At 37.0% G+C, this 72,089-nt stretch overlaps 2 protein-coding genes across 2 annotated transcripts in view; both read left to right on the top strand.

Moving 5' to 3' along the window:
- The first annotated feature begins 22,601 nt into the window (after positions 1 to 22,601).
- Positions 22,602 to 25,772, top strand: LOC143549901 (uncharacterized). Its single transcript, XM_077040676.1, has 4 exons — positions 22,602 to 23,130; positions 23,627 to 24,398; positions 24,518 to 25,677; positions 25,762 to 25,772. The coding sequence occupies exons 1-4, from the start codon at positions 22,602 to 22,604 to the stop codon at positions 25,770 to 25,772; spliced, it is 2,472 nt and encodes an 823-aa protein (XP_076896791.1).
- A 42,546-nt stretch (positions 25,773 to 68,318) lies between these two features.
- LOC143549909 (putative protein phosphatase 2C 40) overlaps positions 68,319 to 72,089 on the top strand; it is a 5,202-nt gene continuing 1,431 nt past the window's right edge. The window contains exons 1-2 of the mRNA XM_077040681.1: positions 68,319 to 68,461; positions 71,260 to 72,089. The exon at positions 71,260 to 72,089 is cut by the window's right edge and continues 193 nt beyond it. Of these exons, the coding sequence (XP_076896796.1) occupies positions 71,266 to 72,089 (824 nt within the window). The 5' untranslated portion in view covers positions 68,319 to 68,461; positions 71,260 to 71,265. The remainder of the gene's footprint in view (positions 68,462 to 71,259) is intronic.

Below are 72,089 nucleotides of genomic sequence, written 5' to 3'. Positions count from 1 at the left end.
CTGACTCTGAGTAGACAACGATGTCTTTGAATGTAACATCCCGAAATTTCCAAAATGATATTAATTATATTACTTAATAATAGAGGGAAAGTTTACTCGGGTTATCGGGAAATAAATAAATAGAGTAGGAGTTGGTATGGGTCGGGCTAGTGTTGGGTAATGGATATGGGTTATGGACTTGGGTTATGAAAGAAGGAAGGAGAGTCCATGGGCTTAAGCCCATGATCCCTAAATATAAATACCATTAACCACCATTTAATCCTCATTTCCATACACACACACCCAAAACACACACGACCCGAACCAAGATCCGAAGGCGAAAACCCGAGCTTGTTGGTGCTGGAACGTTGTGACGGACCAAAACAACATCAAGGCTTAACCGGGTTCGTAGCTCGACTCGTTCAAGGTACGTTTATAGTTAGAAATCGTTCGTATAGGTTCGGTTTGATTTGAGAAATGATAGATCTGAGTTTGTATGGTAAAAATGAATCCAACCAAGCTAATCTTACTGAAAATGGTTATGATTTGATGGGTTAATTGATTGATAAAAGAACCCGTAACCTATATGCCTAAATCGCACCCTTTAAACAGCGATGTTAGGTCGATTTGATGGTTGGGGTTTGTAGGCGCTGGTCAGACGATCCCGTGGGTACCTAAATCGAGTTATTTGGTTAAGAAACGAAGGTGATTAAGGGATTTAAGAACGAACAGTAGCTGCAGACGACAACTTCGCCTGCAAGCTAAGTTCGCCTGATGAACTTCGCCTGCAAGCTAAGTTCGCCTGATGACAACTTCGCCTAAAGCCAAGTTCTCCTGATGACAACTTCGCCTAAAGCCAAGTTCGCCTGATGACAACTTCGCCTAAAGCCAAGTTCGCCAGATGACAACTTCGCCTAAAGCTAAGTTCGCCTAAGGTTTAACTTCGCCTAAAGCTAAGTTCGCCTAAGGTTTAACTTCGCCTAAAGTCAAGTTCGATTAGAGAATAGATTAAAACGATAAGTAAAAGTAAGCTAATACTAGGCCACCAGATTAGATCAGGCGAGTATTGATACGTGTAACTTATACAGTCAGCCGAGCTCAGTTAAAGAAGGGATTTACAACTATCAGAGGAAGAAGCAGAGTTCAGGTGAGTTTCTAGCCCCATTCCTTGTTATGTTTTCGGGGCTGTGTGCATACTCGATGTGTTGTTAATACATTTATCCTAAGTGATAAGTGTATGCCATATGTGATATATGTGATGGATATGAATGATTGCTTGTCGGTACGCGAACGATCTTCGGATATTGCGCGTACTGTCAGGTTAAAAATAAAGGTACGAATATTATATATAGAAGATGTATGAATATTACAAATGAATACTTGTCGGGGCGTGAACGATCTTCGGATATTGCACGTAACGACAAGGGGTATGGTTGTTAAATGAAGGATGTAAAGAACGCCTAGAATGTTTTTATGCTATAATGTAATTATTGTATATGTGAAGTATGTGTATACAGGTACACGAATGGTATGTGAGTTCTACGTTCGACATAGTAAGTTAGGATGGCAAATCCCTCTAGCTTCTGTCGGACATAGACTCGGCCGGTGATGGCGTAGTTAAGGACTGCGAGCCTTATACGTGATGTAGATGATAGATATAAACGTAGATAGAGACGGTAGGCCTTATACGTGTTATAGGAGATAGACGCCAACGTAGATAAGGACGGCGGACCTTATACGTAACGTAGATAAGGACCGCGGACCTTATACGTAATGTAGATAGGCGTCAGCACAGGAAAGGACTGTGGACCTTATACGTGCTTTAGCATGGGGGAGGACTGCGGACCTCGTACGTGCTATGAATTAGGTTGCAACATAGGGAAGGATCGTGGACCTTGTACGTGTTGTGGATGTATGATGGTATAGGGAAGGATCGCGGACCTTGTACGTACCATGAATGGTGAACATAGGTAAGGACTGCGGACCTTTTACGTGTTCACGATCGTGAGTACAGGTATAGACGGCGGACTATGAACGTACTCTCGGTAGACTGAGGTTAGTGATTGTAGATATGTATGTATGTATGTATGTATGGTAGCAAGTATGTATGATGAACAGAAGGGTAACTAGTTAAGTATGGATATGTATCTTCAGATATGTATGTATGTGTATGTATTGTGTGGCGTCCGATTAACTAGAACTCACTCAGCGTAGCTGACTTTTAGTATGCACGCAGGTGAGTAGAATGAGACAGCTAGCTTGAGCGGGCACATGGTGGGCGAATACGAGACTGGCATCTGAAGACTCAAGATGTTTTAATGTAATTGACGTTTATTTTGAAAGACAAGAATGTTTAATTAAGGCAAGTTTTGGATTGCTGTAACGTTTCATGAAAGTTTTTATATTCCGCGAAAGTTTTAATGAACTCTGATTTGTAAGAACTGTGTTTATGAGTAAATCCGACGCTAAAGTAAGGCTACCGGGTTCGGGGCCTTACAAATTGGTATCAGAGCATAAGTTCGAGAGATTTAAGCATCCTACATGCTTAGACTCGAACAGAGAATGAGATTTAAAATGAGAAAGAAAGAAGATGCCAGTTCAAGATAGCCATGTGTCACTCAAGCAAGCTCAGTAAAGGTAAAGTGTATGGTAAATGGTGTATGTTAATGTTGGCTTATTTGCTAAATGAAGAATGAGTGCAGGTTAGGGATAGGAATAATTGATTGTTTGAATTGACTAACTGCTTAAGTAGAACCAGCACAAAGAGACTCATAAAGGGAAGTGTATAGGACACGGAAAGCAACGTGATCAGCTAGTCACAGCTGGCCACTGTTATTACCTGTTAGCCTTGCTATCCTTGTACTAAATAGTTCCTTGAGTGATGATGTTTGTGTTTTCCCTTTTAGAATACTAATGGCTGGAGCAAGAAGGTTTGTTGGTAAGGGGGGTCACACTGGACGTCCTCTTGGAATACGCGTTGTCCGAGAACCTTCTAAAGAACTAGTTACTACCACGAAAAAGGAGAAAAGTGAAACTTTGCAAGGACCAAGCAGCAATGAAGGGTATCATCTGGATCCTGTTGCTCAATTTGCCATTTCTTACGCTGTAGCTGCTGCAGAGAAGAAATTTCGTACTGACAAGTCTGCCGAAAACCATGCAAGGGCCACTGAGAAGGCAGGGGAAGACGGTAAGAAGGGTGATGATGATAAGGGAGGAGCGAAAGGAACCAAAAGATCTGTAGATGTCGTGGAGTATGCGGGGAAAAAGATACCAAAGGTTGCGGGGAGTGAAACATGCAAAGTGTGCGGGAAGATGCACCTAGGAGAATGCAAGGCTGGTCCAAATCAGTGCTACCGATGTGGGAAGAAGGGACACATAACTCGTGATTGCACCGAGGACCAGAAATGTTATAGGTGTGGTAAGTCGGGTCACTTAGCTAGAGATTGTGGGGAAGCAATAACGGTGGAGGAAAAGAAGGAAAAGAAATGGGCTACCTCTGCTAAGCGGTCTGGCGAGATTGTGACAACAACTGATGAGAGGAAGGCCAAGGTTGGAAACAAGGATGCATGTAAGACATGTGGGCGAGTGCACCAGGGAGAATGCAGGACTGGGACAGACAGGTGCTATCGGTGTGGAAAGAGTGGGCATTACTCCCGAGAATGCCCTGATCGTCCAAAGTGCTTCAAATGCGGAAAAGCTGACCACATGGCTAGGGATTGCAAGGAATCAGGGGCGGGAGGTGCGAAAGGATAAAGACTTGGGGAAACTGCAGAGAGGAACACCTGATGAAGGAATAATTGCTCATGCAATGGTTTTATTAAGTTACTTTTGCTTAAGGACTTGTTTTGTGTTAAGGTTTAAAACTTATGTTTATCAGTGACGTGTAATATATTGAGTTTGGTTATGAATGATTATTATGCTATGATGAAAGGTTGTTTTAGACAATAGTGTTAAAAGTACTAATCGAAGCCTTGGAAGGATGAGATGAGTCTTGATACATCGAGGGTCTCATGGACGAGCTACCTTAAATAGCTAAAACACATGACCACCATTCGATGACTACAAGTCAGGAGTAAGAAGGATAACTCAGAAAGCAAAGACGATTCAATAAAGTGTGTAAATATAAGAAGTTTTCCTTTTATAGGGAATAAGTTAGGTTTCGGGGACGAAACCTCTTTAAGGAGGGAAGACTTGTAACATCCCGAAATTTCCAAAATGATATTAATTATATTAATTAATAATAGATGGAAAGTTTACTCGGGTTATCGGGAAATAAATAAATAGAGTAGGAGTTGGTATGGTTCGAGCTAGTGTTGGGTAATGGATATGGGTTATGGACTTGGGTTATGAAAGAAGGAAGGAGAGTCCATGGGCTTAAGCCCATGATCCCTAAATATAAATACCATTAACCACCATTTAATCCTCATTTCCATACACACACACCCAAAACACACACGACCCGAACCAAGATCCGAAGGCGAAAACCCGAGCTTGTTGGTGCTGGAACGTTGTGACGGACCAAAACAACATCAAGGCTTAACCGGGTTCGTAGTTCGACTCATTCAATGTACATTTATAGTTAGAAATCGTTCGTATAGGTTCGGTTTGATTTGAGAAATGATAGATCTGAGTTTGTATGGTAAAAATGAATCCAACCAAGCTAATCTTACTGAAAATGGTTATGATTTGATGGGTTAATTGATTGATAAAAGAACCCGTAACCTATATGCCTAAATCGCACCCTTTAAACAGCGATGTTAGGTCGATTTGATGGTTGGGGTTTGTAGGCGCTGGTCAGACGATCCCGTGGGTACCTAAATCGAGTTATTTGGTTAAGAAACGAAGGTGATTAAGGGATTTAAGAACGAACAGTAGCTGCAGACGACAACTTCGCCTGCAAGCTAAGTTCGCCTGATGAACTTCGCCTGCAAGCTAAGTTCGCCTGATGACAACTTCGCCTAAAGCCAAGTTCGCCTGATGACAACTTCGCCTAAAGCCAAGTTCGCCTGATGACAACTTCGCCTAAAGCCAAGTTCGCCAGATGACAACTTCGCCTAAAGCTAAGTTCGCCTAAGGTTTAACTTCGCCTAAAGCTAAGTTCGCCTAAGGTTTAACTTCGCCTAAAGTCAAGTTCGATTAGAGAATAGATTAAAACGATAAGTAAAAGTAAGCTAATACTAGGCCACCAGATTAGATCAGGCGAGTATTGATACGTGTAACTTATACAGTCAGCCGAGCTCAGTTAAAGAAGGGATTTACAACTATCAGAGGAAGAAGCAGAGTTCAGGTGAGTTTCTAGCCCCATTCCTTGTTATGTTTTCGGGGCTGTGTGCATACTCGATGTGTTGTTAATACATTTATCCTAAGTGATAAGTGTATGCCATATGTGATATATGTGATGGATATGAATGATTGCTTGTCGGTACGCGAACGATCTTCGGATATTGCGCGTACTGTCAGGTTAAAAATAAAGGTACGAATATTATATATAGAAGATGTATGAATATTACAAATGAATACTTGTCGGGGCGTGAACGATCTTCGGATATTGCACGTAACGACAAGGGGTATGGTTGTTAAATGAAGGATGTAAAGAACGCCTAGAATGTTTTTATGCTATAATGTAATTATTGTATATGTGAAGTATGTGTATACAGGTACACGAATGGTATGTGAGTTCTACGTTCGACATAGTAAGTTAGGATGGCAAATCCCTCTAGCTTCTGTCGGACATAGACTCGGCTGGTGATGGCGTAGTTAAGGACTGCGAGCCTTATACGTGATGTAGATGATAGATTTAAACGTAGATAGAGACGGTAGGCCTTATACGTGTTATAGGAGATAGACGCCAACGTAGATAAGGACGGCGGACCTTATACGTAACGTAGATAAGGACCGCGGACCTTATACGTAATGTAGATAGGCGTCAGCACAGGAAAGGACTGTGGACCTTATACGTGCTTTAGCATGGGGGAGGACTGCGGACCTCGTACGTGCTATGAATTAGGTTGTAACATAGGGAAGGATCGTGGACCTTGTACGTGTTGTGGATGTATGATGGTATAGGGAAGGATCGCGGACCTTGTACGTACCATGAATGGTGAACATAGGTAAGGACTGCGGACCTTTTACGTGTTCACGATCGTGAGTACAGGTATAGACGGCGGACTATGAACGTACTCTCGGTAGACTGAGGTTAGTGATTGTAGATATGTATGTATGTATGTATGGTAGCAAGTATGTATGATGAACAGAAGGGTAACTAGTTAAGTATGGATATGTATCTTCGGATATGTATGTATGTGTATGTATTGTGTGGCGTCCGATTAACTAGAACTCACTCAGCGTAGCTGACTTTTAGTATGCACACAGGTGAGTAGAATGAGACAGCTAGCTTGAGCGGGCACATGGTGGGAGAATAGGAGACTGGCATCTGAAGACTCAAGATGTTTTAATGTAATTGACGTTTATTTTGAAAGACAAGAATGTTTAATTAAGGCAAGTTTTGGATTGCTGTAACGTTTCATGAAAGTTTTTATATTCCGCGAAAGTTTTAATGAACTCTGATTTGTAAGAACTGTGTTTATGAGTAAATCCGACGCTAAAGTAAGGCTACCGGGTTCGGGGCCTTACATTGAACTCGTCTGTCGTTTGTGTAGACGAAAATACACTTCACACAAGACTCTCCCTGTCAAAGTCAAGTCCTCATAGTTATGTTCGTTATGGTAATGAACATGAGCCTGGTTCTGCGAGAGCCATTAAGTATTGTGCCCCAACAATACCCTTCGAAGCGACCCCACTTCTCTCTCATATAGGTGATTTCACCATGTATGGTTACCTTAGTCGAATCATTAAAAGCCATAGGCTTAGCCTCACACTTGTCACTTTTATGAATGGACTAGGAAGTTTACCAATCATGTAGTAAACTACCTTTTAAATACGTAGGGTTATTCCCCCCACAGTGACCTCATTAATTCATACAATTAGGTTTTCCTATTGAACTCAATTCTTGGGATTTTCAATCTGTTGAGTTATGTTTCCTTCGTATGAACCTTTAATTTTTCAAGGGCTTTAGTCCCATTCCCATGGACGACTTTTGAACTAACTCTCTACTTAGGTCTTTTGTTAACAGATCTGCAATATTATCCTTTGACTTCGACAAATTGACGTAACCATTCTGCCTCCTCACCCGCTTTATCTAGGGCGATGAATTCTGATTCCATCGTGGATCTAGCTATAACCGTTTGTTTAGACGATTTCCACGATATAGAAGCACCTCCAAGTGTGAATACATACCCACTTGTTGCTCTGGAATCATTCGTGTCAGATATCCAATTTGCATCACAGTGTCCTCCGGTAATTGTTGGATATCTGTTATAATGCAACCCGTGTTCCCGAGTGTATCTTAGGTACCGAAGCAACCGAATCACACAGTTCCAATGAATTGAACTTGGGTTGCTCGTGTATCTACTTAGCTTGCTCACAACATATGCTAAGTCTGGTCTAGTACAACTCATAAGATACATTAAGCTACCGATAATTCTTGAGTATTCCAACTGATTAGCGGGTTCGCCTATATTCTTAGCTAGATGTTGACTCATGTCAATGAGAGTTCTAGCTACATTAGAGTCATTAGCATTAAACTTCTCAAGAATTTTGTTCACGTAATGGGTTTGACTTAAAACAAGTCCACTTTGGGTTTGTGTGATTTTAACTCCCAAAATCACACCCACAAAACTCATGTCTTTCATGTTAAATCTTGCATTTACATTGTTCTTTGTGGACGTTCTGATTTTGTCATCACTTCCAGCAATGAGCATATCATCTACGTATAGACACAGAATGACATATCCATCTGATGTGTCCTTCACATATACACATTTGTCACATTCATTGATTTTGAACCCGGCATCAAGCATGACATGATCAAACTTTTGATGCCATTGTTTTGGAGCTTGTTTCAATCCATACAAGGATTTTACAAGTTTGCAAACTTTCTTTTCTTGCCTAATGACTATGAAACCTTCAGGTTATTCCATGTAAATCTCTTCCTCCTGATTTCCATTTAAGAAAGCTGTTTTCACATCCATTTGGTGAACTTCTAGATTTCTAATGGCGGCAATGGCAAGCACTAACCTGATGGAGCTTATTCGCGTAACTGGCGAATATGTATCAAAGTAATCTAAACCTTCTCGTTGTTTATATCCTTGATCACCAATCTTGCCTTGTACTTATCGATGGTGCCATCTGGTTTCATCTTCTTCTTGAAGATCCATCGATATCCTGGTGGTTTACATCCTTGAGGAAGATCTACTAGTTCCCAAGTATGATTTTGTAAGATAGAATCTATCTCACCTTTGATGGCTATGATACTTAGTAATTATCATAAAATCATAACAAACGTCATAATGATACTTAGTAATTATCATAATAATCATAACAAACGTCATAATGATCATTAAAGTGTAATAAAACAGAATAATAATCATTAGTGCCACATTTGAAACATAACAAACGTAATAATGATACTTAGTAATTATCATAATAATCATAACAAACGTCATAATGTTCATTAAAATGTAATAAAACAGAATAATGATCATTAGTGCAACATTTGAAACTGAAATTAATAATAATTATCATTAAGTTTGTTGGTACGCTTGAGGTTCCTCTTATACCATGTAGGTAAGGAAGTCAGAGCCAAAGGTTTTTCAATCCTTTCCCATTTACTCTTTCTAATTTCAACTTCCTCTATTTCGGATTGTTCTCGAGGTTCATCTCTTGCACCCTCGTTTTCTATAACAATTTCCTTAACCGGTCTAAAAAAAACAACTCGGTTTTCCTTTACCCAAACATGGGAACATATGTTCAAACCATGATGCATGCTTTGATTCTAGTATGGTGTCTTTGTTTATTCCAGGGTTCTTGGAATCATGCACAAGAAAACAAAATGCACCACCAGGACGAGTGTATCTTATAAATATACAATCCACTGTTTTTGGTACTATTAGTAGCCATTTTGGTGGCACTCCCATACTCGCAAGTATTTATATGATGGTTTATTTCCCGTCCATAATTCGTATGGAGTTACATCTTTCTTCTTATTGGGTATCATGTTTAAGACATAATTCGCTGATAAGATTGCTTCCCCCCACATTCTTGGCTTATACCAGAACTTATCATCATGGCATTCATCATTTCTTTCAAAGTGTGGTTCTTGCGTTCTGCTATGCCATTTGATTGAGGGGAGTAAGGAGGCGTGAGTTCATGTATGATTCCATCTCTTTCACACAAATCAACAAAAGGTGAAACATATTCACCTCCTCGGTCACTCCTTACCTTTTTTTTTCGATTTAGTTGATTCTCAACTTCGGCTTTGAATAAGATAAACTTATCAATAGCCTCATCCTTACTCTTAAGTAAGTACACATAGCAATACCTTGTACTATCATCAATAAACGTGATGAAGTAGTTACTCCCACCACGAGTAGGAATTGCTTTAGATCACACTCATCAGTGTAGATCATCTCGAGTGGTTCGGTGAATCATTCATTCCTTTAGAATGACGATCTCGTTTGTTTTGCTTCGACACAAGTTAACTATGGTGTGACTATAATCGAGAGGTCCATGACCACAACCAGGTTATCAACCTCAAGAACCATGTTCATTTGTCGAGCATTTCCTTTCTTTGGAAATCAACCCAGCTTGGTGGTAGCTTTCAATCATAGTCGCAACTTGGAATGTCTCGCTAAGCGACATTCCTTCCGCATGAACATCATGAAAAATAACTTGCAACTCTTGGACTTGGCCCATGGCACGTTTGAGTCTATCATTTTAAAGTCTAAGAACTTAGCCATCATGAACTTTTAGAACCAACATCTAATATTTTGTATTTGCGATCCAAAGACTCCCAAATTCTTTGGCAGTCTTGGCCTTGCAATAAACATTGTATAGTACATACACCATACCATTCAAAATATATCCCGGCACAAGAAATCCGAATGATTCCAATCCTGAACTGCGCTCACCGAATGAGCATCCATTCCCCCTTCATCAACATGGGGAACGGTTTCAGTCAAGAACCTCGCTAGGTTCAAGGTGGTCAGATAAAAGAACATCTTTTACTACCACTGTTTAAAAATTCACACCAGTGAATTTTTTTTGATTTCTCAGCATGAGACGTAACTGCACTAGGCAGTGGTGCAACCAAACCGGTTATGACAGCAACAACAGAAGCAACGATCATGGTTGTCTGAAACGAAAGTGATCATAGCTAGGATTCCATTCCGTCTGTCTGTCTGAAACGAAAGACACATAAACAATCAGTAATCTGTTTAAGTTTGTTGGTATTCCTGTATTAGAACCGGAAATAATAAAATAGAAACAATAAATGATAAATGTGAACCGGGCTTGTGTTCGACACAATTCCCTTAAACAGATTCGCGGTCTGTTCCCAGGGTACTCCGGTTCGAAGCAGTAGCGGGCTGCCAGACTTAGTCACTTGTCTGAAACAAAATTATAAGATGTTGCAGCAGAGAGGAAAAGAGAGTTGTGTGTTTTTCCATGTCTTTGGCTGAAGCATTTGAATTGGTTTTATAACCAGAAAGTCATAACATAAATCAAACCTCATAATGATCATTAACGTGTAATAAAACAGAATAATGATCATTAGTGAGGCTTTTCAAACCGAAATTAATAATAATAATAATCATTTAGAGAATAATTATCATTAAATTGTTTGACCAACTTCAACTACGAAATTCTCAAAAACAAATGCAAAAAATTGCCTCACGCGGGCCCGAGTTTTCGGAACTGTATTCCTGTCCGTGGGACGTGCGGGCACGCACGAGCTCGATAGATTTTAGTCCAGAAACCCAATTTTGCACCCCCTGCCCGCGGGTAGGAGTTGTAGTAAAACACATCACAAAATTTTCAAATGAGTAGTGAAGATTGCATCTTATAAACCACTTCTCATTTTGTTCCACATCCGATGTGGGACAAGGTTTTACAACTTTAACTTTTGAGACATTCATTCACTGATTCATACACACTTCTATTTAATTTTCCAACACGGTATTATGACAGGCGGAGCGTTCTCGCCTTCATGGGTACCCCTTGGCAGGTAGGATTTGCCGAGCAACGGGTTTGCCACCATCAGTCATGCGGGGTACCCACTGAAACTTAGATTCTCAAGTTATAGTAGCCATGGGATAATGGCAATGGCTATAAGCCGTTGTAACTAAAATAAATAAATTGTTTATGCTACACACATAAAACCTAAAAATCTCTATGGATTCACAAAAATTAAACGTTGAAGGAAGCAAGAGATCTCAAGGAGCTAACTTGAATAGAGGTGGTTCTAGCACGAGACGAAGTGGTTAAAGGTCAACTCCAAATCAAAGTCAGCCACAGCAAATGTTTATACAACAATTTGGCTATATGGTAGTGCCAAGACCCACAAATGTATCTGTTCCAACAATTTGGCTATATGATAGTGCCAAGGCCTCCTATTCTCGTTGCACCGGGACGCTTTAGAATATCAAATGGCATTTAAATTGTTTGACCCGCGTGTAATGAGAAGCCCAACTTATCATGAATCATGGCTCTCAAAACAAAATCTAGATTTTATGCCTGAAATTCATAAACAAACTCTAGATCAAGATGAACATCTTGAGGAATATCAGCTCCCGTATGAAGATGACCAAGGTGGTGAAAGTACAAGAAAATTCAAACAAGGAATGAATCATGTAACATGGATTCATATTTCCAAAAACAAGGTGGTCGGAAATCAACAAACACGAGATAGTTTTCGGGGGCAAAGTGCTTAAAAATTACAATAATCTCATGGTGGAAGCAATCAGACAATTCATCAACTAAATTCAAACTGGACCGTTATGCAAAAAACAGACCTACTTTAATGGGTTGTAGTAAAAAGCGGTACACTTTATATTTATAGGTGCTGCTAAACGTACGCCCATTTCATCCATTTTTACTAAACATACCCCTCCCTCAAGTTTTACATTAATACAATTATGACCTTTTTGTTGTTTCTTTTGTCATTTTGTTATCTTTTATTATCATTGCTATTTTTATAAAATCATATTTTTTTCTCTTTTTGTTTAACAACTTTTTATTTTCTATTTATCTTTTTATGTATATTTAAAAACATTTAAAAAACAAAAGCATTTATTTTCTTACTTAGAAAAGCGCTTTTGTTAATTAAGAGATACTTTACATTCTTTTATAAAGAATCATATTATTATTTTTTTTAAATAAAATGGTTAAATAACATACAACTTGATAAACAAATTTGGCTCTTTTCTCAAATAACATTAATCTCATATATCCGAACCTAACAAAAAAATCAAAATTTTTTAATTACATTTTATAAAAAAGATAAAAAAAAAAGAAAAACTAGCTAGAGAAAGTGTATAAAACTTTTTAATTCACGTAAAAAAAATAAACAAACTTTTAATAAGATCTTGAAGAAATAAATAATAAAATCAATAATAAAAATGTATGAAAAAACTGTAAAACAAAAATAAAAACTTAATAGTTTTTTATTTGATATTTTGAGATAATTATAAAATAAAATAGAAGGGACTAAAATGTCAATTACAAATGTTATTGGAAAATGATAGTTCGAGGGGGTGAATGGTTAGCAAGGGAGGGGGTACGTTTAGCCTGACCCTATATTTATTTGGTCGTATTATTGAATTAATTTTTATTTTCTAGTTTAGTATGTATTAATTTTTTATTTTCTAGCTTATTATTGCATTAATTTTTTTATACCTTTATAAGAGCATTTACAAAATAGTGGATATAACGATCACTACGTGATGAAACGAGCACACTAGGTGATTACCAAAAAAAGATACCGATCAATTTAGCCATGCTGAGGCGTGAGAGATTATAAGAAAACATTACAAATGGGACACGATCCTTTTGATGGGTTAAGTGTCTAATAGTCACTTCGACAAGAGGATAAAGTCATCAGAAGCCGACCACTACAAAACAAACACGCCTGCCGACACACAATTACACTACTCATATGCCGGACCTCAATAAAGACGCCACACTAACAAGACTTGATAAGTACATGTCATGCAAGGGAACTTTGCTTAATTATTCGTGAGACCCAAACCGTCTAACTTTATAAGAATAGAGAGCTAAAAGACATACTTCTCAGAGCCATTGAGCCTTACCTAAAACAAAACCGACATGCTTGATTCTTATGAGCTTAAACAAACATGTACTTCACCATGCTGGAAAACTCTCTTGATCATCCGGCTAACACTTTTAGGAAACACATTCAAGATTGGATAAACCAGATTGTAAACTTAACTGGCATTCACCGTCTCTGTAGTTTCCACCCCATGATGATGTTAAAAATGGGGAAAATGTAGAATATATATATATTTATGTTGGCCATCATTATCATTTATATAATAATAGATCAAAATTAATTAAATCATACCTTATTAATAATTAGCTAGGTAATTGTTGATGGACCATATTACCATTACTTGATAATTATGGGTTTCCCCTTGGGTGTATATAAATATATGGAAGAGATTAATTAACATCAATAAGAAAAAAAACCTAACTCTCACATTAAGAAATTCATGACCCCTATATCTCTTCATATTCGGTTTCTCAAGAACTTTAATCCCCATCAATAACATAAATCCTAAAGGGGAACTCGACCAAGCTGACTATCATGTCGACAAGAGGATTCTCATCAGCCATGGCTACTCTCTCTGCTGTAACAGGTATGTTTTAGTTATAGGTTTATCATAACATTCATGTTTTCCATTACATACGTAAAGAACTGATCAACATGTGGTGTCAGAGCGATGTTGATTAATCAGTTCTTTATGTTTTCCCTAAATCTGGATCTAAACCGGAAGACATTAACTAAAATCTGATAAACCCGAATTCTGCGTTTTATTGTCATTAAATTCTTTTGAACTTATTGAAATATGGTTATAAATAAACTGTTTAAAACAATCTTATAACCAATTTCACAGCAAAAACATTTTAAAAACTTTATGGTTTTTCGATGGTGTTCTTCGTGTTCATCATAAGTTTTTCGAAAATATTACATATTTTGGTTAAATTTCGGATTATGATTGTGTTTTTCCTAAAATAATTGAATAAACAAATCTTCAAAGATTTTAAGTTTTGAATAATTATGGAAAATATCAATTTCGAAAATTAAAACAAATCTTGGAGATAAAACTAATCTCCAATGAATTTGAACCAAAATATGTTTACCTTAAATAATTTGGATTTGGTTAAAAACCGAGAACTCATAATTTCCGAGATCTCATTAAAACCGAAAACCCAATAAAAACCGAAAACTCAAGTGTTAACCGAGAACTCATAATTTCCGAGATCTCATAAAACTGAAAACCCAATAAAAACCGAAAACTCAAGTGTTAACAGAGAACTCATAATTTCCGAGAACTCATAATTTCTGCGATAACAGTTGGTTTGCTATTAATGTTTTGTAACACACTTAAAATATAGATATATATTAATTAATTTTTTACAAAACATAGAAAGGCTTAAACTTGAATAAATTGTTGATGTGAACTTCTGCCCAAAGGTGATGCATTACATCTAACATACCATTCAAGTCTTAATACAAGCCATGTTAGTTTAGTCTAACATGATTTAAATGTATCGCTTCTGCCCAAAGGTGATGAGTTACATTTAAATCAAGCAAAACTAACTCGTGTATAATTAAAATGATTGTTTCACTTCTGCCCAAAGGTGATGTGTCACAATTGTTTTGCACATATACTTAAATAAACTTTAATTCTGCCCAAAGGTGATTTATTTTTTATTTAAGTAGAACTTTTAATTTAAGTTGTCTATTAGTTTGATGTTAATAATAGACATTTATTATCACAGCTTCAAAATTTTAAACGGTCCTTATCTATGCCTGCCTTAGTTTAATTTTCCCCTAGATCACTCTAAGTTTCTTCTAGTTCAGTATATTAATATTCTCATCTAATTTCCATTAATTTACCCCTATTTCTCTGGACTGAAGCCTTAAAAGCAGTCGTTCATATACTCAATAGAGTTCCTTCTAAGTATGTCCCTAAAACTCCATATGAACTTTGGACAGGAAGGAAACCGAGTCTTAATTATATGAAAGTATGGGGCTGTATTCGGGGGAGGACCCACATGGTAGTCATCGGTGTCCTGGGACACCAATGTTTTTTAAAAATTTCTTAGAAGTGATATAATAAATTTTTGAAGGACCCCATAATAATTAGTAATTGGACCCTATAATCATATTACCATCCTGGTCTGATGGAAAGTCCCTTCCTCCACCATTCAGATGTCCCGTGTTCGACCCCCAGCTATATCCGGTTTTATGTTTTTTTCTTTTTTCTTTTTTTTAAATGCACTCAGTATTGGGTTTGGGTTTTAACTTAATTATATTTCAAACAGGCTGCAAGCATACGAACATTAGCATCTTCCAGACTTCCACAAAAACCTACTGGCTCAGTCCTCAAGTCCTCAACCTAACTCACCCCCTTCTCCAATATCCGGCCAATTTCCGGCCTCTCTCCGCCAGCCTTCGCCTCTCTCCAGCCACCGTCTTATAAGTCTTTGTTTCCTCTGATTTTATCTCATGCTAAAGGTAATTTTATGGCTAATTAGTTGATTGATTTTATATATAATTATACTCATATTGGTTATTGTATGTTGTATATTGTTGTTAAATTATGACTTAGTTTTCTTTAAAAACTTGAATTTTAGGGCTAATTATGCAAGAATCATTGAAAAGAAAGTTTGAGCCCTCGTCTTCTTCAAGTAATACATCTAAGAAAATTGATTTGAAAGACCTTTCATGGGATCCCTCCGAACGGAAACAGATTTCATCTTATCATGTTAACTAAAGAGATGAGATTAGACGTGCATATTTGAGTAAAGGTGCTTGTCAACCGCAAGGTCATGATTACGTAATCGGATGGGTGATGATTATATGAACGATGCTTGCATTTGTTATATCGAAAGGGAGATTCTTGCCAACGTTACGGTCGAATAGGTAATGGTTCGCTTTCAAAACATAAAAAGTCATAGGGAACAACTTTAAGAATTTGTAATGTTTTTTTATCGTTTTGAATGATATCGCTTTTTGTTTGTTTTATTATGATATTCTTTTTTATTATGTTTTCTCGTCTCGACCTGGCCCGACCCGAAAAGTTTGAACACCGAAAAAAATAGGACCCCGTTGTCAAAAAATCTTGGGTTCGCCACTGGCTGTATTGCTGAGGCAAAACTATATAACCCTTTCCTAAAGAAACTCGACCCTAAAACTGTTACCTGTTTATTTATCAGGTACCCTGAAAATTCAAAGGGTTATCATTTCTATTGTCCTTCCCATGTCACTCGTATTGTAGAAACCAAGCGTGTCGTGTTCCTGGAGGATTACAAGATCAGTGGGAGCAGTACTAACCCTTATGAAGAATTGCAAGAAATACAAGATGCGGGGGGGAGACTTGTCGATTATTGTATCTCCGGTTATTCCTCTTGTACCCAATGCAATTAAACCTACTGCACCAACTTCTCCACACTCAGAACCCGTTATAACAGAAAATGAAGGCACATCAAACACTCAAAACCAAGATAATGCTGAACCCGCTAATCAACTCAGGAGGTCATCTAGATCCAGAAGACCTACTAACTTTGATGATTATGTCACCTACCTGACTGAAGTTGACGCCAAAAAGCTTAATGATCCTTTCTCTTATACTGAAGCCATAAGCAATGAACAGTCTTCTGAATGGAATAAAGCGATGAATGATGAGCTTGACTCCATGAAGAAAAACGACGTTTGGGATTTGGTAGAATTGCCCAACGATGTCAAACCCGTAGGATGTAAATGGGTGTTCAAAACAAAACTTGATCCAAATGGGAACGTTGAACGCTATAAAGCGAGATTGGTTGCAAAGGGCTACACTCAGAAAGAGGGAATTGACTATCAAGAGACCTTCTCACCTGTCTCTCGAAAAGATTCATTAAGGATCGTTATGGCCCTAGTAGCTCATTTTGATATAGAGCTGCATCAAATGGACGTAAAAACCGCTTTCCTAAACGGAAATTTAGACGAAGATGTGTACATGAAACAGCCTGAAGGTTTTACACCTAAAGGTCAAGAACATTTAGTCTATAAGCTGAAGAAGTCAATATATGGGTTGAAACAAGCATCACGTCAATGGTACCTAAAGTTTGATGAAGTCATGAAGAAACAAGGTTTTGCAAAGAATCAAGTGGATCAATGCACCTACCTCAAAATGAGTGGGAGTAAATTTACTATACTTATCCTTTACGTATATGATATTTTATTGGCAAGTAATAGTTTAGACATGTTGCATGAGTCTAAGCGATTACTCTCGCATAACTTCGACATGAAGGATCTCGGAGATGCTTCTTATGTTATTGGCATCGAAATTCACCAAAACATACACAGAGGGATCTTAGGATTATCTCAAAGGGCCTACATTGATCGTGTTCTTACTCGTTACAAAATGCAACATTGCAACCCAATTGCAGCTCCAGTAGTTAAAGGAGACGTTTTCGGTGCATTCCAATGTCCGAAAACAGAGGTTGAAAAAGGAGCAAATGAGAATGATACCTTATGCATCAGTAGTCGGGAGCCTTATGTATGCTCAAGTTTGCACTCGCCCCGATATTGCTTATATTTCTGGAATGTTAGGCCGTTATCAGACTAATCCTGGCCTTGAGCACTGGAAAGCAGCTAAGAAGGCGCTTCGTTAACTACAAAAGACGAAAGACTACAAACTAACTTATAGAAGAAGTGATAATTTAGAAGTGGTAGGTTATTCTGATTCTGACTTTGCTAAATGCAAAGATGACAAGAAGTCCACTTCAGGGTATATCTTTATATTAGCAGGCGGGCACATCTCATGGAGGAGTCATAAACAACAACTAACGACAACTTCCAATATGATGGCAGAATATATAGCTATTTATAATGCAACCTGCTGTGGAATGTTGCTTAAAAATCTGATTTTTGGACTCAAAATAGTCAATTCCATTTCTAGACCATTGAAGCTTTATTGTGATAATTCAGCTGCCGTTAGTTTCTCGAACAGTAACAGTTCGACTGGAGCTGGTTTATATCTTGATACAAAGTATTTGTTCGTGCGTGAACGAATTAAGGAAAATAAACTTTGTATTGAGCATATTAGTACAAATAATATGCTAGCGGATCCGATGACTAAAGGTCTCCCACCTAAAGTTTTTGAACAACATGTTGCTAATATGGGATTTACTTAAGACATTATTTAATTGCATATTTTGCTTACTTACATTTTTATTTAATAAAATTTCCTCAGTTTTAATTTTGTATGTCTCTTAATATGTTCTGCATGCGTAATGACATATAGACAAATTAGTATACAAATAAAATATTTGAAGGGCTTATAAAATTTTGATCATAACTAATTAGGTTTTAAACAAGGACTGCAGTATGATTAATGGGGGTCTTGAACTGATGTTCAATTCAATGACTGTATTTCTCTGCTTCAGTTTGAGTTTAAAGCTAAATGAGTGTTAAAATCTGCAGACTAATCTAACGCTCATAATAAATGATTATTCGGCCAAGTGGGAGAATTTAAGAATAAATATATGGATATATATATATTTATGTTGTCACAGCCCCGACCCCTATACCCCAGGAGGGGAGCCGTGAATGTTGAGTGGTGGTATCGATGTTTATTAAAATAATTTGCAGCGGAATATTTCATCAGAATCGTAGTTAGGAAAATTAATCAGAGTTATAAAAACACCATAATTCTTATTTCATAAACTGGGATAAAAACCCATTTTTATACAAACATAAGTTTTGTAGGGATAAACCCTAATTTACAAAACACGTTTCTATATTCTGGTGACAAGCCACTTATTTAAGCTGTAAGCCCGCAGGCATCATTCCTTTGTCTCTAACAGGTCACCTGAAACATGTTTAAAAATATTTGATCAACAGGAAATACTGGTGAGTACATTCATTTATAAATGACACATTTTACAATTACAGCATTAAGATGTTTTTACATCTGCCTGCTTACAAATTACCGAAAGGTACTTGTCACTCGACCGTATCTGTGACTATGGTCATATTACTTATTGGCTAACACTTGTCCAATAAGTAACGTGTAATAGCCCAGTAGGCAAGCCTTGTATACAAAATCCCACAATACCAGTAGTAACCATCCCGTAAGTCTACAAAGACTTAATCACTGTAATGTATTTAAAATCTTTTGGACTATCTGTCATGAGTTTAATGGATTTAGAAAAGTATCATGACAGCATTGGAAAATCAGTTGTCTCACGCAAATGTGAGTTGTACAAAAACTCGAATGTCTCACCTTGCAAGTTTATATTTAACAAGCCTTCTGATGTTAAGCACCTAGATTAAGCACAATGTAGTGTATCTATATTATATTAGTATAAACCCATAATTATAACGATAATCACGAGACATGAAACTTTACACGATGGCACAATGTCATACCTTGTTAAGGTAGAGCTTTTGGATTCGTGATATAAGTTCCTTTCGATCGAAGAGGTACCGTTACAATTACTCGGGTATAATACCAGTTTTTAAGAAGAGAGAAAATTTTTGAACGAGTTGTGAAGTCCAGATTTCTGCCCTATTTATACTTGAATTTGAGCATCTTCGCGTATCGCGAAGTTGCAGTAGGGTTGTCGAGTCAGCCCTAGCTATGCCACTACGTCACATCTTCGCGTATCGTGAAGAAGCTTAAGCATACTCCTTCGCGTATCGCGAAGATGCAAAAACACTAAGGCAGCCCTTAAGCACCACATTGCGCCCATTGCACTACGCCCGAGCCCGTGCACGTCGGGTGCCTCGCACCCTCCGCTAGGACTACTGGGTGTGATTTGGCACATAAGAATATTATCATGTGAACTCTCTTCCTTATAAAGAGCTTACAAGTTTTGTAATCTAGCGATGCGGGACAAGAGTTAGAAATCCTATTCATACCATGGTGAAAGCCTTCAATTTTCTTTCCTCCACCAATGTGGGATGGAATTTTCCTTTATATTTTCCATTCTTCCTTTTACTTCTTCTCATTTCTTTCTCATTTCTTTATTTGATTATTTTATTCTTTATTATGGTTTGTTATATATGTGTGGCCATCATTATCATTTATATAATAATAAGATCAAAATTAATTAAATCATACCTTATTAATAATTAGCTAGGTAATTGTTGATGGACCATATTACCATTACTTTAGGGTTTCCTCTTGGGTGTATATAAATATATGGAAGAGATTAATTAACATCAATAAGAAAAAAAAAACCTAACTCTCACATTAAGAAATTCGTGACCTCTATATCTCTCCATATTTGGTTCCTCAAGAACTTTAATCCTCATCAATAACATACATCCTAAAGGGGAACTCGACCAAGCTGACTATCATGTCGACAAGAGGATTCTCATCAGTCATGGCGACTCTCTCTGCTGTAACAGGTATGTTTTAGTTATAGGTTTATCATAACATTCATGTTTTCTATTACATACGTAAAGAACTAATCAACAGAAGAATGCCATGGGTGATGCTTAAAGAATTGCTGAAAAACAACCAAATGAATCAATTGATATGGAAGCTGTAAGAGTTGTATAATAAAGGACAAAATCAAAGGATATTTTGAATAAAAATCTTAAGACCAAAGATAATGCCGTGATAGGAGACAAAAAGCAAAAAATTGAACATAGTAGACCATCTAACCATCCACAACAAAATAGGTACAAAGTAAAAATCTAAAAAGGTTGTCGACTAACCTGTCGATACCACCACAACTGCCACCCAAGAAGGACATATATCGACAGTTCCAAGCTATATAGTCATTCTTGAGCAAGCAATTGCTCCTCCATTAGTTGTTAATCAAACAAGATTAACAAACACTCATAAAACACTGGTTGTTACTCCCACTTAAATAATTGCTCAACCATAAGTTGTTGACCAATAAAGCGTTTGTGACACCAGTCCACTAATTTATCTACAGTATTAATAATATAATTAAAGCTATGGATAAACATTGAACTTTGGTGCCGCAAACATCTTATCGGTCCACTTGGCGGCACCTGGTTAATTGGCCAATATGTTTTTTTTTTGTCTTTTTTATACTGTAACGAACGTAACCAATGTTGATCGAATTCGCATCAACTCACCGTCAAAACACTCGGGTTTTACTGGGTTCCGCCGTTCGTTTTTATCAATGCCCATATTTTATCTTATCGATCGAACTAACGCCATTTTTAATATATTAATCTCTTTTAGATGAATTTGTTTTCTAAGTTTAATTATGTTCTCTTACCAAACAAACGTATTCAACACCAACCAAATTTGTATAAACTCATCGTCGTAACTCGTAAAAGAAAGGAAAACGAGACGCAACGTGCGAGGAAAAATCATTAGTTAGTTTGGTTTAGAAAAAGGACGGGGATATAAATAGTGGTTCTTTGAAAAAAAATATAAAAAATAGCAAACCCTAAACCCCTTTCTTACTTTTACTGTTACTGATCGATCATGGAGTTGAAGAAGAATGGGTACTAGTTTCGTTTCTATTCTGTTCCTCATGTTTACATTATAAATTGATTTTACAGATAGGAGTTATGCAAAACTCGCACTTTCAGCTTCCAATAACTTTTGACTGTGATTCTTATGGTTCATTAAATATGTGCATATGGATTTCTATTTCTGTTTATTGGATTCATACATGCATAATATATGATGCTTTTTCTTCAACAATTATGTGCATATTAGTAAGTGATGTGCTGCTCTCATCTATCATTGGAAAAATTACAAGACTCTTATGATCATCTTCCACAACTTCATATAGAAAAGGTAAATGACTTATCTTGGAATCCTTTTTTTTTTTTTGGATTTTATAAATTATTAAAATTTTAGATTTCATTACAAGAACAAACTAAACTATACTATCTACTCATCAAAGAAAGTAGTTACTGATTTACTATTTATTATATACCATTAAATGACTAGCACTGACTTGTATTATTTGGCTGGTCTTAAAAATTGAACTCAGACTTATATTACTTGGTTGGTCCTAAAAGTTTATTTGATTTGGCTAACCGGGAATGTCCGCATCAAGGGTTCGCTCCGGCTACCAAGTCTGCGTCGGTGTTTTTTTTAACATTCACATGCTAATTTTACATATGATAACTGATAAGGTTAGAAAATTCATTAAAAATATTAATTTTTTAATGAACAAACATAAACAAACAGACATTAATCAACATAAACAGACGTAAACGAACACAATGGAACGAGCATAGCCTTTGTTCGTGTTCGTGTATTTAGTTCATCGAACGAGATTACTTGTTCATGTCCATTCATTTATAGACAGAGGAACATAAACGAACTCCTCACCGGATGGTTCGCTGAGCATTCCGTTCGTTTAAGGGATGCAGTTACATAGTTTTTATTGTACTTCGCCATCAGGTTTCACAATGGAACCTATGTTGTATAACAGTATTAAGTATTAACATATTTGCAGCTAATCCTGTGAACAATCTTTGAAGCAAAATGATGGACACATCAGATGAATGGAAATCCTTATGGCCAATCTCGTCCGTCCACTCGCCGCCACTCCTCCTCCACCCAACCGCCTCCAACAGAATCGGACCGTTAATCTTCAAGCCATCACCACAACCACAAACTCACCACCACATCTTCACATTACCTTCCACCCCTCCTCAAATCCCCCCATACCCTGCACTTTCTTTCTCGAGATTTCTTCACAAATCATCTTCTAGTCTTCCTACCACATCCACTTCTATTTCGAAACTTCCGCCATTTGATTTAAATCCGCAACAGTTTCAGTTGCATAATTGCCTTCAGTTGCTGAGGTGTCCCGGTACTGATTCCACCCTGGCATTCTTTCCCAGCGGGTCCAACTCGGATCAAGTTGGGTTTGTTACATTGTCGGTTGTGAATTCACGATTGGCGGTTAAAGGAGGTTATGGTGAAACTGAAGTTTTGACTTTGAAAAATGGGTTGGCTCATCGGATTGTCAAGATTTCTGTCAGCCCGCTTGCTGATTGTAAATATACTTCAGGTAGTTATTATAGTTCTTTTTTAAAATAATGTTTATTTGTTCTTTTAAAGTCACAATTTTGGTTAGGTATTTCAATAAGTTAAAAATCAGCGAGGCAAATGAAACATATATGAATCTTGGTTACTATTTAGTGATTATTTCTATTTCAAGTTTGATATAATGTTAACAATATTGATACTTGCTTATCATTTATTCAGTTTTTTCCTCACTATTTTCTCCTACTTCAAGTTAATTGGAAATAAATGATCACTTACTAGTAATCAAGATTCATGTATGTCTCATGTGTCTCAATTTTAAAAAGTTTAAGCTTTTATAAAAAAAGTTACATAAAATGGAACACCTAATGAAAGTTAAGTGACTTTAGAGGGTCAAAGATTTGGAAAACTTGGTTGCTATTGTGTACTGTAAGGTTACCTCTATTATTAACTGCACTAACTTATTGGGTTAGCTTTTGACTTTTTACAACTTGGTCAAACTAGTTGCTGATTTGTTTCAGGTGATTTTTCCGATTCTTTCGTTGGGTACTTGTTAGCTTCGACGACCAATTCTGTTCATTATTACAAGATTATAATCAGAATGGAACATTTCGGGACAATCACGCCTCGTTTAGAATTAATCGATCACAAATCCTTCAAAAGTTCTGTAGTTCATGCTTGTTGGAGCCCGCATATACCCGAAGAAAGTTTAGTCTTGCTAGAAACTGGTGATTTATTTCTATTCGATCTTGATTCCATCTCGGGACCCACAACACCAACTCAAAGGTTGACCGGGAAGAAATTAAAAGTTCAATGGAAAGAGCATGTTGACTTTGACAAAGGCGGTTGGTTGAGTTGTGATTTCAGTTGGGATCCAAGAATTCTAATCATTGTTCATTCAACCAGCGTTTTTCTCGTCGATGTAAGATATGAAAATTACCATATTACCCCTCTGTTAAAAGTCGATACCCGACAAATTGCAACAAACGATAGATTTCTTGCGTTTTCAGTGGTCAGGCCCGATCGATTCTTCTTCACTTTAGCTACAAATCACATGCTTTTTCTTTGTGATATTAGAAAACACACGGGTCCTGTTATACGGTGGGCCCATAAAATTGCTAACCCGAGTTACGTTTCGGTCTCGCGTTTGTCTGACTTAAGGTCACTATCTGAGGATGTTAGTTACAGTTGGGCTTCTGAAGCCGGTTATGGGATTGTATTGGGCTCGCTTTGGAACTGTGAGTTTAGTGTTTTTTGCTATGGTCTACAGCATAATTCCTCATCTTCATCTTTGTATGCATGGGGACTCCCTTCTAATATTCCATTGGGCATAATTCCTCATCTTCATCTTTGTATGCATGGGGACTCCCTTCTAATATTCCATTGGGTGCCCGCGAATGCGGTTGTGGTAGTTGTCTTGTAAAACAAGATTTTGCTAAAGATCAGCTTCCGGTTTGGGTTAATTGGCAACAAAAGAAAGATTTTGTTTTTGGTTTTGGGTTTCTTGATAAAGAAGTTTCTTCTCATGTGTTTAAACCCGATAATTTTGGTGGTTTTTCGGTTGTTACGTTAACGGCTTCTGGGAATCTTGAGTTACACAGATATCGTGCTTCGTGGGATTCATCTAGAGCTTCAGATAAAGGTCACATCGAGCAAGCGTTTGATGTTGAAGATTCTGTTTATTATGAGGCGGGTGAAGATGAATTTAAGTTCAAAAAGGTATTTCAGTATTTGAAACGTGACTGGCTTGAAGGTTACTTAAACTCAGATCTTAACCGAATACTCAGTATTAATTTATATAAAAACTGTGAGAATGATAACGACATCTCGACAAACGCGTCTTTTGGCACGGATTTTCACGAACACATATGCGGAAGTTTGAAAGAGTACCAGTCGGGTGGGGCTCATGGAACCATAAACATTAACGATGTACTGAAAGACGTTTACTTGCCAACGAGTATACATGAAATTGCGTTAAGAAGTGTGTGGTCAAATCTACCTAAAAGCGTCCTACGTCTCGGATTCTTGACATATTCGGATTTACCTAACACCCCTGCAAAGTTAACAAATGTACCGTTCGAGTTCTTAGAAGTGCCATGTCAGCAACCTTACTTACCTCCATTTTTCTTTCGCGTCCCCTCGTCTCGTAGCAGCAAGTGGTCTGAAAAACATAAGCCGAGTAATAATCTAGTGGGACCCGTTACTCCAATCCCGTTCCTGATGGCGTATCATAAAACGTTAATGTTGAAAGCAGATAACCGATCTGTTAATTCAGAAATCGATATTGAATGTGATAAAGTGACGAGTGTAGTAGATAATAATACCCCTGATGATAACGATGACATGCTTCATAGTTCTTCGAATTTGCAGCATTTGTGTTCGTATAAGACTTCTCATGCAATGATGGACTTTGAGGATGAGAAACATTGGAAATTTGTTTTTGGCACGGGTCAGAAGGACGGGATTGGGGAAAAAGAAAAGAATTGGTATAAGTTATATAAGAGGCAATTTTCTGATTTTAAGCAAAAGTTTAACGGCTACCAAGAATACTTAACCGAGTGCAACATCAAAGGTAAGTCCTCATTCTTTAATATATTAGTTTTCATTTTTTTTTTATTGTTAGTTTGGTGTTTTAATGTTCTATTTATACTATCAGGTCATGAATAGGAGATTTGCATATTATAGATGGAACCAACAACAACCGTTGACTTGGATAGGAGACTTGCATATTATAGATGGAACCAAAGACAACCATTGACTCGGGTATGGTTATACTGCATTTTTCGATTAATATTCCAGGAGAAATCTTGAGTTGGTTCATATTTAGTTTTACATATTTATTGTTTTTAGGGTGCGATAAATTTGCAAAGTGAACCTTAAAAGGCGAGTTTTTGAAGCAAAGATGCTTCAATTGTTATTAAATTTATCGAGGCAATGAAAAAATAAAGAGTGGAAAATTCTTTTAATATTGAATCGTTTAAAAGCATACCCCCAATTTAATTACATATAAATTTTAAACCAAATTTTATAAGATATAAATTATGAATTCTGATGTTTATAAATTCTGTGTTATGTGTATTTTGCAAACATCATTTCTAGTGCGTGTAAAATAAAAATCTATAAACATAAACAATCTGCCTCGAACTTTTGGTGAACCAAGCTCATGCACGACATTTTAACTTGTTAAGATAAACGAGTCAGGCTTAAGATAAGGAAGTGACCTCCGACTGAATCTGATGCAAACAAACACAATTTAAGCCAACAAACAATATATCTGCGTTTTTTGTTATTATTTTCAAGATCTGAATCAACTCAAATTGTTGTTGAATAGCAGTCAACTGATTTTTTTTTGCCTGCGTTGTCTCTTTTTGTTCTGTTGTAGATTTTTTGTGTTCATTGATTTAGGTTTCTTCATCCTGATGACTTGTTGAATGATCATATGGGCCATCAATAATGCTTGTTTTTATTTCTGTTTGTTTTGTGGTTGACACTTGACATTGTTTTTTGGATTCAACCAACAGCTGTATACCGGAGAAGAGGAAAGGATTGAAAATTCTTAAACCAGTAAAGTGGTGCAGGACATTTTTGTTTTCTAAAATTAACAAAAAAGTAGAGTTTTGACACTGATCAAACGCTAGGTTTCTACTTTTTGAAATAATGAAGGTTATCCAGCAAGATTAAGAAAGATAAACTGGATTTTGAGACTTTTTAGAGAAATAACCTATTTTGGTAACGGTAAATAGTTTCAAAAGAGCCGGTTTTTTAAAATACTTTGGTAACAACCCCTTTGTAAAAAGAAGAAAGTGTTATGATATTAGCCCTAATTATAACAATATTTTCGAAGTAATAACTGAACTAAGAAATATGCTGAGTAAACAATATGATATCTTTTTTACTTCTGGATATCAACCTTCGTTCAAATCATTCTATTTATAATGCAAAAACTACTGTGCAAAAGTACTATTTAAGGAGACAAACGAAATATAATTGGTGCATATAAAAATATAGTTGGTGAAGTCATGGTGTCATACAAATAATAGTGTCGGTGTCGGTAATTCATAACACTCCCCCTTGGATGACACCATTTCAAAACGTCGGAGTCTTGAAGTACTGCCTCATTAAAAACCTTGCTAAAGGAAAACCCAATGGGAAAAAAACTTTAGCTAAGGGAAAAAGAGTGCAGTATATAGCTCCCCCTCAAATTGCAGGTCGTTACATTGTTCGTACATGGCGCATGCCAATATCATGAACATGTTTCCTGAATGTTGCTGTGGGAAGTGCTTTTGTGAAAAGATCAGCTGAGTTGTTGCTGGACTGGACATATCTCATTTCAACCTGATTGTCTTTAATAAGGTCTCGAGTATACTCAAAGTATCTTGGTGGTATATGTTTTGTTCTGTCACTTTTGATATATCCTTCCTTCATTTGCGAGACACAAGCTGCATTATCTTCATAGATAGGAGTTGGAATTCGATCTTTCTCTAGTCCACAAGAAATCAATATGTGTCGTGACATAGATCTTAACCATACACATTCTCTTGAAGCTTCATGCAATGCAATGACTTCAGCATGATTTGAAGATGTTGCAATGAGTGTTTGTTTCTGAGAACGCCATGAAATCGCAGTTCCTCCATTCTTAAATGCATATCCAGTTTGAGATTTTGCTTTATGGGGATCAGATAAATAACCTGCATCTGCATAACCAACTAACCCTTCTTTTGAATCGTTAGGATAAAATAAACCTAAATCAACAGTTCCTTTTAAATACCGAAAAATATGTTCAATGCCATTCCAATGTCTTTTAGTAGGGGATGAACTTAATCTTGCCAATAAATTAACTGCAAAAGAAATGTCAAGTCTTGTACAGTTAGTAAGATACATAAGTGCTTCAATTGCACTGAGGTATGGTACTTCGGGACCAAGAATCTCTTCATTATCTTCGCAATGACGAAATGGATCATTGTTAACATTGAGTGATCTAACAACCATCGATGTGCTTAAAGGATTTGCTTTGTCCATATTGAAACGTTTTAAGAGTTTCTCAGTATAAGTTGACTGATGCACAAGTATCCCATTATGCATATGCTCAATTTGTAAACCAAGACAATATTTGGTTTTTCCAAGATCTTTCATTTCGAATTCTTTCTTTAAAAGAGCAATTGCTTCATTAATTTCTTTTTGTGTCCCAATTAAATTTAGATCGTCAACATACACAGCTATGATCACATATCCTGATGTTGTCTTCTTGATGAAGACACATGGACAAATAAGATTATTTGTGTATCCTTTGCTTATCAAATAATCACTCAAACGATTGTACCACATCCTTCCAGATTGTTTCAGTCCATACAAGGATCTTTGTAATTTGATGGAATACATTTCCTTAGGCTTTGAGCTTATTGCATCGGGGAGTTTAAATCCTTCGGGAATTTTCATATAGATGTCACTATCTAGTGATCCATACAAGTAAGCTGTGACAACATCCATAAGGCGCATCTCTAAATTTTTAGAGACTGCTAAGCTGATTAAATATCTAAACGTAATAGCATCCATGACAGGAGAATACGTTTCTTCATAGTCAATTCCTGGCCTCTGAGAAAAACCTTGAGCTACAAGTCTTGCTTTATATCTTGTAACTTCATTTTTCTCATTTCGTTTTCTCACAAAAACCCATTTATATCCTACAGGTTTCATTGACTTTGGTGTAATGACAATAGGTCCAAAAACCTTTCGATTGTTTAGTGAGTTTAATTCAGCTTGCATAGCATCTTTCCATTTGTTCCAATCTTGTCGATTTTTACAATCATCTACAGATTTTGGTTCAGGGTCATCATTTTCTTCCATGATATCGCTTGCCACAGAATAAGAAAATATATCATCAATATTTTCCATTTCATCTCGATCCCACATTATATGTGATTTACCATAGTTTATTGACAATTCTTTATTGGAATCATTTATTTCTTACTGAGGAAATGTTATATCATTTATTCTTTCCTGAGGGAAGGTTTTGTCAATCATTCCTTCCTTAGGGTCAGTATCCTTCTCAGAACCCTTTCTTTTTCGAGGATTTTTATCCTTTGAACCGATTGGCCTTCCACGTTTTAAACGTTTTTGAGATTCATGAGGTGCATTATTATGGTTTTGCTTGCTTGGAATCTCAACTCGAGCTGGAGCATTAGCAGCTGGTATATGAGATTTAGTGACCCTGTTTATATCAGTAAATGCATCAGGTAACTGATTTGCAATTTCTTGTAGATGTATTATTTTTTGAACCTCTGTCTCACTTTGTTTTGATCTTGGGTCTAGGTGTAACAATGATGGCATACACCATGATATATCTCTTTCTTGCTTTTTCATTTCTCCCCCTAATGTCGGGAACATTGTCTCGTTAAAATGACAATCAGCAAAACGTGCTGTAAATACATCACCTGTTAAAGGTTCAAGGTATCTTATGATGGAAGATGTTTCATATCCAACATATATTCCCAACCTTCTTTGGGGACCCATTTTTGTGCGTTGTGGTGGTGCAATAGGAACATACACAGCACAACCAAAAATTCTAAGATGAGAGATATTTGGCTCATTTCCAGAAACAAGTTGTGTGGGAGAGTATTTATGATTTATACTTGGTCTTACGCGGATTAATGATCCAACATGCATAATTGCATGACCCCAAATAGAAACAGGGAGTTTTGTCCTCATTATTAATGGTCTAGCTATTAGCTGTAGGCGTTTGATCAACGACTCGGCTAAGCCATTTTGTGTGTGTACATGAGCAACAGGGTGTTCTACAACAATCCCCACAGACATGCAATAATCATCAAAAGCATGTGATGTAAATTCTCCCGCATTATCAAGCCTTACTCTTTTAATGGTATAATCCGGAAAATGTGCACGTAATTTGATAATTTGAGCAAGAAATTTTGCAAAAGCAACATTACGAGTCGATAATAAAGAGATATTAGACCATCTGCTGGATGCGTCTATTAAGACCATGAAGTATCTAAATGGTCCACATGGTGGATGAATTGGTCCACATATGTCACCTTGAATTCTTTCAAGAAACATTGGTGTTTTCTTTATCGACTTTTAATGGCGAAGGCCTTGTAATTAATTTTCCAAGAGAACAAGATGTACATTGAGGCATTTTATCTATTTTGTGGATCTTTTGACCTTTCAGTGGATGCCCATGTGTATTTTCAATGATCCTTTTCATCATTGTGGATCCTGGATGGCCTAATCTGTCATGCCATAAGTTTATGATACCAGAATCGCAACAATTTTCTTTGACTGTCATATGTGCTTGAGGCACATTTATATATGTATAATGCAAACCAGAATGGAGCATTGGCAATTTTTCCAATATTTGATCTTTGCTTATGATATGCAAATATTTTTCATTACTAACAGTCCTTGACTGAGTATCATATCCATTATGATATATGTTTCTGAAACTCAACAAATTTCTTGTTGATTTTGGGGAAAATAAAGCATTTTCTATTTTGAGCTTTGTACCATTTGGTAATGCTAAAATAGCTTTTCCCACTCCTTCTATCAAGTTTGTAGGACCTGATATTGTATTGATGATCCCTTTTGTTGGTTTCAGTTTATAAAAATATTTTTTAGATCTAAGTATAGTATGCGTGGCTCCACTATCCGCTATACATATATCTTCTTCATTTGTTTGATCTTGTGCTCCGGTGATTTTCATTTTAAATATTGAAAAATATTAAGAAAAAAAAATAAGTGTATAACGAAGACATATGATATTTTAATAAGAACTTTATTTAATTGAAACACAAGTAGTACATGAAAGAGGAACTACATAATTAAAGATAATGAGAACACACTTAATAACTGCATCTAATTATAGTAGTCAAGCAACTTTGTTTCAAAGTTCTACCCCAAAGTCTTCAACGCTCAGCTCAGCATTGATATTATTAAAGTTATCAACATGGTTCACTTCTTTCTCTTTTCATTTTAGAGAGGCTTGGTACAGTTCACACAGATGTGGAGCTGTGCGACAAGCCTTTGCCCAGTGGTTTGTACTTCCACATCTAAAACATGAAGTGCCATTGTTTTCGGACCTACCAGCTTCATTCCATTTATTTTGGTGGTTAGAATTGGTATTGTGTGGGACATGATAATTATTGGCTCTCTGGTTACGACCACGGCCACGACCATGACCGTAAGAGTTATTGTTCCATTTGAATGGATGCTTACGATCATTAAAATGTCTTTTGTCAAAATGATCACGTCCACGTCCACGGCCTTGTCCTCGACTTTGTTCCCATTTATGATCAGAATTTTTATGAGAACTTTTGTGAGCAACATGTGCTTCTGGTATTGCTAATGAACCCGTGGGACGAGATTGATGATTTTTCATCAATAATTCATTATTTTTCTCTGCTACAAGGAGTAATGCATTTAGATCAGAGTATCTCTTAAAATTCTGCAAACGATAATGTGTTTGCAAGTTTATATTTGATGCATGAAACGTAGAGAAAGTTTTCTCTAACTTTTCTTCCTCTGTTACGGGATACCCACAAAATTCTAGCTTTGAACAAATTCGGTATAAAGCAGAGGTGTAATCATTTACCCTCTTAAAATCTTGGAACCTAAGACTGTTCCATTCATCTCTAGAAGTAGGAAGTAAAACTTCCTTTAGATGACCGAATCTGCTTTTCAAATCTTCCCATATCATATATGGGTTATCATAATTAAAATACTCATGCTGTAGTAATTCATCAATATGTTTATGGATGAAAACATCAGCTCTTGCTTTATCCTGGTCAGAGCAATCATTGTATTCTTGGATTGCGTCTAACACATCCATATATTTTAAATGTCTTTTGACATTTGCTGTTCAAGACATATAATTTTCTCCAGAAATGTTGAGTGCAGGGAATTCGAGTTTTGCTATATTTGACATTTTGTTGCTAAACATAATAAGATAAATATTAGAATCCATATATATCAATCAACAATGAGATACAATACATTGGTAGAGCTATAAACATATAAAAGAAAAAGAAAATGCCGAAATCTTCAGATGGGAGATTAAAAATTAGAATGAGAAGTAGTATAAGCATTATAGTGACCAACAGTAAAACCGGGTGAATCATTTTGAGAACTTTATCTTGGATAAATTTAATATGAAGAATGTTTGTTGTAAATGAAATGGGGTTAATGATTGGTTATTTATAGTGAAAATTTATAACCTTTTACAACGGTTATATTACCGTTTATAACGGTAACATTACCGTTTGTGTGTATATATATAATATATAATATTAATTATTTTAAAGTAAGATAATAAATAAGATATTAAATACAGTTTATTTTATAAAATATATATAATTAGTATGCACAATAATAAGAATAGAATTGTTAGTGTAAATAAATCTAACTTCTAAATGAGATATTAGTGTGCATATATAAATAAAAGTTAGAATAGTTATCAAATTTTAATAACAATGTTTATACACATTATTGCTATTACTCAGTATATTAGTTAGTATATGTATATGCATAGATATATATCTAATGTACATAATTAAAGAAGTGTTTATGATGCTTATGTAGATACCTTTGTGTCTATTACCTTTCTTGGTTAGGATATAAGCGGGCTCGTGCTGATAACGTGTTATGATATTAGCCCTAATTATAACAATATTTTCGAAGTAATAACTGAACTAAGAAATATGTTGAGTAAACAATATGATATTTTTTTTACTTCTGGATATCAACCTTCGTTCAAATCATTCTATTTATAATGCAAAAACTACTGTGCAAAAGTACTATTTAAGAAAAACGAAATATAATTGGTGCATATAAAAATATAGTTGGTGAAGTCATGGTGTCATACAAATAATAGTGTCGGTGTCGGTAATTCATAACAGAAAGAAACACTCCGCACACAGAAACACTCCGCACACGTAATAATTGTTGGACCCGACCCATGTTCTCATACATATGACCCTGGCCCATGACCTTGATGGTGGGCCCTATATCTATCAATTAATTACGACAAAATCACACCGAATTGGTGTTACTTTGATGTATTTGCAAAATTATAGGTGTATTTATACCTTATTATTATTATTATTATTATTATCTCAATAAAGAACAACATTATAGTTGTATTTATACCTTATTATTATTATTATTATTATTATTATCTCAATAAAGAACAACATTTACTGCACCCACATTACCTCTGGAGTCTTAATTCAGCTCTAACGTACAAGTTTATAAAGCATGAAGTACAAGTCAATAATGCACGATTGAACAACAACAAACACAAAGATGCATTTACACACAAAATTTTGGTATTAATTAATTAATTTTACGAGAGCCAGCAATTCGATTCAAAATTACATCCAGAATTTATGAATTTAAATAAAGCTCCTTTAATAATAAATAAAATAAAATAAAATAAAACAATAGAACCGAACCAAACGACACCGTTCAACGACGGCAGCGCGTGATGGCACTGCACCCGCGCGTGTAAGGATTGGCCTGACCTCCCGACCGGCAGTTGTAATACGACGCGCCACGCCGCGAACACGGGACGTTGTTCTTGCTGAGCGCACCGTAGCTGATGTATCGCCGAGTGGTTGCTAAAATGCGCCGTGTGGTTTCGCTGTTCATCGCAAACTCTTCCACGTCATCTTCTAGATCCAGATCTGCGCCGCCGACGGCCGGAATCCAGCTCAGACTGTGGTCCGCAGCAACGGCTGGATATGAGAGGTGTGTGATGAGGATTAGAGCACAGATCAGGAGCAGAGCGGTGGATTTGGACATTTTTTTGGCAGTGGTTGGTGGTTTCTCTCTCTAGAAATGAGTAAAGGTGACAGTGGTGATAATGGTTGCAAATAAGAGGAGGTTTTAAAGGAGAGACACTGTATTTACATTTGGACCTTATACTATTCTATAATTGTTGTTTTGTGCCTTTTAAGTTATCGTCAAACTTAATTTTCTGACTTCAGTTACCATCGACTACTTCAACTCCCAACCCCCACAGGTATATATATATATTCAACCATATAACAAGAGTTCTTGAACGAATTGCTAAGTTACTTTTTTTAACAACAAACCAAGTTGGCCAACTTAGTTGGTTCGGACGGATCGAATAAAATGGTTCGAATTTGACAGTTTGAAACATACTCTATTTTAAGCTCACCAGAAAATATGTTAACTAAATGATAAAGATGGTTCATCAATATAAGAGCATTCTCATCCAACCCCTCATATTATGTGAGGGGTGTTTTTATAATTTAGAGAGTGATTCAAGGTGTTGTGAGTGAAGAGTTTTTATATTTTAGAAAAAGTAGTGATTTTTCTGTATATTTGAAAAGTTACTGTTCATCCCCTATAATTTTTTAATATATTTTGAAAGTGGTTGTGAGTAAAGGAAAGAGAAAAGGTAATGATAAAAGGTATAAAAAATATTATTTAATTGAAATGGAGAGAGAAAATAAAGTAAGTTTTAGTGTAATTTTTTGTTTTGAGATAGGGGGTGGGATGAGAATGCTCTAACACATTTATTTGGCTTGAATAAGTTGATTGATTTTACTATTTTGTGGACCCTCTTTACTTGGAAACAATGGTCATGTCCAAGACATCTTACACTTCAAAGGGACTAAATGGTCACTAAGCAAAGTCAAAGTGGCAAAAGGTAAATTATAGCACGCGCATTTGCCATTGAAGTTTGTGAGATTGCAAAGGTGCCGATGATGCTTGTCCACGCTCCACGAACGTTGAGATGTTTTTCTGTATTTTGTCCTTTTCAATATTATTATAATTACGCTCCGCATAAGGTGCGCCCATATGCTGTATACATGTGTGAATATTCGGGTGGACAAAAATGAAATTGCATTAATTTTGACGTTATTTTACTAATATTGTGAAAATAATGTTAAAAGTGACGGAAGGTTAATCAGGCATCATGTGGTGACGTTGATAGTCGAAAGACAGGGGTACACGCACCAATCGGCCGGTGTCCCGATGGTTGAGTGTTATGTACCTAAAGTCTAAGGCTTGATGCAAAACTACTATCGTGTTGGGGTCTCACCGGAAGCAACCTCTCTATTCTTACGGGATAGAGGTAAGGCAGTCTACATCTTACCCTCCTCAGACTCTACCATAGCTTTGCTATTTGTGAGATTTACTGTGTACGACGATGACGATGATTATAATATTATTATAATTCATTCAAGTTTCTATGAATATGATTTTAGTTTTTTTTATCGGCCGACAACAGAGAATTATTTAGGTATTTCATACGGGGTGAGTCAATGTCAAAAGGTCACCGTTAGCTGGCCAAATCAAGCCGTACTGATCCCTTAAGCGTTTTGAAGTTAATCTTCAGTTTCGGGAAACTCCACCCGCCCGAAGGCCCATTGGTGGTAAAACTCGGACACCCTCAAGTTCGAACTGGAGATCACAAAGATCTCAGTATTCCTTCATTGAGTCACCCATACCCCTCCAAAGTGTTGTTTGTAGGGATTGAAATTCAGTCTCCATTAAAAAAACTAATGTTTCCTACTATTACACTATATTGAAAAGGATTAAATATGATTTTAGTTTAATTTATTTTTGAATAAACATATTTATTTCTAACCACACATTACCTTTTTAGTAGGATAACACAACGCAGTAAACAAGTCATGAGTAACCAAGTATAAAAAGTAGACACATCAGGAAAGAGTCATGTGTATTACAACACAAGTACCACTCTTCCGGAAAACAACTTACCTTCTTAATTTTCTATGCGAGTCAATCTATAAATATTTTTTCATATTTTGTGAAAAATATGAAAATATAAAAAATATACAAAATTAGACATCGTCATTTTGTAATTAAACTAAACTTGTTAGTTGTAACCAAATGTTCATAAGTGAAGAAACACTAACCGGACCCCGGACAGATTACTGGTAACCTGGGGGTTGGATAGCTGTTTCCCACGAGGGGTTGGACCCTTGGAAGATGGTTCTTCTGATAACCTGCAAAACAGACACCGTGAGCTCGTCACTGAGAAGGGGGGGGGTAGAGGTGGTCAAAAAAACCGGTTACGGAACCGGTTTGGCCGGTTTAACCGAAAACCGGTTTTTTAAAAACCGGTTTTTTTAAAAACCGGTTTGACCGGTTTACGTAACCGGTTTACGTATCGGTTATAAGTTTTGGACCCAAAACCGGTTTTATAACCGGTTATAAAAAAAACCGGTTTTTTTTAATAACCGGTTATTAAAAAACCGGTTAACCGGTTTTTAAAATAACCGGTTATTACCGTTATAAAAAAAACCGGTTAACCGGTTTTTTAATAACCGGTTAACCGGTTTAACCGGTTTTCGAACGTTACCAAACGGCCTTATAGCCGTTTTTTTGTGTTTTTGACCGTTTTTTAGCCGTTTTTTTTTGGTTTTTTTACCATTTTACCCCCACAAACATCTATATATAGTTTAGGTTGGGTATTGGTTAGATCACACTTGATTATACAACTCCAAAAGCTCTAAACGTTTATTTCATACGCGATTATACAACTCCAAACGCTCTTCTTTCGTAGTCGTTTATTTCATACTCGAGTATACCACTCTTAATTCGTAGTCGATTATCATGGCCTCCCAAAGTGCTGCTTCATCGGTCAACATGGGTGCCTCGAACACGGGAGAAACCGTCGTTCGGGTCATCCCCACGAAACGAAACCAAGATATTTGGCAACATTTCGACCTATGCGAAATGTCTAACGGAACCCAAAAAGCTAGATGCAAACATTGTTTGAAGTTTTATAACAAAGAAGCAAACTCCAGTTTAAGAGCTCATGTAGAAAAGCCCTCTTGCAAGGTCTTGAAGGACGAATCCGGAAGTAGTTCGCAGCCGGAGATGACGAATCAAGGAACGGTGTTTACGTACGACCTTGAAGCGGTACGTCAACAGTTTGGCAACTTTGTGATTCAACAATCACTTCCTTTCAACCACTTCGACAACCCTCAATTCACGCAGATGATGCAAACGTATGTTCAACCACGCTACCAACACGTAAGTCGTTCGACCCTTAGAAGAGATATGCTTAAAGCATGGAAAAACGCTAAATCCGAACTAATTTCATACTTTTCAAACTTACAAACTGGTGTGAACTTAACCACGGATGTGTGGTCGGTACCTAATGGTTCGCCCGACTCATACATTTGTGTGACGGCTCATTGGGTTGACCCCCGGTCGTGGCAAATGATGAAACGAACCGTTGCGTTTCAATTGTTTGATTACCCGCACACGGGTAGAAATATTTTTAAACTCTTGGATAAAGTCATTCGACAATACAAGATTGAAGATAAAATCTTTTCAATATCGTTTGATAACGCGTCCAACAATACGGCCGCGGTTGGCCATTTAAAATTAAAGTATAAACCTATCTGTGATGGAGCGTTTTTTCATAGCCGATGCATTGCACATATTATCAACTTGGCCGTGCAAGATGGGTTAAACGTGATCGAAACGCAAAGAAACAATTTTAAAAGAATGTTACGAGATGTTTTTAGCAACAATTCAACATTTTCAAGATACAAAAAATTTTGTGAAGAAGCTAACTGTCAATGGTTGGGGCCTAACTGGGATTGTCCAACAAGATGGAACTCGACTTGTGAAATGTTTGAGAAAGCCATCCAACAAAAACAATCGTTAATTGCGTTTCATCAAATTTTGTCAAATAGGGGTAAATGTGCACCGTACGATCCTAGAAACTGGTTATTGATTGAGATCGTTACGGAGGTTCTTCAAATTTTTAAATCTTGCACAAGTAGTTTATCCGGGGTTTACTATCCAACAAGCCCCATTGCTTTACCAAAAATTGCTGTCATGTGCACAAAGTTGAGTGACCTTCATTGTAGGGGTGCACCTTATTTTGATATGGGTGTAAAAATGAAAGAAAAATTTAAAAAATATTTTCAAGAACTACCCGCTGTTTTGACCTGTGCTGCTGCGTTAAACCCTTGCATCAATGTTGGTGGTGTTGAAGCTTTAATAGAAAAAATTTGTGATGAGCTAGGGTTAAACGACGATCAAAACCCCTATTATAGCCAAACTTTAAAGAATGATTTCAACACCACCTTGGCAAACATGTATGATGTTTACCTTACAAGATACGGGTCGTCTTCCCAAATTCATGACTCGTTAAGAGCTGTTGCCCAATCCCAATCCCAAACCGACCTTGAAATGGGGATGTACTACATGATTTGGGAAGACGCCGGTAAACGTCAAAGGGTAAACACCCCAAGCAGTGAACTTGGAAGGTATGGTGGTACCAACTTTGTGAAACACATGACTCCGGATGAATTTAGAAGTCTTGATTTGCTGGCTTGGTGGAGAGGTAAGGAGGATGAGTTTCCGATCCTCGCCGCCATGGCCAAAGATTTACTAACGGTCCAAGCTTCCACGGTAGCTTCGGAGTCTGCTTTTTCTGTTTCTGGCAGGGTTATATCGATTAGGAGGACTCGACTCACTCCACCAGCTGTAGAGATGTCGATTTGCTACAAGGATTACTTGGACTCTTTAGACAGGGCACAACATCAACGCTCACTCGAGGGGGAAATGGACTATGAGGCGGCCTTGTATGAAGACGAGGTCAATCAAGGACACACTCAACCAATGACCGATGAAGAAGCCGCGTACGACGATTACCTAAGGAATAGCTCGGGATCGGGTAGCGAAGAAAATGAGTAACAAACATCAACTTGTTAATGTAATCGTGTCTAAACATTCTTTAATGTTTGTATTTTTGAGTTACGAATATGCGATAACGATTTAATGTTTGTATTTTTAATGTAAAAGCTATAAATGAAAGTTATGTGTTTTTAATCTTCCAAGCAAAGAATGCTAACAACGAAACCCTAAACCCTAAAGCAAAAAAAAAAAAAAAAAAAAAAAAAAAAAAAAAAAAAAAAAAAAACCGGTTAACCGGTTAGACCGGTTTTTAAAAACCGGTTATAAAAAAACCGGTTTAATAACCGGTTCTAACCGGTTTCTAAACCGGTCCAAACCGGTTTGGCCGGTTTGAGTTTTCAGCAATAATAACCGGTTAATAACCGGTCCGGTTATTAACCGAACCGGTTTTTTTCTGGATAAAAAAAACCGGTCCGGTTAAAAACCGAACCGGTTTTTTCAAAAAAACCGATTTGTGCACCTCTAGGGGGGGGTTCCTCCTTGTGACCACCCTCCGACGTGAGAATCAGACTAGATTGCTCTTTAAATATAAAAGTATATTAAGAGATTGCTAGAGCAGATATCAGGTATATTATGATGATATAAGATAATGTAATAATGTCTTGAGATGATCATACCATTTGGGGTATTTATAGCCGAATGTAGGTTTCCAAGGAGGTATAGCCGGCTGCAACAGTGTTCCTGTTCATCAACAGTAGCCTACGCACGTGCCCTGCTGGTAGTTGGTGGGTAGGCAGCGGCTGATAGTGACCAGGCCTGCTGTATACTATTCCCTTTCCACCAACTGCCGGCTACGCACGTGGTATGACAGTAGTTGGTGAGTAGGCAGCGGCTAATAGTGATACAGTACAGGAGCATGCTGCTCGCCATACTGTATCAGTGAGCTGTCGTATCTCTGATCAGATCTTTCGCCCATACCTCGTCAGGTACAGTAAAAGATCCTTCAGTATACAGACTGGCTTATTTGGGCGGGAGTATTCCCCCTCCCGCCTCTGTGCGGGATTGCTCCCGGCTTTGCTCATTCCTTCAGGTGACACTGAATGATCGAGAGCTAAGTGCCTTGTGCGTGTAGCCATGCTGCGCGGGTGGCCTTCCCTAATGGCTTGTATCCGAGGCTGCGGGGACAGGCGGAGTCCTTCACCATTGGGAGGCTTTTCCTGCGGGACCAGCTTGCGTACTGCGCGTAAGGACGTCACGTCTCTGAGCATGGTTGGTTCTGCGGATCCAGTTGGTCTCTGCGCAGACGTCCCTGTTTAAGGTGAGTCTTGCGGGTCCAACTGGGCTCTGCTGGGACCTACCTCTTCAAGTCCCCCCAGTCCAATGTTCTTCTCATGAGTGTTTAATAAAGTGAGGTGAACTTTTGGACTTGAGCAAAGGGTTTTGAAAAGGGTTTTGTAAGGTTTTCCATGGGGATTCTTTCCGCGGAAGTCCTTATCACTTGCAGAAATGCCCGAGTTTCCTGCTTGGTCTTTGGGTATGATGCGGGTAGGTCTGTAACCTCCTCGCAAGTCAGGAGCATTGAGTCCCAGTTGTATGGATTTTCCATGAGGTTTTGGTAGTTTAGAACATAGTGATCAATTATGTTAAGACCACCAATTCCATCCTGGAGCTTCAAACAACGTCGTTCTCAATGTTCCCGCTATGCGGGGATGTTATTTCCGTTTCCGCAAACATTGCCCAGAAGATCCTTCCTGGTTTCAATTCCCAGCGGAGCGCTAGGTATGTGAAGGGTTTTGCCTTAACACTGTACCAGCGCTCGTCTTACGGTTACTTTACTTCCAAGGTATTCCTGGCGTCAATTCCCTGCGGGTGTTAGGTATGTGAAGGGTTTTGCCTTAACACTGTACCCGCAGCCGTCTTATAGTTACTTGGTTGCCGAGGTACTTGGCTTCAATTCCATGCGGGTGCTAGGTATGTGAAGGGTTTTGCCTTAACACTGTACCCGCATCCGTCTTTCGGTTACTTGTTCACCAAGGTTTACTTGGCGTCAATTCCCTGCGGGTGCTAGGTATGTGAAGGGTTTTGCCTTTACACTGTACCCGCATCCGTCTTACGGTTACTTATTTGCCAAGGTTCTTGACTTCAATTCCCTGCGGGTGCTAGGTATGTGAAGGGTTTTGCCTTTACACTGTACCCGCATCCGTCTTACGGTTACTTGTTTGCCAAGGTTTATTTGGCTTCAATTCCCTGCGGGTGCTAGGTATGTGAAGGGTTTTGCCTTTACACTGTACCCGCAGCCGTCTTACGGTTACTTGTTTGCCAAGGGGTAAAGGGGTATTTTCCCGCTTACTTTTTAATATTTTCGAATTTTTGAATTTTGAAATTCGAAGAGTTGGTGAAAAGATAAGAACAGTCCAAACCTCTGAAACGTCGTGCGACGGTTTCTTCTGACTGTGTCAGGACGTGCAGGAAGTTATGGTGACGTGACAGAACATGGTCATTCCAGTCGCTTTTTCAGGCGCGTTGGCGCGATTTTTCGGGCGCGTGGCCGCGAAATTACTGGCATACGTCCTTTCAACAGCTGTTGCCAGCTTGCTTTTTGCCACGTGTCATAGTTTCATTGCACATTCGATTTCTCTCTCCTCCGCATTAAATTCACCGCATTAATTGCGATTACTATATAAAGGGGGAGAGGGTTATTTGCAATTCACACTTTTCACTCTTCTCTTCATCTTTAAGGCGATTTCCGGCGAATACTCCTTTATTCAATCGAGCATTCTCTCGAAATCGTTCTCTTCTTCCTCTGCAAGATGTCTTCTCGTGATGCTGAAGCTATAGCTGACGACAGGAGTACTGCTGGCGAGTGCCAGTGTGCTCTGCCCGGCGATCAGTACCGGTACGTTGTCAGGAAGTTCATGCTCGATCATCTCGAGCCTGAGTTTCCTGAATCCCACCAGACCGTGTACGATGCCCCCAGAGGCAAGATCGGGGTTTATGCTGCATTTTTTGTCTATGGGAATCTTAGATTCCCATTGACAAAATTCGTTTACCGTGTCCTTGAGAGGCACGGTGTTCATTTGACCGAGCTGCACCCCATGGCGATCGCCAAGATTCGCCATTTTGAGTGGGTGTGCCGGATTTTGGGCATCGAGCCCCATGTGGACCGCCTGATGACCTTCTATACCTGGAGGTGCATCCAGGGGTGGTACACCTTGACGACCCGTATTAAGGGTCTGAAGATTTGCGACACCGAGCGCAGTCTTCGCGCGTGGAAGCAGGAATTCTTCTACATTTCTGCCCGCGCCATCCCCCTTGCCATGAAGTTTAAAAATGGCCAAGCGATACCGAGCCTTCACGCCCCCAACTACCAGGAGGCGGAATGGTTTTCGAAGATATCCCGGATCCAATCTCCGGTTTACCGGTTTGCGGAGTCCGGGATGGTCATGTTAGGGATGAGCCGGGTGTGGAAGGATGCGTCTCAGGTTCCCATCCTTCTCGAATACGGTTTGAACTCTATTCCCTATGGTATGTCTTGTCTTTCTTTTTGATACGCGTTTGTCTTCTAACTGTTTATTCTTTCAGAGGGAAATGATTTGGAGTCGCTTCTGTACCCGCGGGAAACCGACGGTCCTGCGCGGATGGGTACTCGTGCTCTGGACGAGGGCGAGTTGCCCATTCTGGAGCAAACGGCGGATCGGTTTGTGGAGGTCTATCCGCTGGGCCACGAGATCCTGAGCCACCGGCGGCCAGGTAAGGCGATATTCTTTCCTCAATCCCTCAATGCTGTACCCGCTGCTGGAATTCCTGACCTGTCTTCTTCTGAGGAATCCTCAGATGCTCCTCCGTTGGTGCGGAAGAAGAAGGCTGCTGCCGGCGTGAAGGGGAAGGAGAAGGCCTCCACAGCTGATCCAGTGGTTCTATCTGACTCGGAGTCAGATAGTGAAGAAGTGGCGGGGAAGCCCGGTGGTGAGAAGACCACTGCTCCGGAGGCTACGACCGTTACCTCCGGAGAACCAACGAAGACGACGGTGACCGGTACCAAGAGGCCGGCTCCATCGGGTTCCTCCCCGCCCGTCCGTACGTTCAGGGTCAAGAAAACCCGTAAGTACAGTCATAATGTCTGTAGATTTATCACTTCATAAATTTATCCAACACTCTCCTCTTTGTGCAGGCGTGGATGTTGACGCATTCCGGGGTGAAGCGCAGAGGAGTACCCTTCCGCCAATGATGGTAGGCTTGGTCAGCCTACCTGAGGCGTCGACCCAGGTGACCGCGCCTGCTTCCGCTGGTTCAGTTGCTCCTGAGCAGACTGTTCCAGCTGATATGACGTCCCCGCCGGCCGTGAGTGCGATTTTTACAGCATCCTTCACAGAGCCGGCGGTTACTGCTGCTGCTGACTACGAGGCGGCGACCACGGCGGCGACCACAACGGCGACCACGGCGGCTGCCACCATGCCCGCGCCACCGGCACCGATGGTCGGATCATCAGGTACGCGCAGGGCTTCCCGCCGATCTTTGCCACCTTCCCGTCTGCCTGACCTGTTGGATGGATTTCCTTTAGGTTCAGGTGATGGGTTTGGCGGCTATCGGCCTGTCATTGACCCTACAGGTGCGTGGGGTTCCTTTCTTTTTCCCTTGTTTTTTATCATCTTTTCCTTACTGCCTTTGTTTCTTTTGCAGTGTCGGATTCCAATGAAGTGTATGTTCCGCGATGGAACATACGCCGAGGAACAACCCTTCGTACCCCTGTGGAGTGCGTGGACTGGGCTCGCCACGCTGCTCCTCATGGTGCGTTGGGGGAAGCCATGGCTAGCTACCAGGAGGGTAGGCTAACCAATGAGCTTCGGGTTCTCCAAGCCCGGATGCAGCCGCGCGTCGAGCTGCTTTGTCGTGAAAACGACAAGTTGAAAGCAGCTCGCGCCAAGGACGTATCTGAGGCGCGTGCTCTTCGGGAGGAGAACCAACAGCTGGCGGCAGCTGCCGCCGACAAGGAGAAGGCCTTCAAGGCCCCCGAGGTTGAAGTTCAGGCGCGACTCGAGGCCCGCTCCAAGGCTGCCCAAGATGTGAATGAACAGCTTCGGCTGGCCAGGGAGACACTAACCGGACCCCGGACAGATTACTGGTAACCTGGGGGTTGGATAGCTGTTTCCCACGAGGGGTTAGACCCTTGGAAGATGGTTCTTCTGATAACCTGCAAAACAGACACCGTGAGCTCGTCACTGAGAAGGGGGGGTTCCTCCTTGTGACCACCCTCCGGCGTGAGAATCAGACTAGATTGCTCTTTAAATATAAAAGTATATTAAGAGATTGCTAGAGCAGATATCAGGTATATTATGATGATATAAGATAATGTAATAATGTCTTGAGATGATCATACCATTTGGGGTATTTATAGCCGAAGGTAGGTTTCCGAGGAGGTATAGCCGGCTGCAACAGTGTTCCTGTTCATCAACAGTAGCCTACGCACGTGCCCTGCTGGTAGTTGGTGGGTAGGCAGCGGCTGATAGTGACCAGGCCTGCTGTATACTATTCCCTTTCCACCAACTGCCGGCTACGCACGTGGTATGACAGTAGTTGGTGAGTAGGCAGCGGCTAATAGTGATACAGTACAGGAGCATGCTGCTCGCCATACTGTATCAGTGAGCTGTCGTATCTCTGATCAGATCTTTCGCCCATACCTCGTCAGGTACAGTAAAAGATCCTTCAGTATACAGACTGGCTTATTTGGGCGGGAGTATTCCCCCTCCCGCCTCTGTGCGGGATTGCTCCCGGCTTTGCTCATTCCTTCAGGTGACACTGAATGATCGAGAGCTAAGTGCCTTGTGCGTGTAGCCATGCTGCGCGGGTGGCCTTCCCTAATGGCTTGTATCCGAGGCTGCGGGGACAGGCGGAGTCCTTCACCATTGGGAGGCTTTTCCTGCGGGACCAGCTTGCGTACTGCGCGTAAGGACGTCACGTCTCTGAGCATGGTTGGTTCTGCGGATCCAGTTGGTCTCTGCGCAGACGTCCCTGTTTAAGGTGAGTCTTGCGGGTCCAACTGGGCTCTGCTAGGACCTACCTCTTCAATAAGTTACATGTTTCCTTGTTTTCGTGTGTAGCAAACTGGATTTTAAATCAACTTGTCTCTCAAAATATGTAACAGTACATACGTGTTTGTAAGTGTGTTCATGCTTGATGTGATCATATATTCTTGTATATATGTTTGACTAGTAAATTTTATTGTGATGTACAACAAACATATATAATATGTTACAAAATAGCAATCATTCTCACGAATGTAGGTTTTCATGTTCATTTCGTCATAAGACTTATTTTTAGGTACAAGGTTGTAATCATGAATCAATTTCGAGTGATTGTCATAATTGAATCGTTTAAACTAGTAATTTCATAAAGATATACAACAAACGTAATGTGTTTACAAAGTACTAAGTAGCTAACATGCTCACGAATACAAGTTTTCCTGTTCACTTCATGTCTTCATCACAAAATTACGTTTAGGTTTAGGTTTAAATGGCTAATACTTTTGGGTTGAACATCATACCAAGCTTCTCATAACAAGGATGCACCGATTACTTTAGTTAGCCGCAAAATTCCCCTTTAATAATACTCTAGGGATGCATATATTATTTAAATTTTCATGGAATAATCTTTCAAAAGACTTTTTGATGGTTCCTTTCTTAACATTTTTAATCGTATGTGTTTGTGGGCCAATTATTAATAATATTTAAACTGGGAATATTTATGTACCAAAAATATATATGCTGAATTAATTGCTTTAATAACGCGGAAATAGTTGATTGCTTTTGTATGATAAAAGGAATAATATTTACAACTTGTAAACACGAAACATAGAAAAAAACTATTAACTCCTAACCCTAAGGTTCCAGGTTCAAGTCCTGAGGAGATCAAAAAATTCACTTTTTAGAAAAAAGAAAAAAACTATTAAAATATGTCACTTAAAAATCTGACCGTTTAACTCAATAATTTGAAAACGCTTTCATGATTTATCTACTTATTTAATATAAAAGTTTAATATACTAGTTTAAAACTAACGAAAAATATATCATAAAAACGAGTATGTTATCCTCTTTAAAATGAGTATGGTATTGATATACTTTATAAAATTTAAAAAAATAACATGTTAAGTACGCATAATGGGGCAGGTCAGGTGGGCTCGAGCCATGGGACAGCCCAGATTATGGTCGGAATGAGTCGATACAAAAAAGGTTGATTTGGTTCGAGTTAAGTTAGTACAAGTTCGGGTCAAAAGAGGTCAACTCAAAACAAGTTTTGGGATAAAACGGTGTACTGGCATCAGTTACGTGTATGATGACGCGTTACGCGTGTACCAACATCGGATTGCATGTGCACAAATGTTGTGTGACTTACTTACCAACACCGGTTACACGCCTGATGTCACGTTATGCGCATACATCATCGGGTTATGCACATACCGTTGCAAGATTTTGCACATGCTGACACCTAGGTGACGTGTTCGATGTTGGATTTGTGTGCACACACCGCCGCATCGTGCGAGTTTCCCGTCTAGTTATATATAAAGAGAATCCCAAATACCTCTTAATTTTTTAATTGTACAAGATTTGTTGCTAATTTTACATCATTTGTTGCATGTCTTTAGGTGGTTAAGAGTTGAGAATAAAGAGGGTGGACTTTTAAATCAATGTCACCCAACCCAACACATTAATTCTTTAAATTGCAATTACATTTTTTACTCTTCAACTATACTAAGCTTTTGTAAATTTAAATAATAATTACTTTTCTACCCCTTGAGTTTACCCATGTATTTGACAAGTTTATTTTTTTTTTGTTTTCTTCTATATCTTTTCATATATTATGTATTAAAAAAAACCGAGCGTACCATTACGTTGTCCTTATGTTTGTCAAAATTTTGATATGAAGTTTGTTGAATATCAAGGTACAGATTATAATATACAAGTCATTGTTACATCAATGTACAAGCTTTTGAAGGGTGTAAGTTACAACTTTTTTATTTGCAATTTTTTTCTTATGCATATAGCTTTGTTCATATTTTATTAAAATGTATCTCAAATACAAATAAATAATAATTTAGTATCATTATTATTATTATATAATTTACTATAAAACGATTACAATAAAGTGGCAGGCAAACAGGCAACAAGCTGCGCCGCAACCCCCTTTTGAACAGCAAAGCCAATCCTGCTAAAAACGAAGCTTTGAGACCTAGAAGCTGAAGAGGTTCCGTGTACGACGCGCTGAACCCTACTCAAAAATTTCACAGCCTCTGGAGCCAGAAAACCAAATGTATCAAAGGCAAATGGTAGAAAGACATGTTGATTATCTAAACAAGCTTTCTCGTGTTTAACAACTTTGCCCGATTCAGCCTTCAACGCAGCCTGACCCACAACAAACCCACGGTCCCTGAGCCCAACAAGAGGAGACACTCCTGTAAGATCCACACAGGCGTGTTTCCCCCCTGCCCACCCGAACACAAGAATATCAGCTGGTCGTAAAGTAGACCTCCCTTCAATAGGATCCGTGAGAAAGTTAACAGGGGCCTCCTTTTTAGCAGAAATCCCTGCCCGTTTAAGAACATCACACAGAACATCCCTAACCAGATCATGTCTGTATTTAAAGCCAGGCAATTCTTTGCAATGCACCGCATGGTCACCAAAAGAATCCAAACAGACCTTGCGACAAATTGGGCAAGGTTCATCCGTCGGGAACATAGGGATCATTAACCGGTACTTAAGGATAGCCCGATACTCCAAACCCGACATACGTTGGCCTAATCCTTCAATGGGGATAGCCGTTAGAAAATCCTGAGCCCGAGGAGCCCGAGTGCATTCAAACACCGCCTTTTGGCGAGGGGATAGATCAAACTTCACTTCTAAACTCTTGACGATTCCACTAAATAAGGCACTCGCCACAACATGTTGGGCTTTAGGGGGGGGGGGGGCGGTGTCCTTATTAGAGAACCCGCTAAGATCAAAATCTGGAAGTGAAGTACGTAAACGATCCATCGCACACCCATAATCAGAGTCCAACCTATGAATATCACAACCCCGAAGAATATGGTCTTGCAAACACCACGACTGTGCTCTCGAAGCCACAAAAGCATATGTAGATACATCCTCGGCCGAACAGAGACCCAACCCCCCATAACGGATCGGAAGTGACGCCAACCTCCATTGGAGATCCCCAAAGAACGGACCTCCACAAACCACGATGTCCTCAATCGCCCTTCGAAGACCATTGTCAAATATAGAAACAGCTTCCCCCACATACATAGGTTGGCATGTTAAAAAAAATTTTCAACAATTAAAAATTCTCGACTTCGTGTTAAAAAAAATACGTTATGTAATAAATTTCATATAATATATAAAATTTAATGATAGTAAACAATTAAAAAATTCTGCAAAAGTAAAAAAAAAATCAATCTTAGTTATATGTATGAGTTACAGTTTAAAACAAACCAGGTAACACAAGCAAAACAAATTAATATATTTAAAAGAAAATCGCGGCGAACATAAAAACAAAACCACAACATTGCAGCCACGAAGCAGGTGATATCAACGGTATTAACAGTAAATCGTAAAAAAATGTCTTGAGTAAAAAATTTGTTTAAAAAAACAAAAATAAAAATTGTTGATGTGGCCTAACCATGTCCAACCATGTGGACCAACGACGTGCTTATATTACTAAACAATTTTATTCACTAAGTTTATCAATTTTTCTTCATGTATTTTAAAATAATAACTTATTCATTTTTTTCTTACATAAATTTGGAATTTGTTATGAATGAAACACAGAAGGAATTGGAAGATGGTTTAGGTATCCGTAATAAATATATAACATTATTGGTTTTATAAAAATAAATATAATGAATGTATTATTTTTTTCAGTGTCCAAACATGGTCCGAAAGATATAGAAGTGAAAGAGAAGAAAAAAAGAAACTCATCCTCTAGCAAATGTAACAATGAAAGAGGAAAACTTAAGGTAACTCTTTTTATAATAGTATCAACGATGGGGAAGGGTGTTCGAATAATGTAAATGACGTAATTAAGGTGTGTAAGGCCTATGATAAAAACTGATCTCATCACGATGCAAGTGGTTAACACCCAATTTTTTAATGTTTAATTATTATGTATTTATGTTTGTAACTTTCTGAATCCATCACAACCGAAGTTTTATATAATTTACTATAAAACGATTACAATAAAGTGGCAGGCAAACGGGCAACAAGCTGCGCCGCAACCCCCTTTTGAACAGCAAAGCCAATCCTGCTAAAAACGAAGCTTTGGGACCTAGAAGCTGAAGAGGTTCCGTGTACGACGCGCTGAACCCTACTCAAAAATTTCACAGCCTCTGGAGCCAGAAAACCAAATGTATCAAAGGCAAATGGTAGAAAGACATGTTGATTATCTAAACAAGCTTTCTCGTGCTTTTAACTTATATGCTATTATTCGTGTTTTAGTTTATTGCACCGAAATAATGGTTTTTGGAAGTAGATGATAATTTTAAGACAGAATTACAAATTTTGTCCTTTAAAAAAAGCCAAAAACCGGTTCGTGTCCTTTTCTAAGTTTCCTTGCAGGCGGTGTCCTTTAAACTTTTTTTTTCTACACGTTATGTCCTTTACGCTAACTGGGTTAGAAAAACTCAGTTAAATGCCCTCACGTGAGACGCATGTGAGGGCATTTTTGTCTTTTTGCCTACCCTTCTTCTTCTTCTTCTTCTTCAGATATGAACACCTCTAAATAAACCCAGATTCCGGTCAAACTCGCCAAGGGATCACCACCGCCACCATAGCTCCGCCACCAGCCACCGCCGGAGAACCCATAAACCCAGATTCCGGTCAAACTCGCCGGAGAAGACACAAACCCATCTCCGGAGAAGACACAAACCCAGATTCCACTCTTTATCCCCATCTCTTTCTCTCATCTCTCTTTCTCTCATCCCCATCTCTTCCAGATCCAACATCAGGGCAGCCACAAAACCACAAAACCTAATTAACCTACAACAACAATTCAACATAATCGAAGCAGCCACTTGCACACCATACCACCAAACAACCATAATAACACCATCGCACTTAATATCTAAAATTAGTGTTCTAAATAGCTTATTAGGTATGAAATTAGGGTTTCCGACGGACAACAACCACATCGCCGTTAAGATCTAAAATAAGGGTTTCCGGCGGAACACTAATCGAGGTCTTGGTACACTTACCGTCCCTTTATTCATTTGGTCACTAGTCCGATTGGACTTCTAATCATCGTCTAATGCTTCAATCACCACCAATCGCTACAAAGGGAGCTTCTTTTGGTCGCCGGAAACGAGAAGGCTTGTACCCTCTACTGTCGTCGCAAACAAGCAACCTCGTGATGCCCAAACCATGTTAGTATACACCGGTTTTGTGGCTGCCCTGATGGTGGTGGTGTTAGTAACGGTGGCAGGTGGAGGTCATGGTGGCTAGGAGAGAGAGAGATGAGAGAAAGAGATGGGGATAAAGAGTGGAGGTCATGGGAATACCGTAATTGTTACCGGATCTGTGTGTTAATAGATACAGAAGAAGAAGAAGAAGAAGAAGGGTAGGCAAAAAGACAAAAATGCCCTCACATGCGTCTCACGTGAGGGCATTTAACTGAGTTTTTCTAACCCAGTTAGCGTAAAGGACATAACGTGTAGAAAAAAAAAGTTTAAAGGACACCGCCTGCAAGGAAAGGACACGAACCGTAATTTGGCTTTTTTTAAAGGACAAAATTTGTAATTGGGTCTAATTTTAATGTTAAAATATCACTTATTTAACATATGTAAGGCTTATGGCGTATGTAGATCACGTTGATGCTACTTTTTTTTAACGACTTAGCTTTTGCACACAATAGGGTTTTAACCCATGACCTCTTATTTTACACCTTAATCATCTTACATTCCCACCAAAGTGGTAATGACATGCTGATGATACTAACTAAAAGCTTTTAATAAGAATAAAAACAATTAAGGTAATAAACTTTTGTAAAATATTACCCGAATAAGAAAACTAGCGCAAGTACTATACACTATATCACGAGAGGATTGATAAAAAAAATATAAATAAATATTGCGTCGCAAATAATCGCCTCCACAGCATCGCACGCATCTCATACTAGTTTTGGATAAAAGGGGACGGGAACGGGACCCGTGAACGCTTTTATAAAAAATTAAAATAGAAGCCCAAAACCCGAACTGCCCAATAAGAAAGGGAAAAGGTAGATTTCTATAATTCTATCTAACGTTACATCTAATGTTAGACCAAATCTAAAGTCCATAGGCCAACATAATTCCATTATTGCATTACATAATAGACGTGCACAAAAAAACCGGTTCCGGAACCTAACTGGTGGAACCGAACCGGAACCGGTTCCAGTTCCAACCCGGTTGGAACAATACCCGGTTTGGGTATTTTTGTACCCGAAAATCGTACCCGGTTCTCCTATTTGTATGTCAGTACCAGTTCCAACCCGGTTCCTACCCGGTTCTTAATTGGAACCGGTTCGGTTCGTACCCGGAAAAACCGGTTCCGACGGGTTTTTTTTGAAGGGTCAAACAAAAGTCAAACTAGCCGTTGGAACCGGTTCCAACGGTAATACAGCCGTTGGAACCGGTTTTTTAGACACCAATTAGCCGTTGGAACCGGTTCCAACGGTAATATAGCCGTTGGAACCGGTTTTTGAGAGAATAGATCCGTTGGAACCGGTTCCAACGGTAATATAGCCGTTGGAACCGGTTTTTGATGCCCAAACCTATATATAACTTGTTTCCATTAAAAACTAACTATTACAAACCTATATATAACTTGTTTCCTATATTTAAAAACTAACTATTACAAACATTATTAAAACATAAACGATACTAAACATAACAACTAAAACATAAAAAACAAAGTCCGTCGTTTTAATCCGGGAATACTTATTTTTAGGTTGTAGAGCCGGACGACTCTCCCACTTCCGTTTTTTTAGCTTCCAATCTTCTTTTCTCTCGACAATACTTATTCGTATGTTTTCGTAATGTCGAGTTGGACCCTGCTTTAAGAAACTTCGAGCAATATTTGCAACGTGCCAACTCATGTGAGTCGGTCATGAGACACAAATCGTAATGAACCCAAACATCGGGGCATCTTGTTGTTTCGATCACCATAACAACGTCATCATTGGTTGCCATTTGTTGTCGGTTTAAGGTTAATTGTGGTTTGGAGTGTGTTTTATAGTTTTGGAAGTTGTTTAACAAGTAAACAAACAAACCTTGCTATTTATAGTAAGAAAATAACCTATTTATAGTTAAAAAACCGGTTCCAACGGTCAAAAACGGCTATATAGCCGTTGGAACCGGTTCCTAACGGCTCTAATATTTAAATTTCAAAAAAAACCGGTGGAACCGGTTTTTACGTAAAACCGGTTCCGATTCATACCCTACCCGGTTCTTAAAAGTTCGCATATCTGGGCATCAGTTCGGGTCGGGAACCGAACCGGTTCTTGATTGGAACCGGTGCCATTTTACAACCCGGTGTGAAAAAACCGGTTTGGAACCGGTTCGGGTTTTCCATTTGAACCCGATTTGTGCACCTCTATTACATAATATCAAATAGGAGTTCAACTCCCAATAACCAACCCAGATATACATAATTTATATTTGTGTTTTTGAGTTTTTGAATTTTGTTATAAATATATTAATATTATGGTTATCAACTTCTAATATAGACCAGCTTCTTCTCTAAGTTTTCCTTTCCTATAAATATCATCTTGTATCTTATTGTATTCTACATACTTATGAATAAATCTCTCTCTTTCTTCCTACATGTCCATCTCTTATTGTTTTGGCTATTAGGCTAGTTTTACAACACGTTATCAGCACGAAATGCTTTAAAAGATGGATCATATTGATGGGCAACTTTAATCCCCTCTACACATGTCATTAACATCATCGGAAGTAAGGTACAATTTAATTTTTAAAATTATTGTTTCACCTTTTGTTACAATTTATTGTCAGTGTGGGATGATATCAATGGAGATGTAACTAATGCTTTTCACAAGATATAAATTATTTCTGCCTTGGACAAGACGAAATTAAGTTACAAAATTACCTAATAACTATGGTTTTTACAATAATCATATTTTCTAATCTAAAAGTTTTGAGTTTAAGTATTGCATGTAATTATTATTTCTTTTAAATGGTTTAAACTTAGTCAGCTATGATTTAATTAACAAGTCATTGTAGATATAGAGAAGAAAATAAAAAAACTAGCGTCTCTTATGTGGAATTATTGTCTAAGAAATAACTAAAGATTAAATTTATCAATAAAAACTTGAAAACGGAATGAAATTAGCTATAAGTTAATGAAGATCTTTTCTTATAATATACTATTAGACACAATTTTTAATATTTAGTTATTATTTTTTTATTCCAACTAGGTTACTGACCCGTGCACGACACGGGTGAAAATATAGAAATTGTCAAGTAAACATATACAATTTCAAACGATAAATTAGTTTTTAATATATTTTTTGAAACAACATGATATTTAATTGCAATTCATATTCATATGCAAACAAAGTACTTAAATACATAAACTTATACAAAAAATGACTTTATATAGTAGAATGTCTACGAAGAAAATTTAAAACTTTAAAAATAAACTTTAAAAAGTAATATTAATATAAAACAAACAAACAAACTTCACTAACATTATTCTGGAAAGCAAGCAAATCAGAATATAAGTATCCAGGAAAGATTCCCGATAAGCATCCAAGATTGATTCGGGCTTCTTTTATTCATGGACCGGGAACACAGTTGACGACATAAACATTCATATACCAATCTAACAAACATAGTGACTAACTGACTACAAAAACTGGTTTTATATTTCATCTGAAAAGTCTTGCACCCTCATAATCTGAAACGCATTCAAAGCTCATTTAAAAACCATAACCAAATCTAAACCTTTTTAAAATGACATATTTTGACCAGAATCAAATCGTTATGCTTTTAGAATGACCCATTCAAACACGAACCAAATCGATATCTTTCAAATTAACCCGGTATGATTATAACAAATCAATGGGATTTTAAAAAGACCCGTTGAAACCAGAATGAAATCGATGCCTTTTGATATTGACTCGTTGACCCGAGCTAAACTGATACCCTTTTAAAATGACCTGTTTTGATCTGAGCCAAAGAAAATCAAAAACATTTCTAAAATGACTCATTTTCATAAAAAGAAAATAATAACACACTTGCAGATTAAGAAGAAAATGAAGGGTAACACATACAACGTTCTTAGCTTTTGAAATCCTTTCTACCAAATGCGAATTCATTATTAGTGGTTGTGAAGATCCAAAAAAATATTAAGCTTCAATAACTTCAAAATACTTGAAAGTTGAAACCAATTTGAACCTTTCACTTAATTTGTGAACCTTCCATATCATTTCATTTTTCAATAGATACTAAAACCAAACACTGAACAAACTAAATAAAAATTGAAATGAAACTAAATTGAAAAAAAAAACTAAAACAAAACTAAAACCGAAAACCTAAATAAAACCAAATACCAACCGAAATGAAACTGAAAAACTAAAACCGATAAATCTGAAACCGAACCAAAAACAAAAATTGTAAAAACCGAAACAAAAAATGAATAAAGAAAAACCCGTCTAAAACGAAACTGAAACGAAACAAATTTATAAAAACTGAAACCGAACAAAAACCAAAAACCGAAATGAAACAAAAATAAGAATAACTACCATGAAACTTTGGAAAGAAAAATCCGATAGTTTTAATTTATATTGGATTATATATTGAATGTGATTAAGTTGAATGTAATTTAATTTAATTTTGAATTATTTATTAGTAAGAAATTATGAGAATAAATGTTATTTATGGAAATAGTTATTGTTTTAATAGTATAAGTAGATGAGTAAGTATTACTAAATTGGTATAACGTTTATTCATTGTGATCTTAGTAGCGTATTATATGTGGAAGTTATGGTTTTTAAATTTTTAATTATGGTAATTGAACAGGGTAGGAGAACTAGTTACTACGGAATGATATATTGAAAAGGCTCCTTAAGTTATGTTTCATTGTTTTAAATCAATTTGAATGTTGAATTATGATACGTGATTAAACAAAAGTTACGCTGCGTGTTTTTTTAAACATAGGAGATTATAGTTTACTGTTGATGCCTTTTCTTTTTATTATTTAGATTTAGACCAGTTTTATGGGTTCAGTTTTCCTTAGCCAACTACTTGAGTCAATTAAGTCAAACAATGAATCAGTTAATAGCTTATGAAAACACATGTAATTGTGTTAACACTTCACATGGGAACAACGTTTTTTTTATTTGATACCTATAGTATTGTTTTCAACTTCGTCATGAAGACTTCATTGAGAACAGGGCTCTCTAAATCAAAATCAGTCATTATTATTATTAAAAAAAATTACTTAATCAAATGCTATTAAAATATAATGAGATTTGATGGTGATAATATCTTAGTTTTAATTATTTGTATATTAACTATAATTGATTAGTTATACTTGATATATGTTAATAGTACATGTACATTACATGCATATACATTTGCTTGAATTATTTGCATATTAACACTATTTGTTTACATGCATTTGATGACATATTACACCCTTGTTTATCGTATATTGATTTTATGGTTTTTATTCAGTAGATGGTCAAGTCGAGGTATAGTAAAAAAGTCTCTTAAAAGACGTTAGACATGATGGTTATTGAAAAAACCTTAGGTACCTGAAAACAAAGAGCTCTCAATAAATATATATTATCATGTCTATGAGATATATGGAATCGAAATAAAATCGACGTCGTTATACTTTTGTATACAATAAGCGCTTCAAATTATGGAATGATGAGGATCAAGATTTAAGATCTGCCTATGAATAAAAACATGTTAATGATTGGCCAAATTGGAAAGACGTAAATAGGGCAGAGTTGAATTCTCTAAATAACGGAAAGTTGTTTTGGACCAACAGTCCGTACAACTAAAGTTGTAAAATGTGTTACATACAAACGGATCTTTTATATGAGTTATGAAAATTCAATTAAGTGATATAAGGCAAAATTGATGGCACAAGGATTCTGCAAAGATCCATGATTAATTTTGAGGAGACACATTCTCCAATAATGGAAGCAATTACTTTCTGATACCTAAATAGTCTGGTAATACGAAGAGAGAATTGATATACATCTAATAAATATTGTGATTCAGTTAATACTGAAAGTTTACATGAAAGTCTATTAAGGATTTGAATTATCAAATCATGTAAATTATGTTGTCGACAACACTATGACTCATGTTGTATACAGATTCATATTTGAATACGTTATGATTACTTTATATGTTAAATATAGTTGGAACTCTTGAAGAGTTCCTAGCACGTGAATGCTTAAAAGGTTAATTGAAACATCTTAAGGATGTAATTCTTGTGCACCAATAAACATACTGCATACATAGAAGAAATTGTACCTAATGATTATCGTATCTTAATAAACAAGAATGGTACAATATGGGTTTTGATATATGATATATAAATTGATGTGTCAAATGAGCAAGTTCATGTAGCAAAACTCATGAGGAGTGAATGCACATCAATAATTGGTTAAGATGGAAAGAATTTTGGGATGGATTGAAAACGGCTAAGCATCGGCAAGAAAGCATCAATAAATGTTCTACAAGGTTAAGAAATTGCATATGGACTAAATAGTCGGATTCAGCGTGGTACGCACAATCAGGAAATATTTTGATAAGGAGGGAGATAAGTTGGACATCATTAGCCATGCTTTTATCAAAATTTTACTCTTAAAAGTTCGTATAATCACAGTTTACAGTGATGATGTACACATCATCGAGAGAAACTGCAGAACTTTTAGAAGGAGAATTTTTGAAATACCTTGACATGATGTGATTATTGCTCGACATGTAGTTCGAGTATATGTGTAATTATATATTTATCAATCCATCAAAGTACATCTAAAAGATGTTGAGACATTTTATCAAAGACAAAATTCATTATTTGAGTACGTTAAAGGATGTCCAACAATGCACTCTATATCATTTTCTACCTGAATATGAAATATTATTAGTTTTGAAATACCACAATTAAATGCATAAGTGCATTATATCGTATTGTTGGCTATATATATGATTATTATTTTTTTTATTTATATTTATCGGCATGTATCCAGCTAGGAGACATCGGAATGGGTTAAAACATATATTTCAGGTATGAAAGATATGTGTTTATATTTTACTAACACATCAAAATAAGTTTTGTTAGTCTTGTCATGCAGAGAAACACAGCAGGGTATCAATACAATAGTATATTGTTACGAGATGACACAATAGAAGTTTTCACGTGAAGATCATGCAACATTGTTCAACCTAAAGACTCGCATGTCAAGGGACGAAGACGCAAATGATTGAATACAAAAGATTTTGGGCAATTTTCACAAAGGATCGACATTTACCATTTTAATGGATATATAAATCAGGGGGAGACAATACGCGCTGCACTCTATTTCCCTTAGCTATGGTTTTGTCCCACTGGGTTTTCCTAGTAAGGTTTTTAATGAGGCAGCATCTCCAAGCGTATTAAGTTGATAACCAATGGGGAGTGTTATAAATATATTAATATTATAGTTATCAACTCCTAATATAGATTAGCTTCTTCTCCAAGTTTTTCTTTCCTATAAATATCATCTTGTATCTCATTGTATTCTACATACTTATGAATAAATCTCTCTCTTTCTCCCTACATGTCCATCTCTTAGTGTTTTGGCTATTAGGCTAGTTTCACAACAAATTTGGGTTTAATAAACAATAAAAATTAAGAGATCCAAGAGTATAAGGGTATTTTGGTCATTCTACTTGATAGAAGAAAGACTAAAATTGGGATATATTGGACAGCAAACAAAGTTTGTGGTTTACTAAAGAATCTCTATTTTACCAAACCATATGGATAAAGCTTGTAATTTAGTTAAAAAAGGTATTCAAGGTGCTTAAATATAACTTGAACCGAAGGTATGCTCATAGATTTTGTTGGACGCCCTTTTGTACATATTTCTCAAAAGACGATTAACTGTATAATTTCTTTGAAACTGATATTGATTTTAGATTCACTCAATCCAATATTTCTAGTTAGAAGCATTGGATTTCAACACCAAGTATTGTGAATGAATGTTTAGAATACAAATACAAATTTGTCCACAAAACCTCAAACTGATAAAGACTTACAAGTTGTGCATCTTTCTTTCATTTTCTCTCCACCCATTTCCCAAACACAAAATTCTGATAAGACACTGACAATTTAATCTAATAACACATTTTTGTGGTTGATATTTTTGTTTCAGTATATTGAAAATATTATCCATTGTCCCAGCAAAATGAAGATAGGGCTGCCCACACGTAATTAAGGCCTCAAAATTATAAAAAAAACATTATTATAGATATATATATTTAATCGCAGATAAGAAATAGAAATAACTATTGTTCTAGTGGTAAACCTTTGTGTTGCTTAGTAGTAGGTCATAAGTTTGAGATCATTTATCAACACTTTTTTTTAACAAAATTGTTTAAAAAGGGTCACAAAATTTCATTTTGATTTAAGCCACCAACATCATTAATTGTGTCGTCCTGTCCAGTGCAGCATCATACAACTCTCATGTAAGAACAACCTAACCTAGACATCATGATTAATTTCCTTTAGAGATGTGTTGTTGAGAAGAGTTTGATGAATAAAACAGTCTCATATAGATCTTAAACACAAGCATTAATTAGATCAAAATATTGGACAAACAATTCTACAACGGTTTGAGGTGTGTTTAGCCTGAAGCAAGTGCAATTTTATATTAATAGTTGTATCGAAGGTCGATGGAGTATTATAAGGCGAAATATAGACTTGATATACATACTTGAAAGAACAAACCAAAAAGCTTATTGATGAATTTGAGACAAATATGGATGACGCATGTAACATTTGGTGACTAAAATTGATGGTTTTAAAGCCATGCAAATTAGCCCCCACATTTAATCACCTCAAGAATATGACACTTTTTTCTTTTTCTTTTTTGTGAAAAAGACAATAGCACACCATTTTTGAAAATTCATACATTTTAGTCAAATGTACTATTTTGAAAAGTTACAAGATTTTGAATATTGAGAACAATATATATTTAATGTTAGTCAAATTTAGTATTTCGAAAAGCAAGTTTGAGTATTGAGAATAATATTTTCACCAAAAAGATTAAATGTTAGGTTTGTAGGCACAGTAATAATAATAATAATAATAATAATAATAATAATAATATTTCAGTCTTCTCCTTTCATCTAAAAGCCTAATAGTATGTGTTGCATTTTGTATTAATATAGTTAAATTTGGTATTCTTTTTAAGAATACAGTATGCCTTTATACTTATAAAATTGACATAAAAAAATGCAGCCAAAAAAACTCGAAAACAGTTTGAAAATTACTTTCTTTGTCACAATTTATCATAGTATTGTTAAAAATATAATACATGTCTCAAAGTTTATGATATCTTGAATTTGAAATTCTCTTAAATGAAGGTTTCATATAATAAGCTTTATATTTCAACAAATAAGGAGAGATCCATAAATCCATTGTCAAAAGTTATTGACAAATAAGGACATGATGAACTAGGGGAGTTGAGTTAAACTAAGGTGTTGTTTGTTTTTAAAGATAAAAAATGTCTGTAATATGATTTCATCTGATTTTATGTTGGCAACTGAATATGTGGTCTGAAGGTCTGCAATCTGAAAATATAATATTGTTTGTTTTATAAAATGGATACCGTCTGCATAAGCTAAAAATTAGTTACCTATCATACATATCACAATAGATAGAAGTCATTTAACGTCTGTAGATTGCTAAAATAATTGGTGGTGGTGTACGAAATGTGGAAGTGGGTGGTGGTGGACGATTGGTGGCAAACGATTGTGGTAGGCAGTGAATGGTGGTGGTGGATGGTGGGTGGTGGTGGTGAACGCTGCTGGTGGGTGGTGGTGGGGGCGGACGGTGGGTGGTGGTGGATAGTGGTGGTGGTGGCGCACGGTGGATGGTGGTGGTGTTGTGGCGGATGGGTGGGTGGTGGTAGTGGACGATGGTTGTGGCCGACGGTGGGTGGTGGTGGTGATGGACGGTGGTGGTGGTGGCGGGCGGCAGTGGTGGTGGTGGCGGCACACAGTGGGGTGGTGGTGTTGGACATTGGGTGTTAATAGGATGTTAAGAAGTGTGAAGAAGTTGAACAATAGCTTATTTTTTAAGACCATAAAAACATTTTTCAGATATTTTTCTTTTAAAAAGACAAGCAGTCTTCAGAAGCTTATGTCTGCGCGTCCGCAAACGTAAACCCCCTGCAGACCTTTTAAGCAAAAACAAACACCACCTAAATGAATCTTACATCAATTGTAATATTGTATAGTAACTCGTGATTAAGGGTATGTTTGGTATGGAGCTTTTGGTAAAAAACTCATACTTAATAAAAAGTCTTGTTTGTTTGAAGGAGCTTGAAGCTTTTAGATTATGAGAAAAAACTCCAAATTTAAACACTGCTAGAAAAAGGTGTAGCTTTTATATTTGAAATTTTACAAGTTTGGTACTTGAACTCTCAACAACTTTGTTAATTTATATAATAGTTACACATTTAACCCTTATTCAAAACCAACTGCCTCACGGTTTTTTAAGAGGCCATAACTTATTCACATGTTAGTATTTTTTTTAAAAGAATTACAACATAAAAACGAGTATTGTATTCTTTTTAATTTGAGTATGATATTGCTATACTTCTTTAACTTTAAAAAATCAGCATATTTCGTGATTACAGGTTAGGATCGGCAACAAGTCGAGTCATGCGAGCTCGGGTAATGTGTAAGACCAAATTAGGGTCGGAGCGAGTTGATACAAAAAGGGTTAATTTAATTCGGTTCGTGTCAGTACGGTTTTGAGTTGAAACGGGACGGGCCAGAACATGTTTCAGATTAGAACAGTGTCGGGTCGGAACGGGATCCGGATCAAAACAGGTTGGTTTAAAAATTTATCTATTTGAAATTACTGTATATTTTAGTTATGCTTCTTGATTTTCGCCACCGGTTACATGCGTGCTGCCTTTGCACGAATTACATGTCTACATTCGGGTTATGCGTGCACTGTCATCAGGTGAATTATGTACCGACACTGATTATGCGGTTGATGTCAGGCTACACTCCCATTCCGCCGCACCGCGCGGGCACCCATCTAGTTTTATTAAAAGTTCCAGCTACTCTGCCAAACACCTAAATATATCTAAAAAGCTATAGTTAACAGCTACCAGCTTCCAGCTAACAGCCACTAGCTGTTTTGCCAAACATACCCTAAATGGAGCTAAACCGCAAACGAGTTTAATTAACTTGTAAGCAGGCTGTTTAATTTTAGTATAAGGACATGATCTGCTTAATTAAACTGATTAATCTATACGCGACTCATTTAATTTAAATTTAATTAAACCAGTTAGACAAGATAACTCAAAACCTATTTGTAACTTTTCGAAAAATCCCATATTTATTTTGGACTAAAAATGTCAACTTTAAAAGATGAGGGATAAAAAAAATTTCTCAAAAACCAGTAATGGGAAAAATAAGATAAGAAAAATAAAGCATTTCACCTTAAGGAAATGAGAAAATTTCATTCCACATAGAAAGATGAAAGAAATTAAAAGCATTTTACATGGATATAAATAGGAAAGAGAACTTTACATCCCACATTGGAAAACTATAAAACCTGGAAGCTCTTTATAAGAAAGAGAGTTTCCATAGTAATATTCTTATATGCCAAGACACATCCAGTGGTCCTAACGAAGGGTGCTTACGGGCACGGGCGCAATGTGGCGCTTTGATGGCGCACTTTGCACTTCGCACGCTCGCATTGTCAAGAGCCGTTTTAGTATCTTTGGAAAGCACAAGGACCAAAAGTAAAATCTGAATTTTGATCCATCGCGCTATGCGAACGGATCTGGAATGAAGTCTTCGCGCCACGCGAAAGACAAAATACATAAACCGACATAGAGTAGCTTCGCGCTACGCGAAGAATTCAATCATCTTCACTTGGCACTACGCAAAGTAACCTAATACGCATGTGTGACACGTGTGCACACGTGGCACCACGTCAAGCCACGTGGCAAGCCGCTAGATGACTTAGCAAAAGTAGGACGATTCGCGCAACTCGAACGGCTGAATTTTGTCCTTCTCGCTGCATGAAGGAAGTATAAATGGGTGGGTTCATGGCATGTTATTTTCACACACACACCCATACTTTCACACACTTTACCTCAGGAAGCGTGCCGCATCTCGTAGAATGTGTCAACCTCCGAAGCTCTGACGGTTTAAGCTCTAGAACGAGATAGAGAGTAGAAGTGCAGCTCGATCAGTCTTAGGCGTTTAACTTCAAATACCCGCGTGAGGTAGGGGTTCCGCTTAAGTAGTATTTTATTGTTATTATACTGGCTTAGACCATAATTAGGGATATAGCTCGAACTTTGATTATAGATAAGCATAACATAATTTTTCATAAGCAAAGGCTATAGTTAAAATAATATTTCTTGATGATTAAGAGATATAATATTCACATACAAAGGTTATAGCAGAAATATTGTTTCTTCAACATTAAGAAACACTGAATTTTTCATATAGAAGAATATAGTCAAAATATAGTTTCTTCATGATTAAGAAACATCAGATTTTACATACTAAAATTATAGTTAAATTAACGTTTCTTCTTGAAGAAGAAACCTGTTACAGATGTTTCTTCATGAAGAAGAAACTCGGCGCATGATTGGTAAATAAACAGAAAGACTAAAGGTCTAAATATTTCATTCAAACAAATGATCAGTCAAGGTTTAAAGATATCAAAACCAGACTAAAGGTCTGCAGCCGGATCAATAAACAATCAGGATATTTATGCAAACCTATTTCAAATATAGGTTAACGACATACAGACAGGAAAAGTTTTCAAACGTCACCGAACAGAGAATCGTATGTGAATACGTTAAACATTTATAGACAGAACTGTTTTTACTCTTGTAGTAAACAGGTTGTTTTGTCACACCCCGTTAAGCGAATTGCGGAAGCGTAAAACGGAAATGCAACAGATACAACTGGTATCAAATACATTGTTCATAAAGAAACATTACTAACTAATTTACAATATATTACATCGTTCTAACATATTTTACAAACTAGGTGATACTATCAAACCGATTCTTCAATTACTTTACTTCTAACTCAAATGCCCATGACATCAATCACCAGTCAGACACGTAACGCACAGGAAATTACTTCTCATATCTGATTACCTGAAAAGCATGTTAAAACAGGTCAACTACGAATAGTTGGTGAGTTTCATAAGTTTAACGAAATCAGTTCTGCGTACCACACAGTCATAGTTTGTATGTACGCGCGTATGTAAAAATATGTATTTACGTTTGTATAAATATGTACAGCCATATATTTTTGTGTGCATATGCACACATGTAAGTTTATAATACGTATTCGAAATTTTGGTAAAATCGTGATTGTTTGTTAGTACTACCTGTTTCTAATTTCCGTGTTTAACCAACCACTGTGGACCCCCTTCCTCCCACAACGGTTCCACATAAACTCAACCACTGTGGCCCCCCTTCCGCCCACAACGGTTCCGCGTTAACATTAACCACTGTGGTCCCCCTTCCACCCACAATGATTCCACGTAAACTCAAACATTATATAGTGTACATGCAAATAATTAGTATATTCTACACATAGTATTTCCTACGGCTAATCACATAGCATGTATATATAGACACATATACACATATAGTATTTATCACGTATCACCAAATACTGTGGCTCCCCATCCGCCCACAATACGCATAATCACATTATTTTCTTAACATTCATGTCATAATCAAGTTAGTTCGTTTAATAAGTTGCAGCAGAACTTGGCTCATAGGCCATACTCAACTTTAGTTTATAAGTTGCAGCAGAACTTGGCTCATAGGCCATACTCAACTTTAGTTTATAAGTTGCAGCAGAACTTGGCTCATAGGCCATACTCAACTTTAGTTTAGTACTATTGTGGCCCCCCTTCCGCCCACAATAGCCCCATGGTCGTTACAGACCACGTTATTCACCAGTGGCCATTACAGACCACGTTATTTCCTCAACCTGTTGTGTTTAGCATTATATAGCGTATTTGTATAAACAGGTTGTCACGTATGATTTCATTATGTTTTGGCATTCGTAGTGTTTCCATTTAATATATCAATCACGATAATAATCACCTTTCCTCAGCACGTAGTTTACCATTATGTTTGTAGGAATTTTTCATATATGAAGGTTCAGGTATTTTTCGTTCTGAACCGTTTTCAGATAGATAATGCATATGAACATGCTTTCCACCCCAAAATTTTGTAAACAGTTTGAAAAGAGGGGTCATGAAACTCACGGTTTTGTAGGCACTCAGTGCGAGATCAGCTCGGGGTTCGTTTCCCTTGCTATCACTTAGTCCCTATAGTCCATATTATAATAATATTAATATTTTAATATTATTATAATCTCAGTACTAAACCGGGCTGTATAACTAATCTGGGTATAGCTGGAACGCCCAGAAAGTGGCAATAGGCTTAGGTTGTGATGTTGTTCAATGTCTAATACTTAAAACCGAACTTGGCTCAGATTCCCGTTTTCCCAGCTGGGCCAAGTTGTTCGTTTACGCGTTCAGAAAACAGTTATGGGAAAATAAGCTTGGGTAAATGTATTGGTTAATAAAATGATTAAGTTATAAAGAAGGATCACATACTGGGGTACCGGATTAGCCTCGGGGCCCGTTTCCGTTTATTCAGTTTGATTTAAGAAGAAACGCGCACAATTTATCCGGATTGTCCAGGGTTTTCATAGAAAAGTTCGTTTTTACTTAATTAGTCCAAAAATATGATTTTTGATCACTCTTGGTGTTTTGATATTCCCGCAGGTTCGTTAGTCGCGAACTTGCCGGTTTTTATAAAAACTGAATTTGTTTAATCTTTAAATTAACATAATTAATTAACCGTTAATCATTAAATTATGAAAATTTAACCACTTATCAATTAAAATATTTAGATTTTTATAAAAATATTTCTGGAATTATAACTGATTTATTAATTTATAAAAATTCATTTTGTCAGTTATATTTCGTCTGAAAATCGTCCGTTTACCCCAAACAATTTCCAAAAATTACCCAAAATTCCTGAATGCTCAAATCATGTCCCAAAACAACCTGTATCAATTTAAAAATGTAAAAAGTTCGTGCGATATTCTTTTCGGCCCAAATTCGGCTATAAAAATTCACACGAACGCATATACACAAAACACCTTTAGACTTCTCCAAATGATCCCAAAATTCATATGTGATCAAAATACATCAAATCTGAGTTCCCAGAAAAAATTCATAATTTTTGAAGTATTTTAGCTATTTTTCCCAAATAAACGTCCCAATTAGGTAATAAATTCGCCAAATATTCTCGGATGGTCGAAAAATTACCAAATTTGAACAGGGACTTATTGACATGGTCCCTGATGTCCCTGAAAAATTTCAAGTCCTAACAATATGCACATCACAACCTTAACCTAAATAGCCCGTAAGCGAGTGTTTCGGTATTACCTTAGCGGGTTTGGCTCGTTTCCGACTTTTTAATCAAGTTTTCAGGTTCTTGTGCTTCTAAGCAAGCTAGGTACAAGTCCTATATCACAAACCAAGCAATATTTCATCAACATAACAGCCCTTAACTTAGGGTTTCAGCTAGTGCACAAAAACGAACTTTTGAATCGTAAAAACGCCGTTTCAACCCTTTCATCCGTGTTTATGGCCAAAAAAAAACTATCAAAACAGGTTCCTTACCATGTGTATGATCAAAACATGTTTATAGACCATTTTTAGGATTTTTACACGGTTAGGAATGATTTTTAGTGACCAAGACATGTTTTTATGGTATTAAACAAGTTTAAACAAGTAAAAAAGCTACTTATTTAAGCCCCTTACCTTAGGGTTTGAAGGTTTTTGGCTAGAACAGAGCTTATGTCCAGAGTTTTCAAGAAAATGAGGCTAAAAATATATTGGATCTAGTTTAAATATGAAAGGAAAACAAAGGGGGGTGGGGTGGCGGCTGCGGCCGGAGCTCCATGGGCTCATTTTGGGCCCATTTTGGCCCAAGTTTCTGAATTCTTAAGCCCAAATACGAAAATCCCGGTCCAAATTTAGTTCGGGTTCGGTTTTTGGCGCGAAAAACTTATCGGGTGCGTTAAACAGCGCGAAAACGAGTGTTTTTCGGCTAGTTTTGTGTAAAATTATAAAAACATACTATACGTTTGTAAAAATCGAAAATATTTTCACGGATCGTTTAAAACATTTCAAATAAGTGTTTGGTAAGTCTTTTTCGTCTTAACGGATGATACAATGCTTGGTTTGTAACTATCTTTCGCGTTTAAATCTATAGCGGGTAGTTAAACGAGCATGTTTTCGTTTAACTTGTTTGCTATCAAACTAAAGCCATATTACTAATATTTTAGCTTGTATAGATCGTATATCACTTATAGATAGCACCCTGGGATATCCGGACCATAACCAGACCCGTTTGGTTATTCGTTTGTTCGTTACGCAATAAGCGGTTAAACGGTTATTCGAGTTTGTAAGTACTAAGGTGTACTCGGTTTTGCCACGGATGTCACATGTTTATTGCAAAGAGTATGATAAATATTTGCATGAGATGATATAATCGCTAAAATCGTTATAATACAAAATAGAAAATAAAAAGCAGCTCAGACCGATTACACATGTGTCTGGATCCATTCATAACTGACTAAACAGGCATACAAAACCTAAGTTAGTCATAACTGGTTCTCTAACCGAGTTACATAGCTCGGGGAATGTTGTCTCCAAACAGGGGCTATGTGACTCGGAGAACTCTTGAATTGTGTGTGTAGGACAGTGTTACAAATCCTGGGAACGATCAACATTCCTGCTGAGATTGTGAAGCAGGAAATTATATTTGTATTTAACGACTGTTATAAAATTTTTAAAGAGTCAGTCAATGTTTCACCAGCTCATTGCTGACGTATTTTCCCCACATTTCAGGAAAACAGATTTAGTACAGATAGCAAGGAATTATAGCCACTCACGAAGATAGATGCTCGCTTATGAAGATGACTCAATTTTTAATCATTAAAATATTGCAAACGAGATTAAACAAGGTTTGTGAATCAAACACTTGGATATTTATTATCCGAGAAGTTTTCAAAAGTAAATTGATATTTTATAAGTCTTTCGCTTAAATAAACACGCAACTCTGATAAATTTACAAAACAGGTACCAACTATTGGTCACATGCCTAAGCCCTAAGTCGGGGTGTGACACTATTCATCTTTATACCGTGTTAGGATTGACACCTACATTTATCTTAATAGCTTGGTGTGAACTTATCCTCTTCACAATTTTGTTTTGGATATTTAGGCATAGACGTCTTGTGTCAGCAATTATATGATCTTGTTACCAAAACATCCAAATCTTGATTTGATTTGATTTCGTTCGGCATGCTAACAACCTAACATAAATTAAATGTATACAGATGCCATCTAATTCAATTTTTATTTTAAGAAATATATTAACTACAATTCCAACATAACTTGAATATGATTGAAAAAAAATATAAGTTTTGGGTTAGCTCGTTTTATAAAATTATGTCAATACGACACACTTAATGAGCATGCTAACATGAATACGTCTCGTTTAGTAAGTGTTGGCCTGCTTATGAGTTTTTGCTTACATATTTATATATTAGAAGGGGTTATTGAAAATGTGTTAAAGATTAAAGTTGATTTTTATTTTTTAATTTTTTTTCGATAACTACTAATTTTCAAATAAATTTATTGATTATTTCTAACTACCCATTCTTCGATCATTCCACTAGCTTCTTCCAATCTCAACCTAAATATATAAAACTAAGTCTGTTAATTGAAAATAAGAGACAAATAAACAAAATACGATTAAAACGTCACCATTTACAGAAGAAAAATTGTTTTAACTTTAACTAGAAAAATTAATTATTTAATTTGTTACTACATCATGCATTACTAATATTCACTAATTAATATAACATTAAACAAGTCTACCCAAAAATAAGACACAATTATATGTATCTTTAACATGACATGACATAAATAAATATATGAGTTGGGTTGAGGTTAAATTAACCTTCCAATTTAAAACCCGTCAACCAGAAACGATTCACATAAATAACAATAAATATATATCTTAAAATAAATAAAATTGAGATAGAGATAGAGAGGGTGTGACTGTGTTGGCTCTTGGCAAGTAGAAAAGATGAAAACCTCCTCCTGCAGTGGGAAATCAAATACCAGCAATACACCTTGCTGCCTTTATTTGGTGGTTTTTAACAATTTCACCGCCACTCTCTTCCTTCTACACCATCCAATCTTTTATTCTTCCTGTTTTTAAACCCTCAATTTCTCACTACATCCTTCGTGTATTCGATTGCAATCTTTAGTTTTTTGCTCAAATTCGCCTTCTTTTGGCTGTTTTTGATTTGGGTTCTTCGGTTTCTTCAAGGGGGTAAGTTCAAGATTCAGTTTCTTGCATAAAGTTTTAATCTTTATTGTGTTTCTTGCATAAATTTGTAATCTTTATTGTGTTTCTTGCATAAATTTGTAATCTTTATTGTGTTTCTTGTGATGGGTGTTTGGTAAAATTAGTTTTTTTTGGGTTTCTTGTTATGTGAATGGGTTTTGAATCTTTGATCAAACCCTTGTTTGTTTTACTGTTCTTGAGGCTTTAATCACTTATAATTGTATTGGTAACTGACATTGTCTTTCATTTTGCTGGTTCTGTTTATGACTGTTGAACCTGTTTAGGGTCTGGTTACCTCGAGTAGTCGAGTGCTGGATACGGATATAACATATAAAAATTGGCATGGGATGCTGTATAATACAAAAATTTTGAGTTTTGACTTGTTCTTATTTATGTTCTTTAGACCATGTTTCATTTTCACTGGGCCTGACCCTTTTATGTTAATGATTTGTTTATGTTTTTTAGTCATTTTTTATTAGGTAATTATATGTGTGCTGATTGCTATTAAACTTATTATATATTAGTTTTGGTTGAGATTACCGTAAGTTGTATGCTTCTAAATGCAACAAGGTTTTATGTGATAAAAGGCTATTCTAGATACTTCTATGTGTGTGTGCGCACGTGCGTGCGCGTGTGAATCATCAAAGCAGCATACTACTATCCTTCCAAATGCCTTAATCATAAGCAAGTTAAATATGAAGTGAATTATACAAACCTTTCATAGACTTGTGGTACATAGGGTGTTCACGGTCCGATTTTGCCGGTTTTGATAAAAATTCTGGACCAAACCATTTAATACGGTTGGATGGTTGGGCCGGGTTCATCGTGACTTTTGTGTGAACTTATCCTCTTCATAATTTTGTTTTGGACCAAATTCAGTCATTGACGTCTTGTGTCATCAATTATATGATACTGTTGCATAAACTTCCAAATCTTGATTTGATTTGTTGGCATGCTTGCAACCCAACAAAAGTCCACTGTAGATAGATGCCATCTAATTCAAAATTCAGTTTTTATTTCAAGAACTCTTAAAAAAAATTTGGGAAGCTGTTTTGTCTCTTGGCAGGTAGAAAACATGACCCCCCAACACAGACACACAAAAGAAGTGGGAAACTTGATGGATCCGTTTAATTCTGCTTTGGTTATTTTTATGACTGCTGCACCTGTTCAGGGTTTGATTAACTCGAGTGTCATATACATAATTATTACACAGAAAACGAGGATGAGATACTCTATAAGACATACGTTTTGAGTTTGACTTGTTCTTATATAAGTTTTTTAAAAACCTAATTCGTTTTCACAAATCACAAGTCGTGACCTTTTTATGTTTATTATTTTTTTTATTGATTTCTCTTTTTTTAGTTGGTAGCTATATGTTTGCTGATTGCTGCATTGCCATTAAATTAATTACATTAATCTGGGTTAAATTATTAATTTTGACTCCTTTTTGACTTTCCAACTCTCACTCTGTTTTGCTTTGGAGTCCATTATTAAGTGACAATACTGTCCGAGTTGTATGCTTCTATAACCTAAATCATTGATTAGAAGGCATTCTAGATACTTTTATCTCTATGTGTGAGTCATCAAAACCACATTAATTTTAAGATAGAACAGACTTGTGAAGAGTAAAAGAGTATGGGTGTGACGGCATGATGATGGAATCGGACGAAAGGGGTCACGGACGTTGATGAATTTGTTAAAACCAACCCAAACAAAGGCACCCGCCTCCCAACACACACACACACACAAGTGGGAAGTTATTAGATGAACCCGTCCGCCTATATTTGGGCAGTTTTTAACAGATTTACCAACTTTCATGAATCCAATCGTCTGATTCTATCATCACCCTGCCATTTCATACTCTTTCACACTTGTGTTCTATCTTTAACCCCTTTGTTCTATACTTTCTATAAGCCTGTTTTTAGACCCCAATCTTTTATTACCTCATTCATATTCTATTGCAATCTTGGGTTCTTGATGCGGGCTCTTTAAATTTTTTTAATCGTATTGTCTTTTTTAATAGATAACTATATGTTTGCTGATTGCTGTGTTGTCATTAAATTGATTTTAGTCAGTTTGGGTTTAAACCCTTTTGACTTTCCAATTTTCAGTCTTTTGCTTTGGTATTTAGTTAGAAGAGTCCAAGTTATATGTTTCTAAATGCATCTTTTATGTTCCAGCGCTCAGTCTCTTATAGTCATTCGATAAAAGGTATTCTGGATACTTTTTATTCATACGTGGGTTACAGTTTTGATGGTATAGCCGTATAAGGGGGGGGGGGGGGTGTGAATCATGTAACAACGTAAAGTTGAATATATAAACATTTCCTATACTTGTGGTAAATAGTTCAGTAGTCAAGTCCCGTTTCAGGCCAATCTGAGCCTGGGCAGAACCATGGCTATCGCCTTTGACTACATAGATTGATAGATATTGGTGAACTTGGTGCACTACAAAATCTTTTAGGTTTTTATCAGTTTTTAGAGGGCTAGTTGCATGAAAAGCTAATCGGCTTTATTCAACTTTCTATTGTATTTTTCAAGAAGGAACTATAATTATTTTGTGGGTGAAGTTTTAACTTTTCTTTGTGCAGTTTGAGGAAAGTTTGTTTTATTTTTAGGCAATTGTCCTATTTTTAAATTATAAATGTGAACGTTGTTCATTTGACTAATCTTTTTTTTACTAAATTGCAGTACTTGATTGAACTACTGATAAAATGTGCGTTTTCTTTATATTTATACACTAAAGCAACTAAATCCATTTATTTTTTATTTCTAATTTTTCAGATTAAAATGACGCATGGAAAATCAATTCTTGACCCCGGTGAAGAAATGCAAGTAAGTTTTGGCTACAAATGCAGCACAACCGAAGGATACGACATCCCTACGGGTAAACTCATAAGAAACAATAGTTCATTCTCTTGCCTCTCGGGGGCCGCCATTAGTGGCAATGCAACATTAGCCAACACAAACATTTGCAACGGTTTGATCAGCTCAGAAATCTTGCCATCATTCGACTCCCCAAAATCATTTAGAAGAATACCCTCTTCACCATCATTCACAAAACTCGACTTATTATCATCTTCTTTCCCAAATAGCATGTCCAATTTAAGTTGCAGCCCATCTGAGAATCTTGATTTTGATTCCTTTTATTCAAAGCCGTTAAGCGTCCCATCAAGAAATGAAGATTTTCTTAATGCGATTGAGGTTGAAGTGGCGGGTGGTGCTGCGGGTGAAGATAGGGTTCAGGCGGTTTGTTCCGAGGAAAACGGCTGGGTTTTCTGTGCAATTTATGATGGATTTAACGGGCGAGACGCAGCCGATTTTCTAGCGGGCACGTTTTATGAAACAATTAGGTGTAATTTGAATTCGTTAGATATGGAGTTTGATTGTTTTATAGATGGGAATGTGATGAGGCCTAAAAACCGAGTTCTTGATAGTTTGCAGCGCGCACTTAATCAAGCAGAAAATGATTTTTTGTATATGGTTGAGCAAGAAATGGAGGACCGGCCTGATATCGTGTCTGTGGGCTCGTGTGTGCTTGTTGGGCTTATCCATGGGAAGGATTTGTATATAATGAATTTAGGTGATAGTAGGGCGGTGTTAGCAATGGATGA

The sequence above is a fragment of the Bidens hawaiensis genome, unplaced genomic scaffold (genome assembly GCF_021521415.1).
Source record: "Bidens hawaiensis isolate Kalapana, Puna unplaced genomic scaffold, B.hawaiensis_p1.1 tig00015856_1, whole genome shotgun sequence".
NCBI classification, from domain to species: Eukaryota; Viridiplantae; Streptophyta; class Magnoliopsida; order Asterales; family Asteraceae; genus Bidens; species Bidens hawaiensis.
This window is presented reverse-complemented; position numbering and strand designations above follow the sequence as displayed.

Bases quoted from the DNA above. Each gene is read 5' to 3' on its own strand.
- LOC143549901 (XM_077040676.1), top strand. From the start codon at position 22,602: ATGGACACATCAGATGAATGGAAATCCTTATGGCCAATCTCGTCCGTC. The intron at 23,131-23,626 runs GTAGTTATTATA...GATTTGTTTCAG, and splicing joins TGATTGTAAATATACTTCAG to GTGATTTTTCCGATTCTTTC. The intron at 24,399-24,517 runs GTATGCATGGGG...CGGTTGTGGTAG, and splicing joins AATTCCTCATCTTCATCTTT to TTGTCTTGTAAAACAAGATT.